The following is a 68,338-nucleotide window of genomic DNA, read 5'->3' as shown; positions in this document are numbered from 1 at the left end:
TTCGTTCAGCAGGACCTGCGCTGACGTCACTACGCTCACCATGTGGTGAGCGCGATGACGTCAGCGAAGGTCCTTTTGCAGGTCCTTCAAGAAGAACAAAGAAGAGGATCCCGGCTGCGCGATCAAGGTATGAGGTGAGTTATGTTTTTTATCATTTTTTAACCCTCAATGGACATTTACTTAGCATTTTGTATTAAAGAATGCTATTATATTCCATTATAACCATGTTATAATGGAAAATAAGTAAATGGGGTCCCGGGTCATAATCCTAGTCTCCTTAGCAACCATGCATAAAAAATCGCACCGCATCCGCACTTGCCTTGCGGATGCAACGCAATTTTCACGCAGCCCTATCATTTCTATGGGGCCTGTGTTGCGTGAAAAATGTGGAATATAAAGCATGCTGCGACAAACAACCCTCATGTGCGCAGCCCCATTGAAATGAATGGGTCAGGATTCAGTGCGGGTGCAATGCGTTCACCTCGCACATTGCACCCGCGCAAAATTCTCGCCCCGTGTGAAAGGGGCCTAAGGAATGCTGTTCATCCATTACTTTTGAGTGGCAGGCTATATAAGGTCTTTGACCTCCACCTCACTCGGGCGGGCCAATTAATCCCCCTCTGAGGTCACTGAATGATTTGTACTCACTGGGGGAGATTTATTCAAAGTGGTGCAAAAGAAAACTGGCATAGTTGCCCATAGAAAACAAATCAGACTTCTCCTTCATTTTTTTAGAGCTTGGTTGCTATGGGCAACTGACCTAATTTTCCTTTGCAGCAGTTTTGTTAAATATCCTCCATTGGGTCTCATTTATGAAACTGACAAGGCCTTGTTGTCTCTAGCAACCAATCAGAGCCCAGCTCTCATTTCTCATTCTGCCCTGGACAAATGAAAGCTGTGCTGTGATTGGTTGGTCTGGATGAGGCACACCACAGAGACTCAGCAGTCACAGGCCGCATGGAGACACGTCACTGCTGAGGCCAGTGAACGGCTGCAGTGGTGTGCGGGATCACGGCTACCGGAGACTTTTCATTAGACATTAGACAGATTTGCAGTTCAGTATTCTTGGAAAGCTGGGTGACAGCCATTACAGGAGAGGCCATGTTCAATACTGACCAGCTTTTCTAGAAGACAACTGTAAATGAAGGGATTGTCTGCCAGAATAAAACTTGTTAAAAAGGGTAAAAATGTGTTAATAATGTAAGACGCGGTAGTCACCTCATCAATCCCCCGTCCCTGCTGTTCTTACATCTACCAGGTGACGGGTCCCATTTCCTGGTACCACCTTGATATACAGGAAATGCCCGCTCAGCCAGTCACTGGCTGCAGTAGTCACCCGCCTCAAACACATTTCCTGTTTGTCCAGGAAGCAGAGACCCGTGCAGACCTGGTATGTGGCAGGGAATCGGTGAGGTGCATAAGGCTTTTTTTTTTTTTGTTTACCACCCCCCCTCCTCAAAAGGTGTACCCACCAGACAACACATAACGTAACAGAAGCTGCTGCGTTTACACACGCCATCTTCGTTGAATGTTGCACTATACCTTTTTGAAGGGGCTGCAGCGCTAGGATGAGTTAGGCTGGGTTCACATCACATTTTATGCCTCAGTTTGACATATACGTTAGAAAAAAAAAAAAGATACAAAAATGCAGCGCACCGCGTTCTTGTATCCTGCAGACTACGGTAAAAAAAGTACTGTATGGTATCAGTCAGAGGCATCTGTTTAATGTATACGTTAAACAGATGGGAAAGACGTCATGTGAACCGAGCCTTAGGCCCCTTTCACACGAGTGTGGGTGCAATGTGTGACGTGAACGCATAGCACCCGCACTGAATCCTGACCCATTCATTTCAATGGGTCTGTGTACATGAGCGGTTTTTTCCACGCATCAGTTCTGTGTTGCATGAAAAACGCAGCATGTTCTATATTCTGCGTTTTTCACGCAGCCCTGGCCCCATAGAAGTGAATGGGGCTTCAGTGAAAAACACATTGCATCCGGAAGTAAGTGCGGATGCGAAGCGTGTTTCACTGATGGTTGCTAGGAGATGTTGTTTATAAACCTTCAGTTTTTTTTATCAAGCGCGTGAAACACACATCAAACCGCTTTGCACCCGCGCAGGAAAAAACTGAACGCAATCACAGACAAAACTGACTGAACTTGCTTGCAAAATGGTGCGAGTTTCACTGAATGCATCCGGAGCCAATCCGTCATGCGCGTGTGAAAGAGGCCTAACTTAGGCGGTCTCTTCGTGGTATAGCAAGCAGAGCACCGTACATTGCATAGTGGCTGTGCTTGGTACTGCAGCACAATGCCATTCACATCAATGGGACTGAGCTGCACAAAGGCCATGTGACCGATAAATGTGATCAGATGTTGATGACGTATCTTTAAAGGGTTATTCCTATCTTGGACATTGGAGGCATATCACTAGTATGTGCCCCCAATGTCTGATAGGTGCAGGTCCCACCTCTGGGACTCGCACATATACTTAGAACAGAGCCTGCATAGTGCCAGAGGGCACACTGCGTAAGCGCAGCTTCCGCTCCATTCACTTCCACTGGGCTTATAGAAATAGCCCAGCCAGCACTCTATTTGCGGCACTCCTATAGGAACAGATTGTTGCCCCGCATGCACAGTGCGCCCTCCGGCACTTTGCAGGCCTGCACCTATCAGACATTGGGGGCATTTTCCCTTTATGGTCCATTCACACGTCCGTAGTGTATTACGGATCCGCAATACATCCGGCCAGCACCCCCATAGGACTGCTTATTCTTGTCCACAATTGCGGACAAGAATAGGACATGTTCTATTTTTTCCCAGAGCCGCGGACCTGAAGATCGGGGCTGCGCTCCGGAAATGCAGATTCGGACAGCAGTGTGCTGTCCGCATCCATTCCTGCCCCATAGAGAATGAATAGGTCCGCACCCGTTCCGCAAAATTGCGGAAAGGGTGCGGACACATTCACGGACGTGTGAATGGACCCTTAAAGGGGTTCTACACATTTTTCTTACTGATGATCTATCCGTCTGACACCCGGGACCCCTACCAATCAGCTGTTTAAGAAGGCAGCAGCCTTCTCGCTGTTTCCCGCAGACCCAACGACGTCACGACTATTATCACTGGCTCAGCCCCATTGAAGTGAACAGGGCTGAGACGCCCCCAGAGCAGTGATAGTAGTTCTGATGTCATCGGCCTGCGGGAAAAGGCAAGAAGGCTGCGGTGCTGTGAGCGCTTCTGCCTTCTCAAACAGCTGATCGGGGAGGGTTCCCGGTGTCAAACTTGACCTTGGGACAGCCATACCTACATGCTGTGGGTGGGGATTTCGAATTGAGTGTTAATTGATAAATTGCAAAATCGTTTGGACAACGTACAACCGCGACCTCTAACGACGACCGTTCTAATAAGAGGCCAGAGCTCTGGTGTGAGGTGGGCACACATCCTGGTATTATACAGAGCTGCTCCTTTAATGGTGTCTGTCCTGGCTGCACGGTGGACTCTCTCCTTCGCTGGCACTGAGGGTCATGCTGGGCTGTGCTGGCAGAGGCCTCTCTGCTTTATATCATTTTAAATGAGGAGCTGTCATGTTCTCAAGTGCAAAATGGAAAAAGTCAGTACAAACAGTTGGTGCTATTCATTGCGTGTGACTCATACCTCACTATCTATGGATGGGTCAGCTACGATAAAGAAACTGGCTCTTCCGCAGGATTCAGGACCATGATAGGTGCCCCATACCCAGGACTGCTTAAAAAGCAATGCCAGTCACACAAGAATTCTCCCTGTTCAGATTCATATTCTTGTACATATGAGCAGTATTATAGTAATTATATTCTTGTACATAGGAGCAGTATTATAGTAATTATATTCTTGTACATAGGAGGCAGTGTTATAGTAATTATATTCTTGTACATAGGAGCAGTATTATAGTAGTTATATTCTTGTACATAGGAGGCAGTATCATAGTAGTTATATTCTTGTACATAGGAGGCAGTATCATAGTAGTTATATTCTTTATCAAATTTCTTTTTATTTGAGAAAGATACATAGCCATGTAGAGAGTCATACATCTTGTGACCAGACGCAGCTGGAAAAGTGCATAATCAGCAAGCACAATATATTCAAAATTATTGCATACACGACTTCAAATAATAAAGTGACATATGTGAACAAATATCTGACGAGGGGGGGCTATAACAAGACAAAGGAAGGTGGATTGGGGGAGATGGAGGGGAGGGGGAAAGTTAGATGTCAATCAAAATCTTAATTCAAGACATGTCTAAGCCTAGAATTTGCGATATAGCTTCCAAGGAGACCATATTTTTACAAAAACTACTCTAGAGTCATTTTCCCAGTGGGCCAATTCTTCAAACCGATATAGTTGGTCAATTTTTTCCGTCCACATCAAGAACGAAGGGGCTGATTCATTTTTCCATAAAAGAGGGATCAGCAGACGAGCTGCTGTAATAAGCATGGTTGGTAGGTTATACCTTGAAGGAGTGAGCGTGCTATTTGGGCACCAGAGCAGCAGGAGTTTTGCATCTAAAGTAATCTGGATGTTACATATCCTGTTTATAGCTGCCCCTACTTCAACCCAGAACGGTTTTATTTTCACGCAGCTCCACCAAATATGAGATAAAGAGCCAATGTCTCCACCGCACCTCCAGCAGCCGTTTGGGATAGCGGGATTGAGCTTGTGAAGGAATTCCGGCGTCTTATACCATCTTGTAAGTAATTTATAAGAGTTTGCCTGGATTTTAATACAACGGTTGAGTGTGTGAGGATGAACGCTTTTTCAGGTTCTGACAGAGTCAGAGACAGTTCCTTCTCCCAAGCTGCAAGGAACCACAGATCTGGAGGTGCGGAGGAGAGTAACTCCCTGTAGAACGTGGAGAGAGGTTTCTTGGGGCGAAGGGCATTAGAGATTTTCCCCTCCAACCAAGAGGGATCAACCGTGGGCCTGGGCAGAGATTTCAAAAGCGCCAAGCAGGGGCGTTGCTAGGGTCTCAAAAGATCCGGGGCACAAGCCCCAATAAATATGCCCCCCCCCCCCCCCCCCCCCGCACTATGCTGTACTTGCTATACAGCGGCACTTACCTGTCACATCCAGGGCCTCCAGGTGACGTCTCCTCTCTGTCATCATCTTCTCGGTCTGGACAACTTCTCTCAGCCGCCTCGTCTCTGCAGAGTGTGACACACAGACATCTTAGCTTCCTCACTTTCTATCATTATCCCCCAACTGGAGTCCCCACAGTGTTATCCTGCTGCTTGCTATGCCAAAACCTCAACCCCCCCCCCCCCCCTCATACCCCAAATACTATCCTAAAGAAACATTACTGCCCCCCATAGTAATAGTGCTCCTCATAGTCCCACCAATAGTAATTCCCTTCTAGAATGCCCTTATTAGTAACACTGCCCCAACTGTGATAATGCTCCTCAACAATGCCCTCCCATATTAATAATACCCTCACAGAGTCCCTAGTAGAAATAAGGCCCCCTATTGTTCCCTCAGTGGCAATAAAGCTCCCTACAGACCCCACAGTAGTAATAAGGCCCCCATAGTGCGCTTAGTAGAAATAAGGCAGATCTACAAGACCCTCCTATAGAGCCCCCAGTAGTAATAAGAACGCCTATAATGTCCCCTGGATTTGCAGTGCCCCCTGTTAAAATCCTCCCTCCACCATACAGTCCCATGTAAATAACATCACCTCTTCCCCAGCCGCCTCCAACGCACAATCCCATGTAAGCATCACCCCCTAAGGCTACTTTCACACTTGCGTTCGTGCGGATCTGTCATGTACTTGTACAGGACGGATCCGCACCGATATAATACAAACAAATGCATCCGTTCAGGACCAATTCGTTTGTATTAGATTTAAATTTCTAAGTCCCAATACGGATCCGTCCTGACTTACATTAAAAGTCAATGGGGGACGGATCCGTTTACAATTGCACCATTTTGTGTCAATGCAAAGGGATCCGTCCCTATTGACTTACATTGTCAGGACGGATGCGTTTGGGTCCGCAAGGCCATGCGGACACAAAAAACGCTGCTTGCAGCATTTTGAGGTCCGCCTCCAAAATGGAACGGGGGACCGCACGGAGCCGAACGAATGCATTCTGAATGGATCCGCATCCGTTCAGAATGCATTGGGGTTAAACTGATGCATTTGGGGCTGCTTGTGAGAGACCTGAAACGGATCTCACAAGCGGATCACCAAACGCAAGTGTGAACGTAGCCTAAACCAGTGTTTCCCAACCAGTGTGCCTCCAGCTGTTGCAAAACTACAACTCCCAGCATGCCCGCACAGCCAAAGGCTGTCCAGGCATGCTGGGAGTTGTAGTTTTGCAACAGCTGGAGGCACACTGGTTGGGAAACACTGGACCCTAAACATTAAGTCCCATGTACATAAACATCATTCCCCCCCACCATCCACTTTCAACATACAGTCCCATGTAAATAACATCCCTCCCTCCCCCAGCCACCTCAAGCACACAGTTCCATGTCAATAACATCCCTCCCTTCAGCCCTAAAATACATCCCAGTTAAATAACTACAACTCCCAGCATTTCTCTGCCTCTCCCTTCACTTACCTCTTCTGTACAGACATCACCATTAGGCTCCTTCTCCTCTTGACTCCGGTCCAATCCTGAACTGGGAAGAGGCGAAGGACCTTTGGTGACATCACAGGCCATGTGATCAGCAAAACAGGCTGTGATAGGATGACCTGGATGGTGACATCATCCAGGTCATCCTATCACAGCCTGTTTTGCTGATCACATGACCTGTGATGTCACCAAAGGTCCTTCGCCTGTTCCCAGTATAAGATTCAATTGTATTTGCCGTTCTGTGTACGGCAATACAGTTGCATCTAGCAGGCAGGCAGGACATTCGGGGCATGGGACAAAACATCCGGGGCCCAGGCCCCGAATGTTTTAACCTAGCGACGCCCCTGGCGCCAAGTCTTTCTTAAAAGCGATAAGCGATAGGAAAGAGGCTCCTTGAACCCTCGGGATTTCATATATTTTACTCCAATTTAAAGGCACCTGATACAGTTATGATGTCTTTCAGTTTAAAGTTGGCTAGTATAGCCCAAATTCCTGTTGCATCAGAGGTGGCAGGGTGTGCATATGCCTGCAGCAGATCTAAGGGGAGACTCAAGCTTGGGAACCTAAGGGTAGAGGACCCATATAGTTTGGTCCATTCCAGTAACAAACCCTTCCATAGTGGCGAGGTAAACTTATTATTAGCAGTACATTTGCGTAAGCCCCAAAGAACTAACTTGTCCCTATAGGAGAGCAGATAACACTCCAGTCGGGAGACAAGGCCGAGAGGGCGCCAGGAGATGAGGCTCAAAGCTCTGTTCAGCATTGATGCTTTGTAGTAAAGGTATATGTCAGGTAGGCCGAAGCCTCCCAACCTCCGCTCCCGAGTGAGAGTGGCATAAGCCAGTCTAGGGGACCCTCCAGACCAAACAAAGGTTGAGATGACCCTGCGGACCTCCACAAAGAAGGAATGGGGTAGCCAGATAGGGAGTGTTTGGATGAGGTACAGCAGTCTGGGGACAATAAAAGCTTTAATGAAGTTTTTCCGCCCAATCCAAGAGATAAACGGAAGTTTTAGAGCTTGTAAGTGTGATCTAATGGATTTCAGCAGAGGTACATAATTTAACTCGAAAACGTCTTCCGGTTTTGCTGAGATATGTGTACCCAGAAAAGGGATTGACTTAGTGGCCCATGAAAAAGCAGCGATACCTTTAAGCGTATCTACAGTAGCGGCTGGGCAAGAAATATTCAGGGCCTGTGACTTAGTATAGTTGATCTTAAAATTTGAGACTGCTCCATATTCCTCAAAAAGGGCTTGAAGTCTGGGGAAAGAAGTTAGAGGGTTGGACGTTATGACCAAAAGGTCGTCTGCAAAAGCGGCCGTCAGATGGGTATGCGGCCCCAAGGTGATCCCCTTAATGTCCGGATCTTGCCTGATCCTGGCCAGCAGGGTCTCCATGACAATAACAAAGAGGGCAGGTGAGAGTGGGCACCCCTGCCTCGTCCCATTAGTAATGGGGAAAGCTGGAGAGAGTGTTCCATTAATCCGTATTCTGGCAGAGGGGAGCGAATAGAGTGAGAAAATGGATTGGATAAACTGGTCCGGAAGGCCAAACTTCGACAGTGCTCGAGACATGAATTGCCAACTGATCCTGTCAAAGGCCTTCTCTGCGTCTGTACTGAGAAGGGCTAAGGGTATTGATTGTTGACGAGCATGCATGATCAATTGTATGACACGGACCGTATTTTCGCTCCCCTGCCTGCCAGAGACGAACCCCACCTGCTCCTCGTTGATAATGCCAGGGAGAACCGACTGAATTCGTTGAGCCAAGATTTTGGCCCACCACTTCACATCTGTGTTTAGGAGCGAGATAGGGCGGTAGCTCCCGCAATTTAGGGGATCCTTATTTTCCTTGTGGATTACCGTGATATGGGCTGAAAGCGATTGGGGAGTGAGGGGACCCCCTTGGAGTAAGTAGTTACATAAGGTATTAAAATGGGGAATTAGGGTCTGCTTAAAGGATTTGTAGTAAGAGATGGTAAAACCATCCGGACCTGGGCTTTTCCCTGAGGGTATGGAGGAGAGAACTTTACAAATTTCATCGTCTGTGATGGGAGACAGGAGCTGGGCTGACTGAGCTGGGGTAATAGTAGGTAACTGGAGGGAGGAGAGGAATTTCTCTGTCGCTTCGCCTAATTGAGCTGGTGACATGTGATCTGGTGTCTTAAGGTTGTATAGGTCCCTATAGAAGGCACAAAAGGTCTCAGCTATGTCTGGGGTCCCTTTATGAAGGACGCCTTTGTCATCTTTAACTGCTGCAATGAAGGAGTCAGTTTTTTGTTTCTTCACCAAAGCGGACATTAGTCTATTCCCTTTGTCTCCGTGCGCATACGACCGGAATTTGGCTCTAAGTAAAAGCTTAGCTGAAGTGACATTTAGCAGGTTCTTGAGCTTAGTACGGGCTTCTGAAAGCTCTGAGGCACAACTAAGGGCCTGGGAGGATTTGTGCGTCAGCTCTAGAGCCTGAATCTGGGAGAGAAGCGTCGCCACAGCCTGATTCCGTTGTTTTTTAATATGTGCACCTAAAGCTATCAATTCGCCTCTCAGGACCGCCTTATGGGTTTCCCAAATAATAGCAGGGGAGGGAGCGTCAGGGCCTGTAGTATTAGATGTGAAGAAATCCTTTATGATAGAAGATAATTTAGCAGCATGGGAGGGGTCTGAGATAATAGTCTCATTAATACGCCAATTCCATTCCCTCTTTGGGAGGTCCCGCAGGGACATGTTCAGAAATACCGGAGCATGGTCAGACAGGGTGATGTTCCCTATGTGGGAATTGATAACTCTGTTAGCCCAGGATTTGGATAAAAATAAATAGTCTAATCTATGGTAAGATAGTTTAGCAGCTGAATAAAAGGAAAAATCCCTACCCATAGGGTTAGTGGTGCGCCAGATATCTAGAACTCCTAACCTCTGCAGGGCTAACTTAAGGCGCCGCAAACGGGCATGTGTAATGGCAGACTTCCCATTAGAAGAGTCTAATGCAGGATCAAGGGTAGCATTAAAATCGCCTCCTAGAATAACCATTCCCTCCTTAAAGGAGGATAGTAGGCCAAGGGTCTGAACGAGCCAAGCAACCTGCCCTCGGTTGGGAGCATATACAGTTGCCAGGGTAACAGGTGTGTCAGCAATAGTGCCCTTAACAAACAAGTAACGACCCTCAGGGTCTGCAGAGACGGCAGAATGCTTAAAGGGGAGCTGCTTGTGAATCGCTATGCTGACACCCCTGCTAGCCGAACTATACGTGCTGTGGAACCACTGAGAAAACCGTTTGGGGGGCAATTTGGGGGTCTTACCCTCTCGGAAGTGGGTTTCCTGGAAGAATGCTATAGACACTTTATCCCTCTGTAAAAGGGCCAGGATTTGGGACCGCTTGCAAGGCTCGTTCATTCCCCGGACGTTAAAGGATGAGATCACAATAGACGACATTCTGAGAAATAAAGTAGACAATCAGCATCTGACAATGCAATATATGACATCTGACGGTGTACGACTAAGCATTTGCAATTCGACATCTGATGGAAGGGGAGTGGATCTGACACACAAGGAAAGGAGGGAAGACAAACAGGTGGGAAACATGACAACATTGCAAATATGGCTTGCAAGAGAAGCTCTGCTGAGCACCTGACTATATAGCGACCCTTTCGCATCACGGCTATCAGCCGGGGTCTGTCAGGTGGGGGGTCCCGCAGAGCTAAAGATGGCCAGTGGGCAGCCATCAAGAGGGGAAAAGGGTAATCCTCGGGTACAACCGGGTTAACCCCTGCAAAATAGGATGAAGGCAGGGAGTGGGGAAGGGAAACATCTCAGAGAGGCTTCCGAATCCTAAAACAAGAAAAAGATCATACTAACAGCAAACAATAACTATAAGACTGGCAAGAAGCAGCAGCCTAAAGTCAGGTAAAGAACCCTGGGGCACATCCAGCTGCAGGCCTTCCTGCCAAAGTGGCATGCAGTCCCGCACAAATCGCTAGAAGCGAATAAGAAATGAAGAGAACCTTACTAACTGTCAGGTAATCAGGTTGAGGCAAGTGCAGACTTTTCAGCCCTGGTTCTGGGCCCATTCCTCCCTGGTACGGAGCTCCAGCCGGCCGTCTGCGGAGGTGGTATAGGTGGATCTTCCAGATCCGCCGGCATCCATGATGGAATTTCAATGGGGGATATCCCCAATGCGGCCCAGCTTGCTTGAAGGTCTACAGGTGTTCGGATGGTAAGCTGGCGACCGTTCCGCAGAATCGCTATGCCGAACGGGTAGAGCCAGCGGAATTGAGTCCCGGACTCTCTGAGGGCATTCAGGAGCGGCCGCAAGATGCGCCGCTTAGCCAATGTGGACGGCGCCAGATCCTGAAAGAACTGGATAGACGACCCTTCATACTGCAGACTTTCGGCCTCCCTGCCTGCTCTCATAATTGCGGCCGTATCCACAAAGCTAAGAAGGCCGCAGATCACATCCCGAGGTGGATCTGCAGCTTTGGGCTTTGGCCTAAGCGCGCGGTGTATGCGCTCAATTACGATGCGCTCCGATCTGTCAGGCCCGAGGAGACCCGCGAAAATCTCATGCGCCACCTTGTCCAATGCTTCATTTGCGAACGACTCTGGGAGGCCACGGATCCTAAGATTCCTCCTGCGGCTCCTGTTTTCTTGGTCCTCGATGCGAAGAAGCGCGTCATTTAATAATGCGGAATGCGCATTAATCGCATGATACGATTTCTCCTCCCTTTTAACTGCCGCCTCATGCGCATTTTCTAGGTCCGACACCCTGTGCCCGATGCTGCGAAGATCCTCCTTAATATCGGAGAGGTCCTTTTTTATAGGAGCGAGTGCCGAGTTGAGCACTTCCAGGAGCGCAGCTTTGGTAAAGGTTCCCCCCTGGTATCGGGACTTACAAGTCGAGGTATCAGAAGCGCTGCCAGCATCCGACTCCTCTTCCGCATCTGATAGCTGAGCAGGTGTCGCCGCCATCTTAGGGGTCTCAGCCGCTCTAAGCTTCGGATGTTTCCTGAGATATTGGTCCATCTCAGGCTGTCTGGACTTAGCAGGAGTATGGTCCACAGGTTCTTTGGTTCTGTCCTTTCCCACTTTACCCATGTGTGCAGCTTATTAGCTATTTTAAGGGGTTAAAACACCGGTAAGGTAGAGGAGCTCAGCAACACACAGCCATTCAGCTAGGCAGCCAGGCTCCGCCCCATAGTAGTTATATTCTTTTACATAGGGACAGTATTATAGTAGTTATATTCTTGTACATAGGAGGCAGTATTATAGTAATTATATTCTTGTACACAGGAAGCAGTATTATAGTAGTTATATTCTTGTACATAGGGGGCAGTATTATAGTAGTTATATTCTTGTACATAGGAGGCAGTATCATAGTAGTTATATTCTTGTACATAGGAGGCAGTATTATAGTAGCTATATTCTTGTACATAGGGGCAGTATTATAGTAGTTATATTCTTTTACATAGGGACAGTATTATAGTAGTTAGTGTATTCTTGTACATAGGAGGCAGTATTATAGTAGTTATATTCTTTTACATAGGAGGCAGTATTATAGTAGTTATATTCTTGTACATAGGGGCAGTATTATAGTAGTTATATTCTTTTACATAGGAGGCAGTATTATAGTAGTTATATTCTTGTACATAGGAGGCAGTATTATAGTAGTTAGTGTATTCTTGTACATAGGAGGCACTATTATAGTAGTTATATTCTTGTATATCAGAGGTAGTATTATAGTAGTTATATTCTTGTACATAGGAGCAGTATTAGGGCTCTTTCACACAAGCGGAGGCCGTGCGGGTAATCCGCTGCGTGAAAGAGTGCCAAACCGCGCTCTGGACAGCAGAGACACTGAGCATTAACATAATTGATAATGCTCTTTGCCTCTCTGTGACCTTTTTACTACAAAATCATCACAGTGAGATAAAGTTGTCACCGTGATTTTGTAGTAAAAAGGTCACAGAGAGGCAAAGAGCATTATCAATTATGTTAATGCTCCGTGTCTCTGCTGTCCAGAGCGCGGCTTGGTACTCTTTCACGCAGCGGATTACGAGCACGGCCTCCGCTTGTGTAAAAAAGCCCTTATAGTAGTTATATTCTTGTACATAGGAGCAGTATTATAGTAATTATATTCTTGTATATAGGAGGCAGTATTATAGTGGTTATATTCCTGTACATAGGGGCAGTATTATACTACTTATATTCTCATGTATAGCCTACACCAGTAAAATTCACAACACCCCCCCCCTCCCCCCCAAGATTCATTACAGAAGACTGGTAATCTCATGTCTGTTGACACAGCCTGACAGGTTGAATTGTTCATTGTCCGTTACTCCCTTAGAGAGAAGGGGCATCAGGGATGCCTGAGGTCGGCTTATCTCCCTCTGGAGAAACAACACACTTAGGTCTGTGAAGGTTCTCATTTATCCAGGTCATGGTATATCTGTAAAGAATAATTCAAGGCAACTGGACGTACTGTAGATTTCTTGAAAACGTTTCACTCGTTCTTCCAACGACCTTTCTCAATTCTGAGTGACTGTACAAGAATTCTGGGAATAAATATGTAACTGAATCCACATCTGGTAATTATACCCAGCATTGGGTCAAAGGTGTTGATTCTATTATCCTAATTGGAGTCAGTAGGTGATAAAGACTTCCCAGAAAAAGGTGTCAAGACAGCATTGTATGTGGCAGACAATAGATGTCTAACCCCCCCCCCCCCACCTCTATTCAAGCTTGGCCTCTCCATTTTTACGTAGATGGCCTCCTTCACGCCTCGTTTGTACCAATCGGCCTCCTTATCCAAAACACGTACTTGACTGTCTTCAAAGGTGTGACCTGTTCCTTTTAGATGTAAGTACATGGCTGAATCTTGACCAGAGGTTTTTGCTATTTGATTCCCACCATCCTCTAGACCACAAACTGGGAGTCATCCAGACTCTACACCACCGGGCAGAGAAAATCCCCACCAGCACAGAGGCCAAGGAACTCAAACACCTCAGAGGGGCACTTAAAACTTGTGGGTATCCAGTTTGGGCCTTTGTCAAAACAGAAGGAAGGAGAAGAAAGACCACCAAGACTACCAGTGAGGGCGAGAAGCATGACAGACGCAAGAATATGGTTATCCCATATGTAGCTGGGGTGTCTGAGAAACTCAAAAGGACTTTTAATAAACATCACATTCCTGTTTGCTTTAAACCCAGCAACACACTGAGGCAACAACTGGTTCACCCCAAAGACCCAACGCCTAAACACAAGATGGACAACATTGTGTACGCAGTCCAGTGCAATGAGGAATGCTCAGAACTGTATATCGGCTAAACAAAACAACAACTACATCAGAGTATGGCTCAGCATAGAAGAGCCAAAACCTCTGGTCAAGATTCAGCCGTGTACTTACATCTAAAAGGAACAGGTCACACCTTTGAAGACAGTCAAGTACGTGTTTTGGATAAGGAGGCCGATTGGTACAAACGAGGCGTGAAGGAGGCCATCTACGTAAAAATGGAGAGGCCAAGCTTGAATAGAGGTGGGGGGGGGGGGGTTTAGACATCTGTCTGCCACATACAATGCTGTCTTGACACCTTTTTCTGGGAAGTCTTTATCACCTACTGACTCCAATTAGGATAATGGAATCAACACCTTTGACCCCATGCTGGGTATAATTACGAGATGTGGATTCAGTTACATATTTATTTCCAGAATTTTTGTACAATCACTCAGAATTGAGAAAGCTCGTTGGAAGAACGAGTGAAACGTTTTCAAGAAATCTACAGTACGTCCAGTTGCCTTGAATTATTCTTTACAGATATAACGCACTTAGGCCTCATGCACACAACCGTTGTTTTGGTCCACATCCGAGCCGCAGTATTGGCGGCTTGGATGCGGACCCATTCACTTTAATGGGTCCGCAAAAGATACAGACAGCACTCCGTTGCTCCATTCCATGGTCCGCCCAAAAAATATAACCTGTCCTATTCTTGTCCGTTTTGCGGACAAAAATAGGCAGTTATATTAATGGCTGTCCACGCCGTTTGCGTAACGGCGGAACGGACACCATCCGTGTTTTGACGATCCGCAATTTGCGGACCGCAAAACACACACCAGTCGTGTGGATGTAGCCTAAGGATGCAGCTTTTATTTATACAGAACAATTTAAAAAATGAAAGCAGAGCTCCGATTGGTTCCTGGTGGCAGTAAGGCTGTTTTTAGAAAACTTTGATAAATCTGCCCCAAGGTTCGTACAGTGGACGGTATAAATCAGCCATGGGGTGAACTGATGGAATGATCGCAGATCACCTGTACATATGACACATGAATCAGTACGTGTAAAATTCCCAATCTCATACTTTTATTTCTGCCCAGTGTGTAGAAAGGGCAAAGTCACTTTAAATTATATTTACAAATCTTTTATCTTTTTACATTTATAAAACCTTTTTACTCTAAAAGTCCTGTAGTTCATTGTGTGAAGCGGACGCTAAAAAATACTGATTGTAAAGGTAGTCAAGTTACAGCTGGAAGTCCAACATCCCATACAAATAACTACTGAAGTGCCCCCTCTAACAGTAAATATGGTTACCAGGGCCTGCCCGCTGTGCCCTCACATGGAGATGGCAGGCATAAAAAAAAAAAAAAAATCTAATTTTGAAAAAAAGTCTATATTTTGTTTTATTTTGAGCCCTAGAAAGTAGTCTTCTGCATAGCACGTGGGTTGTAGACCTTTATCTCAGGATTCAGACACTGCAAGTGTCCACTGCAAAACTCTTGGCGCGATTCTGTAATGTATTGCATGGTGCCCCGGGCCCCTGTGCAGGTGTAGTACTAGGAACATGGAAGGTGCTGTTTGAGGAGTTCTCGGGTTGGTTGGGGTATTCTGTCTGGAAATCGTACTTGAAACTCTACTATGAGGTCGCCGCGCTGAGTGGGGACTTTGGGCAACGGCAAGCCTTCACCTCGTAGCCGTTTGACGGTTCCTGGCTTGATGATGTCGCTGCAGGGTAGCGGGATGACTCGTCCATCGATGGTGGGAATGTTGACTGTGCAGCCACACAGAGCCTGAGGAAAGACATACAACGTGGGGGGTCAATTGGTGGGTACAGCCGGAGAACAAACTCATATACCAACGTGCTGATCTCGTCACTGACTGAGGAGTCTCAGCAGCACAGAGTATTTCAGGAGAGTAGTGAGCAGATAGTGTCAGCATGTGATAACAGCAATAAAGGTGAGAAAAAAAGAGGCCTAAGCTATTGCATGGTCCCCACAGCAGCACAGAGGAATGAGATGAGAACTCAATCCCAGGAATTTTACACAGTTTCAAACTGGCCTTTTTTTAGGAACGTGCGGCTGTGCGTCATGTGGTTTACCTCTATGCCGTGAGGATGGCGACACAACCTTTCCTCGTGACCTGTAGGTTTTATTAATATGGAGCGAGATCATAAAACAAATGCATCATTACATATAATTTTTTCTAATTACAACACAGTCATGTATGATCTCAGCTCTGCAAACCCTTAACGATGCTCCACCCTTAGCATTGGCTATGTAGTCAGTGACTAACGTCTAGCATCTTTGTAATATACCCTAGATTAAAAAAATTTCAGTTGATTACCAATCTAGAATTACCGTACTACGTGGAAGCCGTCACCAGATCTTATTAACGTTTATCATTAGAATACACTGAGAATACATCCTAACATATATTGGGCACCACTGTGTTAACGAACTAAGCTACATGGGCACCAAGGAGGTCATTCACAATATTACACCCCTGGGTACTCAAAGTACTAATTGGAAGAATGAGATCTGTCAATGGCACCTTGTTGGCTGTTTTATAGGTTGCAACAGGATTTCATGACAATGGTATATTACACACTAAACTGGACTTTACATGGTGCGTCAGCTCATAAAGTGATGGTATCTAGCTAGGGTATGCCATCACGTTATGATCGGGGATGGGGGATCCTCTGGCACCTTTGCTGGTCCTGAGAACAAAGGGGGCCACATCAGGCCATTCCAAACAGCTGGCCCCCATTCACTTGAATAGCTGTTCCCATGCATAGCAGCGCCCGGCGGTGAAATCTGTAGCACTGTGGCCCCCTCACTCTCCGTATCGGTGGGACCACAGTGTCCATTGGGCTTGCCACTTTCCATAAACCTAGAATAGCATGTAAACCTGCAATATTCTGTGGAAGTGTCAGTCTTCACTGATTCTGGCATTTATTTTAGGAGGATAGGGGAGTTCAGCAGAGTAGACCAAGTATAATTGCACCCATAGGAGACTGCACCTAGATGGCTAGGAGAAAAAGCTGTGCCCTCGTTAGAGTTTCATGTGCCTGGAGCAAAGCCTGACCCCGACTATTCTTGGACGTGGAGAGGTGCTAAATATGGAAGAAGCAGTGACAATGTCCACATCACAATCCCCTGGGAACGCAGCGAGCGGTGCTGTGAGGTTCACACCTTTAATGGAGCACAGCTATTCACCTTGGCACGTTTACAGGACATGGCTTATTACAGCTACATGCAGACCCTTAGATTGCTGGCTAAACCCTGCGGCTCTGGAACACTGAAATACAGAGGAAGGCCTCATGCACACGACCGTTGTGTGTTTTGCTGTCCGCAAACACGGAGTGATGTCCGCATCTTTTGCGGCCCCATTGAAGTGAATGGGTCCGCATCTGAGCCGCCAAAACGACGGCCGTGTGCATGAGGCAGAAGTATGTGAACCCTTTGGAATGATATGGATTTCTGCACAAATTAGTCATAAAATGTGATCTGATCTTCATCTAAGTCACAACAATAGACAATCACAGTCTGCTTAATCTAATAACACACAAAGAATTTAATGTTACCATGTTTTTATTGAACACACCATGTAAACATTCACAGTGCAGGTGGAAAAAGTATGTGAACCCTTGGATTTAATAGCTGGTTGAACCTCCTTTGGCAGCAATAACTTCAACCAAACGTTTCCTGTAGTTGCAGATCAGACGTGCACAACGGTCAGGAGTAATTCTTGACCATTCCTCTTTACAGAACTGTTTCAGTTCAGCAATATTCTTGGGATGTCTGGTGTGAATCGCTTTCTTGAGGTCATGCCACAGCATCTCAATCGGGTTGAGGTCAGGACTCTGACTGGGCCACTCCAGAAGGCGTATTTTCTTCTGTTTAAGCCATTCTGTTGTTGATTTACTTCTATGCTTTGAGTCGTTGTCCTGTTGCAACACCCATCTTCTGTTGAGCTTCAGCTGGTGGACAGATGGCCTTAAGTTCTCCTGCAAAATGTCTTGATACACTTGGGAATTCATTTTTCCTTCGATGATATCAATCCGTCCAGGCCCTGACCAGCAAAGCAGCCCCAAACCATGCTGCCCCCACCACCATACTTCACAGTTGGGATGAGGTTTTGATGTTGGTGAGCTGTGCCTCTTTTTCTCCACACATAGTGTTGTGTGTTTCTTCCAAACAACTCAACTTTGGTTTCATCTATCCACAGAATATTTTGCCAGTACTGCTGTGGAACATCCAGGTGCCCTTGTGCAAACTGTAAACGTGCAGCGATGTTTTTTTGGACAGTAGTGGCTTCCTCTGTGGTATCCTCCCATGAAATCCATTCTTGTTTAGTGTTTTACGTATCGTAGATTCGCTAACAGGGATGTTGGCATATCCCAGAGACTTTTGTAAGTCTTTAGCTGACACTCTAGGCTTTTTCTTCACCTCATTGAGCAGTCTATACTGTGCTCTTGCAGTCATCTTTACAGGACGGCCACTCCTAGGGAGAGTAGCAGCAGTGCTGAACTTTCTCCATTTATAGACAATTTGTCCTACCGTGGACTGATGAACAGCAAGGCTTTTGGAGATACTTTTATAACCCTTTCCAGCTTTATGCAAGTCAACAATTCTTAATCGTAGGTCTTCTGAGAGCTCTTTTGTGCGAGGCATCATTCACATTAGGCAATGCTTCTTGTGAAAAGCAAACCCAGAACTGGTGTGTGTTTTTTATAAGGCAGGGCAGCTGTAACCAACACCTCCAATCTCATCTCATTGATTGGACTCCAGTTGCCTGACACCTCACTCCAATTAGCTCTTGGAGATGTCATTAGTCTAGGGGTTCACATACTTTTTCACATGGTGTGTTCAATAAAAAGATGGTAACATAATTTTTTTTTGTGTGTTATTAGTTTAAGCAGACTGTGATTGTCTATTGTTGAAACTTAGATGAAGATCAGATCACATTTTATGACCAATTTTTGCAGAAATCCATATAATTCCAAAGGGTTCACATACTTTTTCTTGCAACTGTATATACTATACATGGAAAAGCAGGAGTTAAACCAATTTTAATACTATGTGCAAGAATATAGTAACATAGTTTATAACTACTATAATACTGCCTCCTATGTACAAGAATAGAACTACTCTAATACTGCCCCTATATACAAGAATAGAACTATAGAACTACTGTAATACTGCTCCTATGTACAAGAATATAACTACTATAATACTGCTTTTACACACTTGCTTTTTCACATTGTGGAACAGCAAGAGGACTCTTAGGCTCCATTCACACGTCCGCATCCATTCCGCAATTTTGCGGAACGGGTGCGGACCCATTCATTCTCTATGGGGACGGAATGGATGCGGACAGCACACAGTGTGCTGCCCGCATCCGCATTGGCGGAGCGCGGCCCCAATCTTCAGGTCCGCAAAAGGTAGAACATGTCCTATTCTTGTCCACAGCTGTGGACAAGAATAGGCATTTCTATAGGGGTGCCAGCCGGGTGTGTTGCGGATCCGCAACACACCATGGACGTGTGAATGGAGCCTTAGAAGACCGGACACTGGACATGAAGACCACCGCTACCCCAGTCTCATTATGTGGTCAGGCTGCCATCATGTCATGGTCCAGGGTCTGACGTCAGTGCCAATCCCCAATATATCTGATGATTTCCAACTTCTCTTCTCATTCCAAAATCTTTTTTCCATGACAAGGACAGGATTGAGCAACTAGAAAACCTTCCCCCTGCACCGCACGCACGTGGTGCCCTGCAAACACTGGGTATTAATACATGGTGCTTTAAATAGCTGGACTGGAAACTCTGCAGTGACCAGGTGGAAGCAACAAAATAAGTCAGTAAGGCGATATGGGTGGCAGCAGGCATGGGCCTATACATGAGGGGCACAGACCAGGCTGGGGGTTACTAAATCCACCCTGAATACAAAAAAATGGTCCCCCATTACAACTGCTGGCAAGAAACCAGCAGGGACAACTACACTGGGGGGGGGGGGGGGATGTAAGCGAGCCAGTGGAGTCAGTGCATTTTGCTTGATCATCGGGTAATTGCCGGTACTTTTATACCGCCCGATATCGCTAACGAGTGGATTTTCGGCCCGTGTAAAGGGAACTTAAGGGGCCTCAGAGCTGGAATCTTGATATGGACAGCTGCTCCATTGTTCTCTGGCAGCGGGTTTGATAAATCTCCTTGGCCACAAAAAAAATGGCAGTACTGGTCTGAGAGGTGGTCTGTTCCCACCACTCATATCCCTTTAAGGGCTCGTTCACACGTGCTGTGGTCAAATTGCGGTTCGCAATGCAGGGGCTCTGTCCGTGGGGCAGGCCCATGGGGATCGCAGACCCATTCACCTGAATGGGTCCGCGATCCTTCCGTTCCGCAAAAAGATAGAACTTGCTCTACCTTTCTGCGGTGCGGAAGCACGGAACGGAACCCCCAGAAAGCACTTCGCAGTGTTCCGTTTCTGCACCGTTCCGCATCTCCGGATTTGTGGACCCATTCAAATGAAGGGGTGCATCCGTGATGCGGAATTACCACGGAACGGTGCCCGTGTATTGCGGGTCCGCAATACGGGAATGGTGTAGATTTCCCCTTTAAGAGGCAAATCCTGAAACATTAAATCCTCCTCCAGCAGAGATTATTTAACGCTGGATGATTAAATAATGACCTAATGGTGATCATGAAATCTCAGGCATCTCCTCCCGCTGCACACCCGATGACAGCGGCGCTGAGCTCGCAGCATCTCCAGATAAACCTGTAAGGCCTCTTGCACACAAACGTATTTTCTTTCCGTGTCCGTTCAGTTTTTTTTGCGGAAGGTACTCCGTGTGCATTCCGTTTCCGTATTTCCATTCCGCAAAAAAATAGAACCTATCCTATTCTTGTCCGCATTACGGACAAGGATAGTACTGTTCTATTAGGGGCCGGCTGTTCCATTCCGCAAAATACGGAATGCACGCATATGTCATTTGTATTTTTTTGCGGACCGCAAAATACATACAGTCGTGTGCAAGAGGCCTAACACGCATGTCCTGTGTATCATGTGTACAGAGTCCTCTGCCCTGCTGAAAGGGAGGGGAAGGAGGTAGAGGTGATAAAATGATAATAAAAGCTTCAATTACCCCACTGGTGTGAGACTGCAGTGGTCACATGGGCATACAACCACATCACTGCTGCAACCAAGTAAACAGAAAAGGGCGTGGCAGTGTCGGCAGGAAGGTGAGCAGAGGGAGGGTTGGGTCGGGGTGGGATAGGTGATAAATGTTCATTGTGGGAAAACCCCTTTTATATTGTATAGGTCTCTTCTTGTTGCTCACCCCTTAGAGAATTGTTCAGGGAGTGTTAGATTGGGTAGCAGTCTCCTGACTCGATGACCACCTTTTTGAGTACATGAAGTGGTCGCAGGAAGGTCTATCTGCTGCACAAGAGGGCCTACTACCATCTGGTCAGCTAGGTTAGCAACATGGTGTGCCACTGCCATAATATGATGTAGTATACTAATGTGCAATCGTCAGATATGTGCCATTAACTACTGACAGGTAGGACTCCCCCACCACCACTGATGTCTAAAAAGAGGGGGCCACAAACTAGATCAATTGCAGTGGTCCTGTAGAATTTTCCTTATACAGCATCACTCCTGGCAATTAGAGAAAAGCCAAAGGGGGCTCAGATCTCCTTATTACATACCCCAACCAATCAGACATATTGATTTGTATGTGGTGAAAAATGCCCTTTAAGTGCGTTCAGAAAGTGCACCCACCTCTTTCAGGGTGATCTTGGCAGTATAGACTATGTTGGACCCATCTCTCTTGAAATGTGCATGAGGTCTGTCTTTCAGTAGGAACACAATGTCTGCAGGGATGTTCTCTGACGTGGCATCCCCCTCTTTCGGGAAGGTGATCTTTGTCCCCTCCTTCCAACCTTTCTTGATCACCACGTTTAGGATCTTGTCCTCGGTTCTTACTGTCCGGCCGTCTGGATTTAACCTTCTCCTTGTGATCTTCATACGCTTGGTACAGCCATGATAGATTTCCTCTAGTGACACCTTGAGCTCATGAATGACCGGGGGGTCCTGCACTTTCCGTCTGTTGTGCAGCTGATCTGCGTGCCGCCGGTGGAATCCGTTCACGCCATTGAACCCAAAGCCACTAAAAGGATAGTCGTCATCCTCTTCGATGTCCATGTCTTCATGGTCAAAGCCATTGGCCATACGGGTGCGGCCTGAGCCAAAGAAGATGTCAAAGGGGTTTGAGCCTCCAAAGAAAGAAGCAAAGGTGGCATGAGGGTCCCCGTGGAAGGTGTAGTGGAACGAGTTTCCAGTGTTACCTGATGATCCACCTCCTGTCTTGAGACCTACATGAAGGAGAAAGCATATCGTTTAGGAAAATGTACGCTCTGGATGTGAATGGAGTACCATAAATGATCCTATCCTCTTGGAAATGTATATGCCCTGATGTTCTGTAATGTTAAAGGGAACCTGTCATCACCTTTACTAACGGCAGCATAAAGTGGAGACAGGTGAGTTGATTTCAGAGGTCTGTCATTTAAAAGTTAAAAGTAAGTGGTTGCCGAAAACCAACATCTCAATCATTGCAGACTGTGTCTGGAAAAGAGTCACGGCCACCTGAGAAGAGTCCTGGTTATTCATGAATTCCTGCTCTCCTGCTGATGATTCAGTCTTCTACCTAGTTTTCTCCCTTTCTCTCTAGGAGAGAGCTGCCAATCATCAGCAGATGGGCGGGAGACAGGAGATTAGGCATAACCAGGACTCTTCTCGGGTAGATTTGACTCTTTTCAAGGCCTGAGCTGCAATGATTATCATGCTGGTTCTCAGCAACCACTTACTTTTAGCTCATGAGGGACACACCGCTGACATCAGCATTTCTGTATTTCTGTCACTACTTTATGCTATCCTCAATGAGGTCAGCATAAAGTTGATGACGGGTTCCCTTTAACATGTGGCTTCATACTGGTTAATACAAAGTTGTGCATCTCCTTGTAGGGTTACACTAGATGTCTTAGCCCTGGAGTCCTCTTGTCTTGATTGTAACACCTAGGCTCAGTGATGGCTCTGGGCACTGTGACTGTTAATTACTTCATATCACAACACCAAGAACCACAAAAACCTCCTTGTGTGCACCGGACACGTGATCAGACAGAAACCTGGCCCGGATTATTTTCAAGTATAAACATCGCGGCCGCTCTGCACAAATAAGTCCTGACAGGTCCTGGTTATTAATAAGAGTAGATGAGCAATCTCTGCATCTGCCTCCCACTGGAGACGTCTACATAGTTACTGAAACTGAAGGGTTCTTCTGTTAGGGTGCAGCCACATGCAGATTTCACCCTACGCCTTTCATTGATTTACACAACTTAAAGGGATTGTCCAATGAAAATTATTCTACAGTTTTCAAACCAGCACTTGGATCTGAATACTTTTGTAATTGCATGTAATTAAACATTTAGCATAGCCACTGAGTTATTCAAAAAAATGTATCTGTATAGCGCCACCTGCATTCAGTTTTTTTCTTATTTCTTTGACCTGCTCACTGAGATGGTCGCACATGCTCAGTTTTATTCTTCAACTGCCTCCTGTGCTGTGATAGGGAGAGAGGTGCAGCAGAAAGGACACTCCCCTTGAGCTTCCAGCTTAATATAAATCCAGCAGAGCAATGAATGTTGAGATCTCTGGATCCATGTGAGGTACAGGGCTGGTTCTAGCTTTGTCTTACATTAGTCATGGGATGACCCCTTCATAGGGAATCTGTCACCATGATTTAGGGCGGATAAGGAGTCCAGATGACTCATGTTTTACTTTCCTACTGCCCCCAGTTCCCTCGCTGTTAACACTCAGCTGCGCTGAAATACATAGTTGGGACTGCCGTGCATGCACACAGAATGGAGGGGACTCATGTGCCGCATGCAGAGCAGTCCCTACAATTGAGGATGAGCGAACCTAAGCTTTACAGGTTCTGTGTTCGGGTGATGTAGGAATTCCATTATGGTTGTAACGGAATATAACAGAATTCGTAGACTGAATTCAAAATGGAAACCTTTTAAGAGGCACTCCGTTTTGATCCGTCATAATAGAAGTCTATGGGCAGCATAACAGATCCGTTCAGTTTACGTTATGTGGGACTTTTCAGGTCCTGCATAACGGAAACGAGGACAGATACATTATGCTGCCCATAGACTTATGTTATGACGGAATGCAAAACGAAATGCCTCTTAAAAGGTTTCCATTTTGAATTCCGTCTACGAATTCCGTTCCATAACTGGCTTTCTCCACTGCCCATGTAATGTTCGGGTTCGCTCATCCCTACCCACAATGTATTTCAGAGCGGCTTTGAACATTAACAGTGCTGGACAGAAAGCGATCTGGACTCTCCAAAGGCTTCTTTCACACTAGCGTTTTCCGGTATTGAGATCCGTCATATGATCTCAATACCAGAGAAAAACGCTTCTGTTTTGACCCCCGTTCATTGTCAATGGGGACAAAACAGAACGGAATGCTCCAAAATGCATTCCATTCCGTTTGGTTGCGTTCCCATACCGGAGAGCAAACCGCAGCATGCTGCAGTTTTCTTTCAGTCACGGGATGCAGAGCAAAACTGATCCGTCATGACCCACAATGCAAGTCAATGGGGACGGATCCGTTTAACTCTGACACATTTGAAAACGGATCCGTCCTCCATTGACTTTGAATGGAGTTCATGACTGATCCGTTCATAACTGATGCAGATGGTTGTATTATCAATAACGGAAGCGTTTTTTGCTGATCCCTGACGGATCAGGCAAAAACGCAAGTGTGAAAGTAGCCTTGTCTGTAGTACTACTCATGTAATACTGCAGATAATAGTTTAAAATCATGGTGACAGGTTTTCTTTAAGATCTCATCCACACTGATTTGCAGTGGCAAATCCACAGCGTATCGGTCCACTCTAGTCAATAGAAGGGGGTCCCGAGCCTCAACCCCTCCCTGACATCCATGTGATCTAACAGGGTATATGGACAGGGGTTATCCTGGGGAGGGGCTACTCCTTCTAATACAAACTTCAATCCCTACATTATTTGAGGCTCCACATTCATTACATGGATGGATGCGGCCAAGGTGGGAAGAGTTATGGTTAAATCTTATAAGAGATCAGCACAAGGACTGATGTAGTTATGTGAGGATTGTCTCAAACTTCTCACTGAAGCATTTAAAGGGGTATTTGAGTGACAACAATTACCTATCCACTGGACGGGAGTCCGATGTCCTCTATTTGAATGAAGTGGTGGTTGGGCATCTGCGTTACTGCTCCACTCAAACCCTAAGGGACTATCTGAGAAAGCTGAGCATAGCGCTTGGATATCTTCATTAAAGGAGAAGTGAGCATGCTCCCTCAACTGACATTCCGTAAGGGAGGACCCCCCTTTTGATGATTGGTGAGGGTCCCAGCAGACAGACCCTCACCAATACAGGGCATAACCTGTTGTTCCTTGAATACGCCTTTAAGAATGTGATCATGATCAGTGGATGGACAGATGGTATTTTCAATACTGAATGGCACACGACTCATCTGTTTTAATTACCACGGCAGATATGACACGCTGAATGTACAGCATCACATAACTTCTACGTAAATATGAGAATAGACATTAAACATGGCCAATCAAGTTGCATAATGGCCACCTTCCAGAAGCATACCTCAAATCTCACAATGTACGAGGCTGAAAAAGGCTCAGCTACACCTCAGGTAATGCCATTGACCTCTAAAGGATCATGATGCCATTGACCAACCCACCCAGGTTTTAGGGCCTCACCTTCCTCTCCGTACTGGTCGTACACTGCCCTCTTTTTAGGGTCACTCAGAACGTCATAAGCCTCTGCAATTTCCTTGAACTTGTCCTCGGCGTTGGCATCCTTGTTCTTGTCTGGGTGGTACTTGAGGGCCATTTTGCGATAAGCTTTCTTGATCTCATCCTCGTTAGCCCCTGAAGGGATGCCCAAGATCTTGTAGTAGTCTTTTCCCATGTCCACCGTTTGAGGCTTCTGGTCAAGAATCCTCGCCCCTAGAAGGAACATGACACTGTTATAGGAGTTTAGGTGCAGATATCTCGTATACCACATTTTAGCTCAGACTGGTGACTGTCTCACAGTATCAAAGACAGGTCCTCTAGTATTATTCCTAGAAGAGAGTACCTGAGTTGTAGATTAGAATAATATCTGGGGACTGAAACTGGCATGTGCGCGGCACTGTACCATGTAAGACCTATCCACAAGGGTGGCTAAAGTTCATTTAGACATGGATAGCGTGATATTTTTCGGAAGTGTCAGTCAATGTTCCCTCTAAGTCTATGCAGTTGCTGAGCGGCAATCTGTTAATAGGGGTAACATTCCCATGTAGCAGCCACTGGATAAACCTGCAATACCGTGTGGCCATCATTTAAAGTGGTATTTCCATCTCTGATTTTTTTTTTTGCGGATACGCCATAAAATCTGATAGATGCAGCCACTGTCTGGAGAACAGCTTCAGAGGTTCTCTGTGGTGTTACATAGGACTGCAGGTAACACAGAGATAACAGAGTACAAATAATGTAGTAGATGTTATCTGCAGTCCTATGTAACACCCCAGATAACAGTAATAACTGTGAATACAGATAATGTAGTAGATGTTATCTGCAGTCCTATGTAACACCACAAATAAGAGATAACCAAGTACAGATAATGTAGTAGATGTCACCTACATTCTTATTTAACACCACATATAACACAGTGATAACTCTCCCAGCGCAGATAATGTAGTAGATGTCGGGTCGTCATTTTGTGCAGGGCTCAAGGCTGGTGTCGCCGCCTCCTCCTCCTTCTTGCCGCGCTGCTGCCACATGGATGAGGACACAGCAGCAGCGCAGTAATGGGGAGGAGTTGGCGCCAGCCTTGAGTCCCGCACAGACAGTCCTGATGCTAGGCTAGTGTCAGGACATTATGAGCACTGTGGGCAACATGGAAGTCCAAGGCTGGACCTGCGGAGGTAAGTGGGCTTACAATGGCCCTGCGGGGAAACTATAGAATCTGGGCGTCCACGCAGCTTAGAGGGAACACTGGTGTCAGTATATTGGTGAGTGGGCATATACATAGAGGTATACGGGCAAAGTGCTGCATTCTGAATTTGATTTGCCTTACAATAATGCCTGATTTTTCAGCCTGGCTGGAACAAGACATATATATGAATGCTTCAAACAATCCAATGACTTCAATATTGTAAGACATCTTCTATTTACTGGAGAATCTTTTTTTTGGAGAGGTCATCCTTCTTTTTTCATAGACCAGGGAAGGCATGGACCCAATATATACCTGAAGATGATGTCTCACCAATTGCTGGTGACATGGCCACCCTTAGTAATAAGACAAGTATAAAATCCAGTCATGTCAATGCGGACAACCATACAAGAAGCTGCCGAAAATAGTAAGATAGTTAGTCCTAAAGGCTTTCGTTAGATCAGTTATATAAATGGGTTTATGACCAAGACAACATAGAAGGACTATTGGCAATCTCTTTAACACTGAGGGCAATACAGATTTAGAACTCTTATCTCAAGGTGGCCATACATATTAGGCAAATGTCTCATGAACCAGCCAGTTTTGGTGGGACTGGTCAACCATCTAATCTGTATGAGGGTGTCCTAACCTTCTCCTGATGGCAACTGTCGAGGAATGAAGGATCAGGCAAGCTGGATTTCAACATCCTTTGTTCCATTATCCCCAATGACAACGCTTGAACATTCATCCAACCCCAGTGCATGTGAATGGTGGGGGGTGCTGTCGGAAGGAAATGCTGTCAGCCAACATCTAGTGTCGCCTTATAATTAGTCTAAGCAAAAGGGTCTACTCTATCACTAAGCAAGTGATAGTTTTTTGGTGGAGATGCAGAACAGAGATTAATAGGTTAGTAAATATAAGACACAGTTGGCTTACAGGGGTTTTCCGAGACTTTTCTACTGATGACCTAACTTCTGGATAGGTCATCAGTATCCCAGGAACCCCCGCTACAGTCTTCTTGCAGCTTAGCCTAGGCCAGTGGCGGCAAACCTATGGCACGGGTGCCAGAGCGGGCACTCTGAGCCCTCTTTGTGGGCACCCACGCCCTGGAAAAAGTCTATGGTCTAGCAATATGCCTTAGACTTTTACTGCCATTCATCAGCTCAGGGTGCACTATGAACAGCACAGGCAGCGCACTGAATGTAGGCAGGCTATTATAGCTAAATGATAAATTACACAGACGATATACTATACTGGACTGTTGTATTCAGGTTTAACCTGCCGTGTTGGCACTTTTCGATAAATAAGTGGGTTTGGGTTGCAGTTTGGGCACTTTGTCTCTAAACAGTCCACCATCACTGACCTAGGCCATGTGTCATCATCAGTCATGGTCATCGGTCACAAGGCCTGGGCGCAGTTCAGCCCCAATGAAGTTGGTGGGGTTGAGCTTCTATACAGTGTACAGCACTGTGTACAGGCCAAGGCGCTACTGTGATCTCCAGTGCCTTCTCAAACAGACGATCGGTGGAAGTGTCGGACCCCCACTGACCAGATACTGATGACCTATCCAGAGGATAGGTCATCAGTATTAAAGTCTTGGCAAAACCTCTTTAAAGAGGCAGTCCACTCCTATTGATGGACTATAGTCTGGGTAGGCCATCAATAACTGATTGACAGGGGACAGCTAGCTCCGGAGCTGGTTACCAATGATATTGATGGCCTATCTTGAGTATAGTCCATCAATAATAAAGGAGTGGACAATTTGTAATCGAACAAGAATTGCCATAGTAATCCTAAAACAACCTTCATGAGTGCTAAGAACCCCCTCCATGATCTAGAGCAGACAGCTGGTTCTAATGGACTCCAGCTAATCACTTTTTGGCCATCATGTAATGCTGCTACTTAATGAACATGCAATGGAAACTTCTCTGGGAAAAATCAGCTATGTGTGAGCTGTGAGAAGTCTGACATCCAAGGGGTTGTCTTTCTGAGACCTTACTCGTTATGGACCATTTTTGCTCCAGTCACCAGTCATTGAGATGCACACCGACGTCTACAAACACTGAAGCATGCAGAAGTCACAGAACCTTAAAGAAATACCTACCCCCGAAATGAGCAGATAGAATTCCCAATGTTATCCCCACTTTAAAAAACGTGGTTCTGCGCTTCTCCTGAGCGCCGTCGCTAATAGACTTGATAAAAAAATTGTTTCCGACTTTTTGCCTGGGTTCGCACTTAAACATGATTTGTGGCCTGCGGACTTGGAGTGTTGTGGGCTAGGCAGTCCCACAGATGCGGCAAAAGTGCAGGCTTCCTTCTAGGTGTTTAGGCAGACATCTAGTAGAAGGAAAAAAAAAAAAGGTTTGGAGGTAGGAAGAACCCAAAAAGGTTCAGTGTGAAATGAAAGGAAAAAATATATATATTGAAAAGAAAGGACAAGAGTAATCAATGGGCAAGATAGGAATACGTGATGAATGGAGATGATAGTCTTCTTATAGCTATGCTTCACGAGATTGAGGGCGCTTAAGTGACATGGACTACAACATCAAGTCTTAATAGTTGATGACCAGGATATTTTCAAGAGATATTATACTACACCCTGACTTTTCATCTCTGAGATCATCGTGAACTAATATTTCGTGTTCAACTGGATAAACTTGAATGAAAATGACAAGAAAAAAATCTGACCTGTGTGATGGTAATAACTTGATGAGAAGACACATGAGGTCAAAAAAATGAATACAAACAATATAAATTTTGTCCCAAAAGGTCTTGAAAATGAGAGGAATCAGGAAGTCGTACAAATGATAAGACAAAAGATCACGGACAAACTGGCAAACGAGCAGAAAAGATGTTGGCTCCAGCATGAAACATCTCAGAGGGGTTGAAAAGATGCAGTTGAGGAGATAAATCATTGTTACACATACATCAATGACAACTTACAATGTCTGATGTAGCCCATTTCCCTACTGCCAATGAACTCTTGGAGAACAAGCTGATTTATACAAGGGGATGAACAGGGAGGAATGTTCTTTATGCTGAGGTAGTCATGACCCCCTTGGCTTCGTCAATGGAAATCACAGGCTCAGCAGGGACAGGACATTGCACGTTAAGGAAAAACCAATGCATTGTGCTCTCAGACCACAACCTTCTCTACACTAAACTGTTAGGGTTAATTCACTAGGGTCAGATTGGACACTGACCCCATGCATGTAGTGGGGTTTTCCCATCCCACCACATGCTATGAAAAGCCTCCATTTAGATTTTTGGATGCACTGTAGGAATAAAGAGCTGACTGACTATATTGACTGTATTCCACTAAAGCTTGAAAAACAGTGAGGCTAATTCCCGTGCGGATCCACGGCAGAAATTAGAGCGATATCCTCAGAATCCTGCTGGTGGATCCTCTAGTGCATGTCGGATTAAATCTGACATGTATGAACATACCCTGTGTGACTTTCTTCCTATGGAGGGCAGAGGAAGTGTTGTGTGATGTATGGTAAACCTTGAAATGTTTTAGACAAATGTAGTTGCACAGTTTACATTGGGCAATGGCTTCTGGTCCAGTGTGTGGCTCAAGTCCTCTTTTCTTGGTCCAGCCTAAGGGTATGAACTGGTATACTTTCATTTAAAGTCAAACGTAATAGATAAGGGGGTTGACTAGACACGTCAGTAGGGTCAGCTAGGTGGAACATCAAGTCCATGCAGAAGATCATATCGCCTTCATATTAGGAGTCTGTTGGTGGTCTTCATGTTGGCTGCAAAATCAGTGTAAAGAAGCTATTATCTCTTGGCTCGGTTTCTTAGCAAGTTTCTACAGGATTTAGGAGAATGTTCCGGCCACAATAATAAGCAATTAACAGAGGATGGATCACTTGGGGCTTGTCCATGCTCGGTAAGCTTTAATGATGTGGTTATAACGCAGAGTTTAATAGCTGCTACATCTGCTGGAAGAATTTAATTTACCTTCTAAATTGTATTAATTAGTTCTGCCTGCCTGCATTATGGAGAGCTGATGGGCATTTATTCTTCTTGGACCATGTAAAAGCTGAGCCAACCGAGGCCTTCACAGCACAACCTTGGGTTTCCCATCACAGTGGAGATAGAAGGCCAGAATTGTAATCTGACAGTGTTTCGAGGAGGATGTTGAAGGATAAAATCTCCTCTATAGTTCACGTCTATGCGCTGGAAACACTGTGTGCTCTGATGAGTGTGTGTGGGTGGTTGAACTGTATTGTGTAAATGCTCTTGGGGGAGGAACGTCGCCTGATATTGTGCTGAAAATTCTGTGATTACCTGCTTGCTGTATCTATAGATCCTAAGGAACATCGGGTGCCCTAACCTACTTCTAAGAACATTACTCAGAACATGTGTCGCCCACACACAGCAGAAGCAGACAAGGTAGACGTGAGGTACAAAACATCACATGCCTCAGTGATGTTGGTGGAACATGGCCATCCACGTGGTGTCTTCAATGCATACTTGCCCAGCATATGTCTGAAAGACGCTTGTTTGGTATATGCTGGATCCACGGGGGCCTATAGACACCATGGAAGTATGCTTCGTCAGGCTGGACCACACCAGGCTGTGTACAACCAGATTTCGGCAAAATACACAAAGCACCTCAAGGGAATAAAAAATACCAGTATCCTGAAATACATTATAAACGTAATGTAGCCTCCATGTGTAACAGAGAAACAAAGTCAATGGCGTCATCCCAAAGCGGCCGAGGTGGGTCATTTTAACGCAGAAGTGATGACTGGTCAGGGACCGAGGTAGTCGTGTGACCATTACAGAATTCTTACCAATCACTTCTACTGAAGTGCGACTTGAGAAGCTGTCTTGTATTGCCCAATAGTTGCACAGTCAAGTGGCCTTCCATGAGTAGGGATATGTAGCTCCATTTATTGTCTTGCCTGGCCCTCAGAGCTGAACTCCAACTGGAAATGAATGGGAACCAGGGTGGTTGTGCAATAACACCACTTCTCCGGATGATATCTATTGGAGTATGACTAGAGAAGTTGCCCACTTAGAGATCACTCTGTAATCATTTGGTGCCAGTCTCTGAGGGTACAGAATAACTGTAGGCACTATAGGACAGCACTAAGGTATGCATAATGGTACAAAGCCACGATTTTCGCCGAGATAAAGCTGCCCGGTCACGTGTCTCCAGCTCTGAGCCATTAGCAGCAGATAACCTCTTACCATTAATCACCTCCGTGCCCGAATCCATTCATTCCCAGGCTCGGTGCCTCCTCCATTCACCATCTAGGCAGTTATTTTTGGCAAGAAAGTCTCAAGTGAAACATCAACCTCCTCGACAAACCCAGCTCAACATCTTGGGCAATTCCAGGAATTTCTCTGCCATGTGTCACCCAGCTGGAAGGAATGACTTCAGCACTGAGCGGATCCTAAGGATTCTTCTGGATGGAGACTATTAATAACATTCCCGAGAACATATCTCCAGGTCGCCATCTACAGAGGGGCTCCCCTGTGTTTTCAGTGATGACAACCAGCACTCTTTTCTCCGAGGACTGGTATTATTAGCGTCGTGAATCTGCTGTGCTGCTAGAAACGTGACTTCAGCCGCAGGGAGACTAGGACAAAGCCCCTTGCCTTTTGCCATTTGCCATTTTCTGGTTCGCCCCATGTAAGACTGATCTTGGTAGGGTTGGAGGAGCCACTCCGGGTTCTTCAAGATTAAAGCCTCGAAAACTTAACTTCCTAACATACTTTGCCTTTAGATACCTTCATAAAAGCAAGCTCTGTGCTTGCTGTCTGTGAATGAAACTCCATACAGAACTGATTCTTCTCACAACTAAGGGTTTGCCATAATTATATCTTGTCTAAGCAATCCCCTGTGAAGAGTCTGTACACCTACATAATGGAAACCTCTCCGGACATGAGACACATAGGACCTCCTACCTAGAGGGGGGACTACTACAGCAAACCCTCAGATGTGAGCAGGACTACGTCAGGATGGCTTTTGTGCCTCTGGCTGGTTTTTTTTTTCCAAGTGTCCCAACCTGACCATGGGTCTACTGAACTGAACTCACAGCATCAGAAGGACCTACGATACTGAGAGTTTGGGTCAGGATGCCTGTCCATGAAACTGTTGGCTTTACGCTGGATTTTGTCTGCTGCAGCTCCGCTTCATTGTAGTGAATGGAACCCGGCTGCAATACCACACACGACCTGTGGACAGATGGGGCGCTGTTTTTGGAAGATGGCAGCCATGTTTTCTAATCCCGAAATGACATGACTCGGGAAGTCAGGCTCCGGGCCACATGATGCTACAATAAAGCAGCCGGTAAGATGTTTGACTGCACTACGCTATCCCTGTTGTAGTTTACAATAAGAAAAAGAGAGCTTCTTTAAAATTTCAACCAAAACCTGCGAGAAGATGCTGTATGTATCCAGTCCATAGAGAAGGGGTCAGCAACCTTCAGCACACCAGCTGTTGTGAAATTCCCAGCATTCTCCATTAATTTCTATGAGAGTTCATAGAAGAGTAGAGGAAGTATGCACATGCTGGGAGTTGTAGTTTTACAACAGCTGGAGTGACTAAGTTTGCTGACCCCTGCCATAGAGCAACCTCTATCATAAGCCTGACGGGAGCACTGCATGGACCCCCACCCTCCCCCATCAGTGTTTATAGGGCAGGCAGAGCAGTCTATAATCCGGAGACCACCCTTTAGCCTCCACCAGATCCGCTCCATATCTGCAGATTTCTCCATGACACTGTGGTTGGGATTTCAGCATTTTAAACCAGCCAGCAGTTTACAGACAATTAGCGGTTTCCGTTCCGCCCCCGATATCAGCAGCTGACTGCCAGCTGGGAGCGTGGCCCTAAAAAGGAAAAAACGGAAGAACGAGATTCCTGCTCTGTGCAGCAGTGGATGGCGTGTGAGTCATAGCGACAGGCGCTCGTCTGCCACCGAGCACGGCAGTGTGAATACAGACGCAGCGAGGGCTGATTCATCACAGATAATAGATACAGCGGACCACAGGGGGCGCCGCCAGATAGTGTCAAGAGTCAGGACTGTATAATCACCGGCAGCAGTAGTGCTGCTCACCCAGCTTTCCTACAACCCTAAACGTCAAATCTGTAGTCGGACCCCCCTGTCCTGTATCCCCCATACACAGAACTGTAGGGACAAGTACTGGCAGCCACCCACCTTTCCCAGAAACAGATACGAAAGCTGTATGCAGTCCTGCTCAGCTTTCTTATAGTCCTGAATGGCAATCTAACCAGTTATCCCTTAAAGGGATTGTCCGGATTCAGAGCTGAACCCGGACATACCTCCATTTTCACCCAGGCAGCCCCCCCCCCCCCCCCCCGGTGAGTTCCGGTGACGTACCGGGGCTCTCCATAGGGTAAAACAGCTAGGGCGGCGCTAAAGCCTGCCCATCAGAGCCGGTGACGTCACAGAACACATTGCTGGGTGGAAGCCTCAGCCCGGCAGTGTCTTATTGTAAATAAAAGAGCTGGATCGCGCAGGGCAAGGGAGCGCATCGGAGCATGAAATGCTTCGATGCCAACATCAGAGGGGCTGCCTGGGTGACAGTATGGGTATGTCCGGGTTCAGCTCTGAACCTGGACAACTCCTTTAATACGTCATCATCATGAGGCTGGCCGGCTGGGATCTGTAATACTGATCATATATCCTTAGGTATCCAGCTTTCCCAGAACTGGATTGAAAGGGTTTGTCCAGCATTACAAAAACAGAGCTACTTTCTTCAAGAAACAGTGCCACCTCTGGCCACAGGCTGTGTGTGGTATTGCAGTGCTATTCCCTTCAATGGCGCTGAGCTGCAATACCAGACACAACCCACAGACAGGTGTGGCGCTGTTTCTAAAAGAAGGCGGCCGTGTTTTTATAATTCTGTATGGCTTTAAACAAAATGTTTAAAGCGGTTTTGACTTTTTTTTTGTCACACATTTTACTTGCGGTTTATCAGCCTTCTTTTTTTGTTTTTCCCTATAGAGAAAACGCTTAAAAAACCGCCCCACCTGAGCATAGCCAAGGACTGAACGAATGGCGGAATTAGGACGTTTTCATGCAGGAGGGTCGATTAGTGTCAATTCTGTACAGAAAACATCCGGCTTAAGACTCCACAGCTGGGATTTGTGGGAACGGGTGGGGGATGGGAAGACGCACAGAATGGAGGCACAGCCGCTCTGCATGTCACAGACGGACACGGAAAGCTCTGCAGACGCTCCGCACCGGGTGATTCATCCGACCTACAATTTGTGCCAGACTACACTGGATCCTCGCCCGTTCCACATGGCACCGACAATCTGGATGGCACCAGCGGAGACGACTAAGAGGAACCTTTAATGCCATGGTTACCGAGCGGGAGAACAGAAGAAGACGGCAAGATCCATAGCGACTGATGTAGCAGAGCTCAACTTCAGTGCACGGACTCTGCTCTTTTTTTTTTTTTTTTTTTAAAGCCGGAGGAGCGTGCTTTCTACGCCCGTGCAACAAAATCGTGCAGCGTGCCACACAAAAAACGTGCACTAGGTCACGGTCCATCACAGTGTACGGACTCGGCTCTGCTATATATGCATTTCATAGCTCCCTCTTCAAGTGTGTGTGTCAGCACATAGAGGGTTAATTCTGCCTCCCCCACTCAGAATAAAACATGACATCATCGCTCACCACCCATCGATGACCCCCACCCTATTCTGTAATTATAGGGATGAGGTCAGGGGGGCGGAGGTTAGGATTTTCCCCCAGCTCTCCGGGGAAAAGCACAAATGCCATTCATCCTGTGGTCCATGAATGGACTGGCAGCACCATGGCAGCGCCACCCGCTGCCCTCTCTATCAATGAAGACTCTCGAGCAGTCACGTTACCAGGCATGAACTCCTTGGTGAGGACATGGCGGAAAATGAGGCTACCAGGGAGCCGGTGGCAGCGGAACCGGGACAGAATGGGAGGGGGTGATGACTTTTGCAGTGACTGGAGGAACCTGACTGTGGAGATGGTCCCCAGGGAAGCAGATACGGGCAGCTACCTATAGAAGGCGCCTGCCCTAAAAGGGGGGTCGTGGGAAGGATCCCAACACAACCGCCTGAGCAATCCTGTAGGTGACATTGGAGATAATGGATGATGGGGGTCATCCCTCCATACACACACATCAAAGGGTGCTGGGTCACATGACACGACTTTCGGACAGTTCGAGGGGTAAAATATTTAATGTTAGTGACCCAATCATTCCCATCTACATAGTGACAGCCACACTGACCTACAGGCTGAAGAAAATCACATTGAACAGCATGGAAATGACAGCGACAGGGGTGATGGTGCAGATAATGGGGGTGATAGTAGGGGGACACAGGGATGAGAGTCGGTCACACAATTGTAGTGACATGAGAGGGGCTTGTAAGATCTCCTCTCCTGTAGACTGACCCCAGCTATGAGGACCTGAGACCTAGATGGTGACAGGTTCCAGCTGTTCCAGCATATGGTGTCCTACAGAGGTCATAAAGTCCTGCCAATGTCCACAAGCAGCGGGTGACAACCTCTCCCCCCCTCCCCACAGGGAACCATGGTCATTAACATGCGGGGGACGAATGGTTAAATTAGACAGCACAGACAGTCATAAGCATGCGCAGTACAGCGCTCTCTTACCCGTCTGCCGCCCGGCTGCTTTCCTATCGCCCAACTGAATCCCAGAGTCAAGGGACAGTCGGCAACTAGCAGCCGCCGTGACGTCACGGGAAACCCGCCCCCGCACTCGAATGCATAGGTCGCTTCCTATTGGCTGCAGGTGGTCACAGAAAGCCAATCACAGCTCAGCCGCATCGTAGCCACTTTCTCCTGCTGGGAGGCGTGGTCACGTCAGTTTTTATTCAGAAACAGTTACACAGGCGCTGCTGATTGGCTACACGAATTCTGAGCCGTGATTTGCTGGCGTTTCAGTCGGGAGCTCGTGTTTCTGATTGGCTGGGTTTTTGAGGTCGTTTACACGTGGACTTGAAGGTATTTTGGTGACGTCATCGTGGAACGTGATGTCATGGGGTAAGGCAGGCGAGCTATAGCTGATGGGTGACGTCGAATGACACATATAGCTAGAGAAACTAAGGCTTTCTTGCTGTGGAACTACAGGTCCCAGGATTATACTCCTCATGTATAGATTGATACTGGTTCTAGTCCAGGGTTGCCAGCTTTATACCGCCCAACTTTTTGGACGGTCAAAAAGGGACACTTATGGTTTATTGTGTGAAAGATCCAATTTTCCTGCATATTTATATACGTCGATAAATTTTGCGCTATCGTGTAAAAGAAAAACTATCTGAATATAAAAATGTCTAAAATCCAAATTTCGTAAAAAAAATGAAATCATATGCAAGACAGGCTTTAATATATATAAATAAATAAACCAGAGAAACACATTCTGGATCAATATTGTAATGAATGTAATAGTGCAAATCTGTTCCTCAGACCTAAAAGAAAAAAAGGGGAACACTTGGGAGGTATGCACCTTTCCTAACCAAAAATACCCGCATGAGGCCGGCTAGATCGGGATGTACGGGCCGGCACATGCGCATTAAACACTCTTGTGCCTCTGCCCATAATGGGGAATGAAGTGCGTAGGCGAATCTGTTGAACGGCGCTGGCGTTGGATTTCTCACTAAGAGGAGGACGTAATCAGAAAAACCTATGGAGGGGTGAAAGGGGAGGGGTTTCGTATGAAAAGCACCGAGGGGCCTGGGCATCGGCCACATGAACGCCGCCCCTGGGCACCTTCAAAAGCGAATTAACATATTGAATAAAAGTGTTTTTCTGAGAAAATCGGCGATGGACAGCAATATGGAAGGTAGCATTCTAATATGGGGAATGTAATGGAGATCCTGATGTTAGTGTTCTATAATGGGGATTTTAGGTGAAAGACTCCCTTTAAGTCGCTATCATACTGTGGCTCCCAATATTATTAATACTCCCATTAGTGCCGCCCAGAATTAATAATGCCCCCCATTAGAGCCCCCAGTAATAGTAATGCCCCCATTAGTGCACCCCAGAGTTAATGCCCCCCAGTAAGGGTAATGGCCCTATTTAATGCCCCCAGTAAGAATAATGGCCCCATTAGTGCCCCCCAGTAAGAATAATGCCCCCATTAGTGCCCCCAGTAAGAGTAATGGCCCCATTAGTGCCCCCCAGTAAGAATAATGCCCCCATTAGAGCCCCCAGTAGGAGTAATGGCCCCATTAGTGCTTCCCAGTAAAAATAATGCCCCTATTAGTGCCCCCCAGGAAGAATAATGCTCCCATTAGTGCCCCCCAGTTAGGGTACTTTCACACTTGCGGCAGTGTGATCTGGCGGGCAGTTCCGTCGTCGGAACTGCCCGCCGATCTGCCGCTGACTGAAAGTATTTGTGAGACGGATCCGGATGCGGATCCGTCTCACAAATGCATTGCATGGACGGATCCGGCATTCCGGTATTCTGAATGCCGGATCCGGTGCTAATACATTCCTATGGGAAAAAATGCCGGATCCGGCGTTCAGACAAGTCTTCAGGTTTTTTCGCCGGAGAGAAAACCGTAGCATGCTGCGGTTTTCTCTTTTGCCTGATCAGTCAAAACGACTGAACTGAAGACATCCTGATGCATCCTGAATAGATTACTCTCCATTCAGAATGCATGGGGATAAAACTGATCAGTTCTTTTCCGGTATAGAGCCCCTGTGACGGAACTCTATGGCCTCTTTCACACTTGCGTTGTCCGGATCCGGCGTGTACTCCACTTGCCGGAATTACACGCCGGATCCGGAAAAACGCAAGTGTACTGAAAGCATTTGAAGACGGATCCGTCTTCAAAATGCTTTCAGTGTTACTATGGCACCCAGGACGCTATTAAAGTCCTGGTTGCCATAGTAGGAGCGGGGAGCGGGGGAGCGGTATACTTACAGTCCGTGCGGCTCCCGGGGCGCTCCAGAGTGACGTCAGAGCGCCCCATGCGCATGGATGACGTGCCATGCGATCACGTGATCCAGGCGCTTGGGGCGCCCTGACGTCACGTCGCGCTTGGAGCGCCCCGGGAGCCGCACGGACGGTAAGTATACTGCTCCCCCGCTCCCCGCTACACTTTACCATGGCTGCCAGGACTTTAGTGTCCCGGCAGCCATGGTAACCATTCAGAAAAAGCTAAACGTCGGATCCGGCAATGCGCCGAAACAACGTTTGGCTTAAGGCCGGATCCGGATCAATGCCTTTCAATGGGCATTAATTCCGGATCCGGCCTTGCGGCAAGTCTTCAGGATTTTTGTCCGGAGCAAAAAGCGCAGCATGCTGCGGTATTTTCTCCGGCCAAAAAACGTTCCGTTCCGGAACTGAAAAACGCGAGTGTAAAAGTAGCCTTAGAATAATGCCCCCCATTTGTGCCCTCTTGCAGGTCTTGTCCTGAGCTTCCAGTCAGCAGCGCAAGCAAATGGAGGAGGTGAGTGTTTTTGTTTTTGTTTGTTTTTTGCACGAGAGAGTGGGGGGTAAAGGCTGCACTAAGGAGCGCTCATTAGTAGCAGTCCTTATAGGAAAATACCGGCAATTAATATTGCCGGTAGAAAAAAATTACTTGCATCGGCAGGGTCACTAAAATACCGGCCTTGCTGGTGAGATAACGGCCGGGTGGCAACTCTATTCTAGTCCTTAACTGTTACTTCTTTGCGTCAAAGTGTGGCAGCTGTTGTTGGTCCCAGCATATTGTGGCTAGTTATAGAGGGTGGTCTCATGACAGACAGTCCGTATAATATAGGAGCCCACAAAGACCCCCTGGTTTTGCTGTGAAATAAAATTCAGCAGGCTATAGAACTAATACACGGCAACCGCACAGATGAATGGCCGTCTGCAAGAGCTGCTGTCAGTAGCTGTCCGCTAACCCTTTAGAGGAGCTGTCACCTCTTCTGACATGTCTGTTTTACGACAGTATTGTGTTCCCTGTAATACATTTTTTCTGGTGGGGTAAGCTGGTGAAAGGGTTAATACTAGTAATACCTAGTCCAGCAATAGAGTCAACCCTCGAAAAATAATTACTTTATTGAATTTCAAACACGTAAAGGAACTCGACCACACTGTTTGAAGGTAGATCCACCGGGGGTTGAGTGAGCTATTAGTGGGTACGGGAGTAATGTCCCTATACTGATGCATCAGTATAGGGACATTACTCCCGTACCCACTAAAAGCTCACTCAACCCCCGGTGGATCTACCTTCAAACAGTGTGGTCGAGTTCCTTTACGTGTTTGAAATTCAATAAAGTAATTATTTTTCGAGGGTTGACTCTATTGCTGGACTAGGTTGATTCTGTACGTTTAACCCAATACTATCCCTTATCATACCATTGCTGGACCCAATTAATACTAGTAATATCCTTGGTGGTCTAGAGTAGTGAAGGGGTTAATGTTTTATACCTGGTGTCCAGTGAATCCGCTTCTCACCTTGAATTTTAAAAAATGGTACGTTCAGTGTTTTGGTATCTGAGCAGTAGTAGTAGTTTCTTATAAAACACTGACCAACAGTAGTACATTGTGTATCTGGTGGTCAGTTGTACATTCAGTGTCTGGGGGTCGGTGGTACATTCAGTGTCTGGGGGTCGGTGGTACATTCAGTATCTAGTGGTCGGTGGTACATTCAGTATGTAGTGGTCGGAGGTACATTTGGTGTCCAGTGGTACATTCAGTGGTTGGTGGTCAGTGGTACATTCAGTGGTTGGTGGTCAGTGGTACATTCAGTGGTTGGTGGTCAGTGGTACATTCAGTGGTTGGTGGTCAGTGGTACATTCAGTGGTTGGTGGTCAGTGGTACATTCAGTGGTTGGTGGTCAGTGGTACATTCAGTGGTTGGTGGTCAGTGGTACATTCAGTGTCTGGTGGTCAGTGGTACATTCGGTGTCTGGTGGTCAGTAGTACATTCGGTCTCTGTTGGTCAGTAGTACATTTGGTGTCTGGGGGTCAGTGGTACATTTGGTGTTCGGTGGTCAGTGGTAGATTTAGTGTCCGGTGGTCAGTGGAGCATTCGGTGTCTGGTGGTCAGTAGTACATTTGGTGTCTGGGGGTCAATGGTACATTTGGTGGTCGGTGGTCAGTGGAGAATTTGGTGTGTGGTGGTCGGTGGTACATTCGGTGTCTGCTGGTCAGTGGTACATTCGGTGTCTGGGGGTCAGTGGTACATTCGGTGTCTGGGGGTCAGTGGTACATTCGGTGTCTGGGGGTCAGTGGTACATTTGGTGTCTGGTGGTCAGTACATTGAATGGTACGTGTACTTTGCTCCTCGCTGGGTGCTGTATCTGTGCCGTCAGCCCCAGCACTAGAGCTGATGAGTAGGGGGCGTCACTTCTGTAACTGCTGGAGACAGGAGAATTGTGTAATTCGCTGATGTCAGGCTTGGTGACGTTTCCCCCACAATAGTGGGATGTCACACGTGGGATTAACAACGATTGTTAACGACATGATCTCGTTAAGTGACAATGAGTGTGGAGAGTGGGACAAGGCTGAACTCCTAGGGCGATGAATAGAGCGCAGTGTGCGGAGGGGTGGGGGGCAGTATCATCCTCATTGTGTCATCTTACTGATCACTGTGTAACTACTGCTAGCAAAGAAGGTACAGATGATGGGTAATAGGGTCAGTGCCATGGGGTCCTGATATTATACTGAGGATATGGTGATGTGTGAGGTTATATGGTGGTATACTGGTTATCTGGTGATGTGTGAGGTTATATGGCAGTATACTGGTTATCTGGTGATGTGTGAAGTTATATGACAGTATACTGGTTATCTGGTGATGCGTGAAGTTATACGGCAGTATACTGGTTATCTGGTGATGCGTGAAGTTATACGGCAGTATACTGGTAATATGGTGATGTGTGAGGTTATACGGTGGTATACTGGTTATCTGGTGATATGTGAGGTTATACGGCAGTATACTGGTAATATGGTGATGTTTGAGGTTATTTGGTAGTATACTGGTTATCTGGTGGTGTGTGAAGTTATATGACAGTATACTGGTTATCTGGTGATATGGCGGTATAATGGTTAAATGGTGACGTGTGAGGATGTATGGTGTATACTGGTTTTGTGATAATTTGTGAATATAACAGTATTCAGGTTTATATGGTGATATTTGAGGTTATATGGCAGTATACAGGTTATATGGTGTGACGTTATAGGGCAGTATACTGGTTATTTGGTCATGAATGTGGTTATATGGGGATATACTACTTATGTGGTGGTCATATGGAGGTATACTGGTGGTTATATGGTGAAGTATATTGTCATATGGAGGTATACTGGTGGTTATATGGTGAAGTATGTTGTCATAGGGAGGTATACTGGTTATATGGTGAAGTATGTTGTCATAGGGAGGTATACTGGTTATATGGTGATGTTTGAAGATGATATACCATGGGCTAAATTTTGAGTGGTATGTCATCATATCTGAAAGTCTATTCTAGCCCTATATACGGTATATTGTCCTCTTTGGAGCATACCTGTGTTACTGTGTGGGTGGATTTAATAAGTCTTTTGTCCTCATTTCAACCTGCCTAATTTGTCCCTGTCCTCATCCTCTCCAAACCTCTGTCTGATGCTATTTCAGGTCTTCTCAGCGCTGAAGAGACAACTTGTTCTGATTGTCAGAAAGCATCTCAGGTGACAATGCTCCCCTTAGAAGATGCATGGGGCCTCTGGCTTATACTGGGATAAGGACCCATCGGGTCCTAGAGGCTGCCTGCCTCGGGAACAGCTTTTCAGGCAGTTAGCCATGACAGGTATGGGAACGTTCAGAAGGCCACAGGCTGTTATTGCAAGTGATCGTAGCCCTGCAATTTCACAGCAGGGGCTCGGATCGGTGGACAGGGGGAGCCCCCCCCCCCCTCTGTCTAACCCCACAGATACTTCAGCCGCTATCGACGGCGGCATCTGAGGAGTTAAAGACCAAGATCGGGAAAATCCTACATCTGCCATCCTTATGTCCTTTACCAGTTTTCCAGTCTGGTCTACAGATGGGGGTGTCACGTCTACAGCCCAGGACAGAGGAGGTGCTGTGAACTTGGCCAGAACTACTCATCCCCCTGGCACACGTGCAAACTCCTGAATACACCTTATCTGCGCATGCGCCAGGGAGACGAATAGTTCTGACCTGTCCTGAGCACTTTCCCTGTCTTGGGCTGAAGAAGTAATGTCTCCCTGGAAACCAGGTAAAAAACATGACGTCGGCACATGTAGGATTTTACGAAAAAGAGCGTCACGTGACTGGTTTCCTGCCCAGGCTTTTTTTATTTTCACATTCACATCGCCGTATGAGTGCTTGTTGTTTTGTGGGTCAAGTTGTATTTTCTAAAATTACCATTTAATATTCCATACGATGTATTGGGAAACTGCAAAGAAAATATTAATGGGGTGGAAATGTAAAAAAAATTCAATTGCGTCATTGTATGGGTTTCGTTTTTACAGAGTGCAGGATAACAGGCTGAACTGGATGGACAGATGTCTTTGTTCAGCCTTATATACTATGTTACTAAGTTGCTGGGTGGTAAAAATTATCTTACCCTTAGGTTAGGATATCTGCACTCGGTACCCAAAATCCTATTTAAAAGGAAAAACTAAAACCTTGCATTGACATAAGTATTCAGACCCTTTACTCAGGACTTAGTTGAAGCCCCTTAGGCAGTGATTACAGCCTCCAGTCCTCTTGGGTATGATGCCACAAGGTTTGCACACCTGGATTTGGGGATTTTCTCACATGGGATTATAGATCATATTAACCTGTATAAATGCTTAATCTACTTAAACCATAAATAAACATAATAAGACACGTGGACACCTGATGTGATGGAAAGATTTGGCCACGGCCAGCTTTATTAAAGAACAGCTTAAACCATTAAAACATAAACCATATAACTTAATAACCACAGATTAGACCAGCCATAAGCTCGGCCTAAATACCAGAATTACTCGTCCACTCACCATTTCAGCGAGCGACTTTACCCCTCCTTCTAATAAAGAGACCTTGACAATATAACATGTTCAGGGCGGGTGGGACGCAGCTCCACACTTGCGGCTTGGCTGACAGCAATAGCACTGTTAAACATCGCAATATATATACACAAAACAGCTAACCCGCCAAAGTAACCACCCAATGCCCAAACTGTTGCTGGGCATCAATATTTACTCTGCCTAGCAACGACCTTCAATAGGTAACCTTCTCAGCCAATCCCCCGCTACCTACCTCTACCCAAAGACAATGGCTATTTTTAGCCACCTTGACCACCATTCTTGGCAGGAAAATTCCCGCCAAAGCGGTATAAAGACAATATGGGATGATCAAAATCCCATGAGAATTCCTCCATATAAGAATTTTGGAATTTCGTGTTGATGTTCCCAATCCAGATTGAGCTGCCATAGTTTCAGCTCCAATCCTGAAAGAGTGTGAAGTAAAGCGGACACCCTCCAATTCCCGAAAACATTTAGACAAGACTGACCGAAATTGGTATTGAGTTAGCAGTGAAAAATCTAAATAAATAAAAAACAATGAACCACCCGCCGGTCTGCAATACAAAAAAACGTGATAACATACTCTCCGGGCAGAGATCACCTGACCTGATTCTGCTCACACGTATCCAAGAACCCTTCCCAGTCTGATCCGTCTTAGAATTAGGAAGAAAAACCAAAACATAATTAGAATGAATGTGCACATTCTCCAACATTAAGCCCTGACCAGACCTTCCTTTTCTCGGTAAAAGCTCACTAATCCTAAAAGCTTAAAAAAACATACACAGAAAGAAATCTTCCTGGCACGCGCCCTCCCTCTGCTCAACATAGGAGTGGGTTGGGCGCAGCAACTGCTGACCACGATTTCCGTGCCTGCGTCCTTTCCTAGGCCGGGAAGAAGATGTCTCCCTCGCTTGTATCCCATCCAGAGGGGCAGGCAGCGAACATCCATTGTGAGGGGGACAGCCGGAACCAAAAGGCTCATCAAAGTTCCTGGGGGACACAGAAGAATGCCGTACACCCGGACGTGACGTGACTCCCACTTTGCCTCTTCCGGAAACGACGTCAGATGCAGGGGAGAAATAGGTGCGCTGCCTCCTCTCATGCTAAGAAGAGCGCAGCGCAGGCAAAGCAGCAGGGAGGTCCTTGGACACCACCACAGCACAAAAAGGGGTCCTGGAATCCACAGCCATGTCTGCTCCAGGCAGCGCCGGCGTTGAAGATACGAGGTCCTACAGGCACGACTCCAACCAGGCAGACGTTCTCCTACCTCGGCACGACTTCGGAGCGCAGAGATAAAATCCTGCAACGGGTAAGAACGTGAACAGCAACTCTTCAGAGGAGGGAAGGCGGGCGGGACGCAGCTCCAGATTTGCTATTTTTAGCCACCTTGACCACCATTCTTGGCGGGAAAATTCCCGCCAAAACGGTATAAAGACAATATGGGATGATCAAAATCCCATGAGGATCCCTCCATATAGGAATTTCGGGATCCCATTATTCTTCTCTGCAGATCCTCTCAAGCTCTGTCAGGTTCAATCGGGACAGTCAGTGGACAGCCATTTCCAGGTCTCCAGAGATGTTCAATTGAGTTCAAGTCAAGGCTCTGGTTGTGCCACTCAAGAACTTTCACAGAGTTGTCCCTAAGCCGCTCCTATGTTGTCTTGGCTATGTGCTTAAGGTCATTGTCTTTTCGGAAGGTATAGCTTCAGCCCAGAGCTCTCTGGGTCAGGATTTAATTAATAATATCTCTGTACTTTGCTCAATGCAGCTTTCCCTCAACTTTGACCAGTCTCCCTATCACAGCTGCTGAAAAACTCCTCCATAATTAATTAATTAATAAATATTAAAGCACCATTCATTCCATGGCTCTGTACATATAAAAAGGGGTATACATAAATAATACAGAACAACTTTAATAAGCAGGAATAAGACAGGTTAACAGACTGGTACAGAAGGAGAGAGGACCTTGCCCACGAGAGCTTACAATCTACAAGGAATGAGAGAAGGTTATATGGCAGTATAGCGGCAGCAGGTATATTGTATGTTGTAGGCTTGTCTGAAGAGGTGGGTTTTCATGTTTCTTTTGAAGGATTCCACTGTAGGTGAGAGTCTGATGTGTTGGGACAGAGAGTTCCAGAGTATGTGGGATGCACAGGAGAAATCTTGGAGGCCATTGTGGGAAGAAGTTAAGAGGCGAGAAGGAGGTCTTGTGAGAATCAGAGATTACGTGTGGGGATGTATCAGGAAAGTAGGTCAGAGATGTATGGAGGGGACAGGTTGTGGACAGCCTTGTATGTATTTGTTAGTATTTTAAACTGAATTTTCTGGGCAATGGGGAGCCAGAGAAGGGATTGACAGAGAAGCAATGGGGGAGGTGGGGGGAAGATGGATGATTTTGGCAGCAGAGTTGAGGATAGATTGGAGGGGTGCGAGAGTGCTAGATGGAAGGCCACTGTCGTAATGGTATTGGGCAGTGCCTGGTTTCCTCCAAACATGACTCTTACAATTTAGGTCAAAAAGTTTAATCTGGGTTTCACCAGAGCAGAGATTCTTATTTTTCACAGTCCGAAAATTGTTTAGGTGATTTTTTGCAAACTTTCTTGTATCTTTTACTGAGGATAGGCTTCTTTCTGGCCACTCTGCCATAAAACCCAGATTGATGTGCTGCAGCGATGGTTGACCTTCTGGAAGTTTCTCCCATCTGTACACATGATCTTTGAAGGAGCTTGTCCAGAGTGACCATTGTTTTTTTTTGGTCACCTCTCTTACTAAGGCTTTTTCTCCACCGATTACTTAGTTTAGTGGGGCAGCCAACTCTAGGAATAATCTTGGTTGTTCTAAACGTCCATTTAAGAATTATGGAGACCACTGTGTTCTTGGGAACTTTCAGTTCAGCATAAATCTTTTTGTGTCCCTTTGTCTTACAGCCATAATGCTCCATCTTTTCATTGGCGTTACCTCCGATCTTGGATCCCCTTATAACCCTATGGTGGTGTAGGTACAAGGGCTCTGGACGTTGTGGGCAATATGTAGATCCTAAAACGTAGCTGTGTTACAGACATGTAGGTGACCTGTGCCTGAGTAATGTAGATATTTGCCATCAGTTTACAGCTTCAATAATATGAACCATGTTTGCTGTATCCCAGAATTTCTTTCTACTTAGTAGACATGGCCGCCATAGCCGCGAACGCCTTCCTACACCCCCTCTGTTTCCATCCCACCTTGTCCCCCTCCATTCATCCACTTCCTTCCTCTTTTTCCATGTTGTATTATAATTTGTAACGGCTGCAAATGTTTCCATGGTAACAGGTAAGAGGCTTCAGGAAAACAGTACAGATAGTGCTCAGTCTGATCCGCCGGAACCGCTTATGGTGCGTACAAGAATAGACCAGAGTATCCGAATGAGAATGAGTAGGTGGTACTCAAAATATGATGTATTGCAATACAGAAACATGTCCGAGCCTCCGGGAGCTGATAGCACAATGTCCACATTATATCTGATTGATACGTATTTATGAGGTCAGACCCTGCGGATATATATATGGTAATATCTGCAATACAAAATGGCTGCATTTTTTATTACTGACACAGCTGATGGCATACTAGGAACACTTTTGCCTTCATAGCACCATAGCAAGTTGTATCCGCCATGCCTCTAATATTCAGGTCAAGGTTTCAAAATGGCACCTGTATTTTTTACTCTGTTCAAATGAATATTTGAAGAAGCTTAACTATTGATCCCTATGATAACACCGACATGGCACGACACACATCATACCTCCCCAAAAAAACTTGCCACATATTTTTTTTTTTTTACATTGTCACGCCTCTAACCCACTCCCTATCCAGATGCACCCAATCCCACTCAGTATCCTTTGTGCCCTCCATACACTAAGGACTTAGAGGACTTAAAGGGGTTTTCCTATCACAGACAATGGGGGCATATCGCTAGGATATGCCCCCATTGTCTGATATCGACGGCACCTACAGTACACCGAGAACAGAGCGGGAAAGGTGGTGGAGGGCATTCTGCGCATGTGCAGCTGCCTTCAATTCATTTCTACGGCGCCGCCGAAAATAGCCGAGCACTGACTCAGCAATTTCCGTCGGCCCCATAGAAATGAAAAGGAGCAGTGGCCACACAAGCACGGCATGCTCCCATTCACTTGTATGGGGAAAAAGCTTGGCGGTGGCTGGACCTTGGGAAAGCCGGGGTTCTCCAGCCACCGCTCTCCCCACTCCATTCTTGGCGTAGGTGGGACATGCACCTATCAGACAATGGGGGCATTGGGTCACAACACAGTAAGAATGTCCCCCTAACAATTGCAATGCCTCTTAGTGCCCTCCACACAGTACAGGTGCCCTACAGACAATTATGATTCACCCTTCGTGCCCCTCAGACAGGATACCCCTTTAGTGCCCCTGACATATTAGCACCCACACACAGTATGGTGCCCCTAACACAGTGTTATGACCCTATAAGTGCACACACACAGTATAATGCCTCAAAAGTGACCTCCACAGTAGTGATGCCCCCTAAGACAGCAGGTCTGCTCCCCTCTACTGTCTGTAGCCAGGCACAGCAGGCTTAATAACATCTCTGCATCGCACCTACCTGCGCCGAACGACCATTGGCAGGGAAAATGTGGATAGACTGTCCCACTGAATCCAGAACTTATGGGAAATATGACACCCACACACCCAATACACAAAAATAAAGAAGAGCGTATATCATGGCCGGACTGGGAATAAAAATCTCCCCCATACGTATTCTTTAAATACATATTCATTAAAGTGAACCTGTCATCAACTTTATGCTGACCTCACTGAGGGCAGCATAAATTAGTGACAGAAATGCTGATGTCAGCGGTGTGTCCCTCATGAGCTAAAAGTAAGTGGTTGCCGAGAACCAGCATCATAATCATTGTAGCCCAGGCCTTGAAAAGCTTCAAATCTACCCGAGAAGAGTCCTGGTTATTCATAATCTCCTGCTCTCCCCGACCATCTGCTGATGATTGGCAGTTCTCTCTTCGAGAAATCGAGGTAGAAGCCTGTCAGTCATCAGCAGGTGGGCAGGAGAGCAGGAATTCATGAATAACCAGGACTCTTCTCAGGTGGCCGAGACTATTTTCCAGGCCCAGTCTGCAATGATTGTGATGTTGGTTCTCGGCAACCACTTATTTTTTACTTTTAAATGACAGACCTCTGAAATCAACTCACCTGTCTCTATTTCATGCTGCTGTTAGTATGGGCACCATAAAGGTGATGACAGGTTCATCTATCTCAAAGTGTTTTGATACTATGGTGAATTATCACCCTGGGTCCTATTCTCAAACTGTATATGCTAACCTTAATAAAATGACTCCTAAAAAACTAATTTTATTTCATTACCTTAAAAAAGGCCCGTATGTGAGGATCTATCGATATAATTGTGAACTTAACTCAATATAAGATACAGTGAAAATATACATAAAACGGGGGAATAGGTGTCCAGAACGAGTGGATAGGGACAGAGGGGGTGACCCTCCATCCTCGTTCCTGGCCTGTATTCCCCTAGTTCACCCTGAACAAATAAAGGTACTTATTTCCCAAACCCCGACGTGTTTCCCCAAAGAGGTTCTTCAGTGGGCCCGTGTGGGAAGAGGCTCAAATGTGCCTGGTATTGGTAATGGGTGGAAAAGAGATAACTGGATATACAAATTGATAAATGGATATACAAATTGATAAAAGGATAGACGGACTTATCCAATTAGCGTCAAGGAAAAGATGCAAATGATTCCATCTGAAGTTCCACAAAGTTAATGCAGATGAGCACTCCACCTATAATAGAACATAACTAGATCAAGGATCTGACTGAGAGGATTTCCCATGAATAGCATGGGTACTCCTATTGATGTCTACTAGTGTTGATCGAGCACCAAAGTGCTCGGGTGCTCTGGCCGAACACATCGGGATGCTCGGTTCTCTACCGAGCACCTCAGTATAATGGAAGTCAATGGGAGAAAAACACAGAAATATAGTGGCAAATCTGGGGGAGTTGCTCAACCCCTAACACTGTAGCGTGTTTTTCATTGGGGGAGCAGCCCCACCGCATGTGGACCGCAGCAAACGACTATCCCCAGCAAAAAAAAATTTGCATACGGTGGAGGATGTCGGCGCGGTCCACATGCACCACAAAGGCATCCTACACAAAACGGAGCATTGTGCGGATGAAAGTATAATCATATAAATCACAGAAGAAATGCACCAAACGGATATGCCACTGACTATACTGGCTAGTCATAAATGCAGATATTAAAAGCTGAGACTTTTGCCAATATATTCCTGTCAGGAAGATATCGGAGCCCAACATGCACCACGTCCGTGACGCTGAGAACCGTGACGTGGTGCATGTTGGGCTCCGATATCTTCCTGACAGGAATATATTGGCAAAAGTCTCAGCTTTTAATATCTGCATTTATGACTAGCCAGTATAGTCAGTGGCATATCCGTTTGGTGCATTTCTTCTGTGATTTATAAGTCAATGGGAGAACCCAAGCATTAAACCAGGCACCCCCTGCTCTGAAGAGGGGAGGGTGCCTTGTTCATAGGAAAAGGTCAGAAATTGATGGAAACACCCCGGAAATGGTTCGGGAACAGCATGGGGAGGATGTCTCTATGCATCTTGGACTCCCAGGTCGCTGCTGGAAACCATGTTGTCCGAGTAGTACGCCACTTTTACAGACTGACAATAATACGCACAAAACAGAAAAAAAAAATAGAGGAAAAATTGTTAAGAAACATTCTTTCCTGTATATTTACTTGTATATAAAGTGCAAGTGCTGCCAAAAATTACAAGGAAGAGGTACTCCGATACAACCTGTATATCACATAAAGGAGGGCCTCATTCACATTGTGGTACAATTGTTCAGGTAGTGGGACTCCTACACTCATAAAGCCTATGCACTAAGTGAAAGGACTGCCAAAAATTACAAGGAACCAGCACTCCAATACACCCTTTGTTACACATAAAGGAGGGCATCATACACACCCTTGAAAAATTATGATTGATGGCCTGCTGGTGACCCTCAAAAACATTTGGAGCAATGGCCTGCTGATCTGACCATCTAAAACATTAGGGGCGAGGGCCTGCTGCTGCATTAGTGACTCTAGATAATCTCTGGGCGATTGCACGTCCCCGTGACGACGACGATCCATTTGGATGTCTGCCCTATCAACTTTCAATGTTCTTTTCTGTGCCTACCATGGTGATAACGGGTATCGGGGAATCGGGGTTCGATGCCGGAGAGGGAGCCTGAGAAACGGCTACCACATCCAAGGGAGGTCAATGGCTGAAATCTGATTGGATGTTGTTGCCTTGCCACTTTTTTTCCTAATTGTGAACCACCCAAAGAGTTATAAAAGCACGAGCATCCAAGGAAGGCAGCAGGCGCGCGGCAATTACCCCCTCCTGGCTCGGGGAGGTAGTAACGATAAATAACAAGAGCCCCTGTTATTGGAATGAGTACACTTTCCGTTAACGAGGATCTATTGGAGGGCAAGTTTGGTGCCAGCAGCCTACTTGCTCCCGGCCTCCACAACGTTTACCCAGTGTGCCATTATGGTGAGTATTGTGTTGACCAGACTCTTGGCTACTGAAACTGCACTTGTAGGTGAGGGCCTGCTGCTGCTTTGTTGACTCTAGATAACTTCTAGGTGATTGCACGTTCCCGTGACGATCCATTTGGATGTCTGCCCTATCAACTTTGGAGCAATTTTTCAACAACGGCCTTCTGGTATAGCACCGGTTTGCTTGTCCTCTCCACCATGAAAGGCAGCCTAACCTGAAGTCGGCCATGTGTGCCAGAGTACCAACAGGCAAGACTTTGCTGTTGTCATCAGAAGGTGAGCTGACCCTGTAAAAGATTGTAGGTGAGGGCCTGCAGGTGAGCTGACCCTGTAAAACATATGCAAGGACCTGCAGGTGAGCTGACCCTGTAAAACATCATATGCGAGGGCCTGCAGTTGAGCTAACCCTATAAAAAATTATATGCGGGCGCCTGCAGGTGTGCTGACACTGTAAAACATTATATGCGACGATCAAGCATGTTGATATGATGGAAGAGGAGGAGGAGGATGAGAAAAGGAAAATTTTACCATATACCCTTTTTTGTGGTGGAATGGAAATACAGTATATTGAGTACATTAAACAACACATTTAAAGTGCCTTTGTTCATCCGCTTTCCTCTGGTGGAGTCAAGAAGTCTGGGGCAATCCAGGCCAACCTGTCAGCATTTTCAGTTGACAGGCAGATACGCTTATCTGTTATAATGCCACCAGCAGCACTAAATACCCGCTCAGACAAAACGCTGGCGGCAGGGCAGGCCAGCACCTCCAAGACGTAGAGCGCCAGTTTGTGCTACGTGTCCAGCTTGGACACCCAATATTTGTAAGGCACAGAGGCATCACTGAGGACGCTGACACGGTCTGCTACGTACTCCTTCACCATCTTCTAAAACGTTTTCCTCCTTGTGAAACTAGGCCGCGCATCAGGGTGTTGGTGCTGGCGGGGTGTCATGAAACTGTCCCAGGCCTTAGAGAGTGTTGAAACTGCTGTGTGTTGTCCTTGTCTCCCCTCCTCGGTTGCCCAAGGAAGTACGGACTCTGCCGCCAGCATTGTCAGATGGAAATGTTTGGAGCAATTTTTCAACAAGGACCTTCTGGTATTGTACCGTTTTGCTCGTCCTCTCCACCTGAGGAATGAGAGATGAGAAGTTCTCTTTGTAGCGGGGGTCGAGAAGGGTGAACATCTAGTAATCTGTGTTGTCTAAAATGCATATAACGTGCGGGTCGCGGGAAAGGCAGCTTAACATTAAGTCAGCCATGTGTGCCAGAGTAACAGGCAAGACTTCGCTGTCATCATCAGGAGGATCACTCTCAATCTCCTCATCCTCTTCTTCCTCTTCTGCCCACTCACGCTGAACAGATGGAATTAAACTTCCATGGGTACTACCCTCTGTAGCGGAAGCAACCGTCTTCTCCTCCTCCTCTTCATCGTCCAATTCTCTCTGAGAAGACAGACGGAGGGTGGTCTGGGTATCACCCTGTGTAATGTCTTCTTCCCCCATTTCAACCTCTTCCACATGCAAAGCGGTGTCCTTAATTGTGAGCAGCGAGCGTTTGAGTAGACACAGAAGTGGGATGGTTACGCTGATAATAGCGTTATTGCCGCTCACCATCTGTGTTGATTCCTCAAAGTTTCTTAAAACGTCACAGAGGTCAGACATCCATGCCCACTCCTCGCTTCTGATTAGCGGAAGCTGACTGGAAAGGCGACGACCGTGTTGCAGCTGGTATTCCATTACTGCCCTCTGCTGCTCACAAAGCCTGGCCAACATGTGGAACGTGGAGTTCCAGCGCATGCTCACGTTGCACAACAGCCGGTGAGCTGGCAAGTTAAAGCTTCTGTAGCGTTGACAGATAAGCTGAAGTTATTGATGACTTGCGCAAATGTGCACACGCAGCGCACATTCACCAGTAGCTCAAGAATATTAGGGTAGGTTTTGAGAAACCGCTGAACCACTAAGTTTAAGACGTGGGCTAGGCATGGGATGTCTCTGAGCTTGCCGAGCTCCAAAGCCGCCACCAAGTTACGGCCATTATCACACACAACCATGCCTGGTTGTAGGTTGAGTGGCGAGAGCCACAGCTCAGTTTGGTCTCTTATCCCCTGCCACAGCTCTGTAGCTGTGTGCTGCTTGTCTCCTAAGCAGATCAGCTTCAGCACGGCCTGTTGACTCTTCCCCACTGCAGTGCTATACTGCTTCCAGCTACCAGCTGATGGCTGACTGGTGTTGCACGTGGATAATTCGGAGGTGGAAGTGAAGGAGGAGGCGGAGGAGGAGAAGTGGGGGTTGGAGCCACTAACGTAGGTGCTGGCGGAAACCCTGATAGAATTAGGGCCCACAATCCTCGGCGTCGGTAGCACCTGTGCCATCCCAGGGTACGACTCGCTCCCAGCCTCCACAATGTTTACCCAGTATGCCGTCAGGGAAATGTAGCGTCCCTGTCCAAATTCACTTGTCCATGTATCAGTCGTTAAGTGGACCTTCCCAGTAACTGCGTTGGTCAGGGCACGTGTGACGTTTCGGGACACATGTTGGTGTAAGGGGGGCACTGCACACCTTGAAAAATAGTGGCGGCTGGGGACAGAGTATCGCGGGACGGCTGCCGACATCAGGCTGCGGAGGGCCTCAGTGTCCACAAGCCTAAATGGCAACATTTCCTGGGCCAGTAATTTTGAAAGGTTGGCATTTAGTGCTATGGCCTGTGGGTGGGTGGCTGGGTATTTGCGCTTGCGTTCAAATGCCTAGAGTAATGGCATTTGGATGCTGCGCTGGGACAGGAAAGTGGATGTGGTCGCTGATGGTGCTTGCGAAGGTCCAGGTGCAGGGCAGGAGGCATCCTCGCCTGCGCCTTCGACAGACGATTGGCCAGCACGTACCATAGGGGAAGAGGAGGCAGTGGTGTGACTCAAAGACACAGATTGTGGACCCAGGCGTTCGTCCCACTTATTACGGTGCTTGGATGCCATGTGGTGGTGTTACGCCCTGCCCTGTGAGAGGCCTGAAAAGATCTGACAGACTTCCTACAAGTGAGTCTATCTCACAGATTGTTCTGTTTCTCTTTGTTGTGGCTTTGGGCAGGATCCTACCTCTCCACAGGTTCTGCTCATTAGCTATTTAGTGGTGCTATTTATACCCGCCTCTCACTATAGCCTTGCGGTTTATATTTGCTTCTGGAGTTCTCAGCTGGTGTTTGGTGGATGTCCTGCTCCCCGTCCGTCTTAAAGGGAACCTGTCACCGGGATTTTGTGTATAGAGCTGAGGACATGGGTTGCTAGATGGCCGCTAGCACATCCGCAATATCCAGTCCCCATAGCTCTGTGTGCTTTTATTGTGTAAAAAAAAACCGATTTGATACATATGCAAATTAACCTGAGATGAGTCCTGTACGTAAGATGAGTCGGGGCCAGGACTCATCTCAGGTTAATTTGCATATGTATCAAATCGTTTTTCTTACACAATAAAAGCACACAGAGCTATGGGGACTGGATATTGCGGATGTACTAGCTGCCATCTAGCAACCCATGTCCTCAGCTCTATACCCAAAATCCTGGTGACAGGTTCCCTTTAACCACTTCAGCCCCGCTAGGTGAAACCCCCTTCATGACCAGAGCACTTTTTACACTTCGGCACTACACTCCTTTCACCGTTTATCGCTCGGTCATGCAACTTACCACCCAAATGAATTTTACCTCCTTTTCTTCTCACTAATAGAGCTTTCATTTGGTGGTATTTTATTGCTGCTGACATTTTTACTTTTTTTGTTATTAATCAAAATGTAACGATTTTTTTGCAAAAAAATGACATTTTTCACTTTCAGCTGTAAAATTTAGCAAAAAAAACGACATCCATATATAAATTTTTCGCCAAATTTATTGTTCTACATGTCTTTGATAAAAAAAAAATGTTTGGGCAAAAAAAAAAAATGGTTTGGGTAAAAGTTATAGCATTTACAAACTATGGTACAAAAATGTGAATTTCCGCTTTTTGAAACAGCTCTGACTTTCTGAGCACCTGTCATGATTCCTGAGGTTCTACAATGCCCAAACAGTAGAAACACCCCACAAATGACCCCATTTCGGAAAGTAGACACCCTAAGGTATTCGCTGATGGGCATAGTGAGTTCATAGAATTTTTTATTTTTTGTCGCAAGTTAGTGGAATATGAGACTTTGTAAGAAAAAAGTCTCATATTCCACTAACTTGCGACAAAAAATAAAAAATTCTAGGAACTCACCATGCCCCTCACAGAATACCTTGGGGTGTCTTCTTTCCAAAATGGGGTCACTTGTGGGGTAGTTATACTGCCCTGGCAATTTAGGGGCCCAAATGTGTGAGAAGAACTTTGCAATCAAAATGTGTAAAAAATGACTGGTGAAATACAAAAGGTGCACTTTGGAATATGTGCCCCTTTGCCCACCTTGGCAGCAAAAAAGTGTGACACATCTGGTATCGCCGTACTCAGGAGAAGTTGGGGAATGTGTTTTGGGGTGTCATTTTACATATACCCATGCTGGGTGAGAAAAATATCTTGGTCAAATGCCAACTTTGTATAAAAAAATGGGAAAAGTTGTCTTTTGCCAAGATATTTCTCTCATCCAGCATGGGTATATGTAAAATGACACCCCAAAACACATTCCCCAACTTCTCCTGAGTACGGCGATACCAGATGTGTCACACTTTTTTGCTGCCAAGGTGGGCAAAGGGGCACATATTCCAAAGTGCACCTTTTGGATTTTGCAGGCCATTTTTTACACATTTTGATTGCAAGGTACTTCTCACACATTTGGGCCCCTAAATTGCCAGGGCAGTATAACTACGCCACAAGTGACCCCATTTTGGAAAGAAGACACCCCAAGGTATTCCGTGAGGGGCATGGCGAGTTCCTAGAATTTTTTATTTTTTGTCACAAGTTAGCGGAAAATGATGATTTTTTTTTTTCTCTTTTTTCCTTACAAAGTCTCATATTCCACTAACTTGCGACAAAAAATAAAAAATTCTAGGAACTCGCCATGCCCCTCACGGAATACCTTGGGGTGTCTTCTTTCCAAAATGGGGTCACTTGTGGCGTAGTTATACTGCCCTGGCAATTTAGGGGCCCATATGTGTGAGAAGTACTTTGCAATCAAAATCTGTAAAAAATGACCGGTGAAATCCGAAAGGTGCACTTTGGAATATGTGCCCCTTTGCCCACCTTGGCATCAAAAAAGTGTCACACATCTGGTATCGCCGTACTCAGGAGAAGTTGGGGAATGTGTTTTGGGGTGTCATTTTACATATACCCATGCTGGGTGAGAGAAATATCTTGGCAAAAGACAACTTTTCCCATTTTTTTATACAAAGTTGGCATTTGACCAAGATATTTCTCTCACCCAGCATGGGTATATGTAAAATGACACCCCAAAACACATTCCCCAACTTCTCCTGAGTACGGCGATACCACATGTGTGATACTTTTTTGCAGCCTAGATGCGCAAAGGGGCCCAAATTCCTTTTAGGAGGGCATTTTTAGACCTTTGGATCCCAGACTTCTTCTCACACTTTCGGGCCCCTAAAAAGCCAGGGCAGTATAAATACCCCACATGTGACCCCACTTTGGAAAGAAGACACCCCAAGGTATTCAATGAGGGGCATGGCGAGTTCCTAGAATTTTTTATTTTTTTTGCATAAGTTAGCGGATATTGATTTTTTTTGTTTTTTTCTCACAAAGTCTCACTTTCCGCTAACTTAGGACAAAAATTTCAATCTTTCATGGACTCAATATGCCCCTCACGGAATACCTTGGGGTGTCTTCTTTCCGAAATGGGGTCACATGTGGGGTATTTATACTGCCCTGGCTTTTTAGGGGCCCTAAAGCGTGAGAAGAAGTCTGGAATATAAATGTCTAAAAATGTTTACGCATTTGGATTCCGTGAGGGGTATGGTGCGTCCATGTGAGATTTTATTTTTTGACACAAGTTAGTAGAATATGAGACTTTGTAAGAAAAAACAAAAACAAAAACAAACAAAAAATTTCCGCTAACTTGTGCCAAAAAAAATGTCTGAATGGAGCCTTACCGGGGGGGGTGATCAATGACAGGGGGGTGATCAATGACAGGAGGGTGATCAATGACAGGGGGGTGATCACCCATATAGACTCCCTGATCACCCCCCTGTCATTGATCACCCCCCTGTAAGGCTCCATTCAGACGTCCGTATAATTTTTACGGATCCATGGATCGGATCCGCAAAACACATGCGGACGTCTGAATGGAGCCTTACAGGGGGGTTATCAATGACAGGGGGTGATCAGGGTGATCACTCCCCTGTCACTGATCACCCCCCCTGTAAGGCTCCATTCAGACATCCGCATGATTTTTATGGATCCATGGATACATGGATCGGATCCACAAAACACATGCGGACGTCTGAATGGAGCCTTACATGGGGGTTATCAATGACAGGGGGTGATCAGGGTGATCACCCCCCTGTCACTGATCACCCCCCCTGTAAGGCTCCATTCAGACATCCGCATGATTTTTTACGGATCCATGGATACATGGATCGGATCCACAAAACATATGCGGACGTCTGAATGGAGCCTTACAGGGGGGTTATCAATGACAGGGGGTGATCAGGGTGATCACCCCCTGTCACTGATCACCCCCCCTGTAAGGCTCCATTCAGACATCCGCATGATTTTTTACGGATCCATGGATACATGGATCGGATCCACAAAACACATGCGGACGTCTGAATGGAGCCTTACAGGGGGGTTATCAATGACAGGGGGTGATCAGGGTGATCAGGGTGATCACCCCCCCTGTAAGGCTCCATTCAGACATCCGCATGATTTTTTACGGATCCATGGATACATGGATCGGATCCACAAAACACATGCGGACGTCTGAATGGAGCCTTACAGGGGGGTTATCAATGACAGGGGGTGATCAGGGTGATCACCCCCCTGTCACTGATCACCCCCCCTGTAAGGCTCCATTCAGACATCCGCATGATTTTTTACGGATCCATGGATACATGGATCGGATCCACAAAACACATGCGGACGTCTGAATGGAGCCTTACAGGGGGGTTATCAATGACAGGGGGTGATCAGGGTGATCACCCCCCTGTCACTAATCACCCCCCCTGTAAGGCTCCATTCAGACATCCGCATGATTTTTTACGGATCCATGGATACATGGATCGGATCCACAAAACACATGCGGACGTCTGAATGGAGCCTTACAGGGGGGTGATCAATGACAGGGGGTGATCAGGGTGATCAGGGTGATCACCCCCCTGTCACTAATCACCCCCCCTGTAAGGCTCCATTCAGACATCCGCATGATTTTTTACGGATCCATGGATACATGGATCGGATCCACAAAACACATGCGGACGTCTGAATGGAGCCTTACAGGGGGGTGATCAATGACAGGGGGGTGATCAGGGAGTGTATATGGGTGATCACCCGCCTGTCATTGATCACCCCCTGTAAGGCTCCATTCAGACGTCCGCATGTGTTTTGCGGATCCGATCCATGTATCCATGGATCCGTAAAAATCAGGCGGACGTCTGAATGGAGCCTTACAGGGGGGTGATCAATGACAGGGGGGTGATCAATGACAGGGGGTGATCAGGGAGTGTATATGGGTGATCACCCGCCTGTCATTGATCACCCCCCTGTAAGGCTCCATTCAGACGTCCGCATGATTTTTACGGATACATGGATCGGATCCACAAAACACATGCGGACGTCTGAATGGAGCCTTACAGGGGGGTTATCAATGACAGGGGGGTGATCAGGGAGTGTATATGGGTGATCACCCGCCTGTCATTGATCACCCCCTGTAAGGCTCCATTCAGACGTCCGCATGTGTTTTGCGGATCCGATCCATGTATCCATGGATCCGTAAAAATCATGCGGACGTCTGAATGGAGCCTTACAGGGGGGTGATCAATGACAGGGGGTGATCAGGGAGTGTATATGGTGATCACCCGCCTGTCATTGATCACCCCCCTGTAAGGCTCCATTCAGACGTCCATATGCTTTTTGCGGATCCGATCCATGTATCCGTGGATCCGTAAAAATCATACGGATGTCTGAACGGAGCCTGACAGGGGGGTGATCAATGACAGGGCGGTGATCAATGACAGGGGGGTGATCAGGGAGTTTATATGGGGTGATCATGGGTGATCAGGGGTTTATAAGGGGTTAATAAGTGACGGGGGGGGGTGTAGTGTAGTGTGGTGTTTGGTGCGACTGTACTGAGCTACCTGAGTCCTCTGGTGGTCGATCCTAACAAAAGGGACCACCAGAGGACCAGGTAGGAGGTATATTAGACGCTGTTATGAAAACAGCGTCTAATATACCTGTTAGGGGTTAAAAAATTCGGATCTCCACCCTGCCAGCGAGCGATCGCCGCTGGCAGGCTGGAGATCCACTCGCTTACCTTCCGTTCCTGTGAGCGCGCGCGGCTGTGTGCACGCGTTCACAGGAAATCCCGGCCCTCGCGAGATGACGCGTATATGCGTCGTCGTGCGCAGGGCTGCCACCTCCGGAACGCACATGTGCGTTAGGCGGTCCGGAGGTGGTTAAGCTAAGGCCTATTCCTTCCCTTTTGTTGTTTGTTCTGGCTAGGCATCAGGAAGACACTGGTTCCTGCACCAAGCGCTAGGAACTGATTGTCTTATCCCCAGCTCCCTAGCTGAGGGTTTGTTACAGTTTCAGCTAGGCTTAGGTTTCAGCGCATGAGCACTTCCACCTTTAGGATATGCTCATGTTGTCAACAGTTAGGGAAAGACTCAGGGATTGTCAGGTGGTGACCTTTCCCTGTTCCCTAGCTTTGGGGCCTAGCCTGGTGTGTTGTTGCTTTTGTTGTATTTGGTTTGCTCCTCTTTCCTCACCTACAGTGATAGGCGGATCATGCTGGTGGTGGTGAGGTTGCTAGTGTTCATGCCCCGGATCATTTTGGTGTTGCACAGGTTGCAAACTACTATTCTTTTGTTGACCGCACTTTCCGAAAAAAAAAGCGCCATACTGCGGAACACCAACCCTTTGGCAAGGGAGATTTACACAAGGGGGTGCTCTGTGGAACAGTTGGGGGCCTGTTTGGTGTGGCCCGTCTTCTCCCTTTTGCCACCCCACTGCCTCTTACTTCTTGTTACGGTGCTGCAGATCCTTCCCCCTCTGTACTACTGTCCTCGCTTGGCTTTCCACCTTCCCAGGTTGGGTCAGTGACCTCATTGTCCACCACTTCCTCTTCCACTTCCTCACTCTGATTATCCTCTTGATTTGTTGACCTAACCACAACCTCAGTGATTCGCAACTGTGTCTCATCCTCTTCATGAACCTCTTGAGATAGTAATTGCGGTTGACTCATTGACAACTGTGTCTCATCATCATCCACCTCATTAAACACTAATTGCCATTCCCCACCGTCATGTTCTTGTGACTGTGGATGCTCAAGAGTTTGGGATCTCATGTCCCTCTTCAAGCGTGCTTGGCGAGAGGGCCAAATCTAGTAATGGTGATGAAAAGAGCTCCTCGGAAATTCCTAGTGTGGGATCAAATGTTTGGCCAGACTCTCCATGGTGGGTAGAAGGAGAATCAGGGAGAGGATTCTATTGACCAGACTGTTGGCTACTGAGACTGGACTTGGTTAAGCACCACCCTGTCTTCCACCGACTGGAAGCATTATCTGCTGCAAACCAACTGACCACCTGGTCGCACTGGTCTGACTTCAAGAGTTTTGTCCTGCGACGCCCTGCAAACTGGAACATGAAGCTCGGTATCGTGGATGATTGTTTTTCTTGTGCTCTGGCAGCAGGCACAGTTTCAACTCGCCCAGGGCCACGGCCTCTGCGTGAACCATCAGAATTACGGCCACTTCCCCATCACTTACTGCTCGCCTTCTTTATATTAAATGTTATATGCACGCTTGACACATAATATGTGGCACGGATGTCACAGTTCACAGCAAGCACAGTATATAGAAAAAGTACGTAAAAGTATGGAAAAAGGGAAAATAGATTTCACTTATATTTCTCCAAACTCTGGCCCTGACACACAGAAGGTATTAGGCAGATGTCTCTAGTCACTGCAGACACCCTCTATAGGAAAAGTATTGAAAATGAAGGAAAAAATATATTAATTTTCACTTATATTTCTCCTATCTCTGGCCCTGACACACAGAAGGTATTGGACAGATGTCACAAGTCACTGCAGACACCCTCTATAGAAAAAGTATTGAAAATGCTGGGGGGAAAAAAATGGTACTGTAGCTATAAAATACTGCCAGCCTGCCACCACACACACAATAGTCCTTAAAAGGACTTTTGGGTCTTTGAAACATTTTTCTACTAAATAGATACTCCCTACACTCTCTGTCCCTTCTGAAGCGCAGCGCTCCCTAACTACAAATGAGCCGAACATGTGTCATCGGGTGCGATTACGTGTTCCAAACAGCCAATCACTGTAATGCCAGTAGCCAACATGGCTACTGCCATTACGGTGAGGGCAGTACTTACCTGCACGTTTAAGCCGAACAGCAGTTTGGCCAAGCATGCTCGCTCAACAGTAATGTCTACTCACATGGATCCTCCCCCAGCTACAGCTTGCCTATGTCCTGATGCGATGATGGTGCGCATAAATTATAGTTAACAACCTCTGGTTTTCGTAGGAGAGGGAGCGCTCCTCGTGCACGCTATACTGTCTACTTCCGATCAGTGGAACGCAGGCCGGTGGAATGCAAAATCGACTTCCGGTCCGGCTGTTGAGGCGCATCGCGGATAGCTCAATACAGGCTTCCAGTCGATGGAACGCATGCCGGTGGAACGCTGGACGACTTCAGATCCGGCTAGAAAAGCTCATCGCATGGAGCGCATCAAGTAACAATCAAGGAGTGCATAATGAGAATCGCTTCATTCACTTGTCGTAGGTGAGAAATAGAAAAAAATACAGTAAAACAAATGAGGAAATGACATTACTCCCCCACTGGTCTAGGACATATAATAATGATCCTGAAAAATGAGATTACTCTGAAAGTTATAAATGAGGCAGAATACAACGTCACGTGACAAGGTTTGCCCAAGCCCTTCAGTCGGATTCACCTCACGCCCTCACAGGCTGTTACGCCCTGCGCCGGGCTGTAACTTGAGCATAAATCGTCACCTGAAGCCTGCAAGCAAACCCACGCACTAACACAAAACGTTCACTGGCACCACCCGTTAGTTATAAGGTCGATAGGACACCCCTGAGTGTTCCACTCGGAAGCAGACACAAACGGTAGTAAGCCTCACGGAAAAACAACATACAGCCTCAGACTGAACACACACTCTTCATGGAGCTAACAGGTTCTTAAGGTTAGAAGACAAACCATCAAACTTTTAGGTTTAATTGTATAAAAAATGGACTGCACTTGGTTATAAAAAATGATTAACAAGAGACATACATAAATGGCAAACAATTGTAAAATAAAAAGGAGAAAACAAAGAAAGTTTTAATACTTAACATTTGTGTGGTAAAAGTCCTTTCCTCCCAGGAGATTTGGGCAGAGTAATGGTGCACAAACTAATTCGATTGGATCTCCCACTTTGTGACACCCAAATATCCAGGGATTGCATGTTTATGCCTTTCCTCGAGGGGCAGGCCTGAGGGGGATTTTCCCTCCCACCCAGGACTCAGCCCCTCTGGGCCGAGCTTCATTACCCATGCAGCCGGCCCACTGGCCATCTAGGGAACAGGTAAGAAAAAAATCAAAAAGATAGTTTCCCAGTTGCCCTGGTGAAGATACAGACTCCAGACCTTCTTCATAATTCAGCATATCAAACGAGACACGTCCAGGATGCTCGGATGATGAGATCCTTATTTTAAGAAGATGAAGGCGAGTTGATACGCCATGTCTGGGGTCCATGCGATGCCCCCATCATACCAGATATGATGAGCTGGGTTTTGGAGATGTCAGCCCCATCCTGAACAAGTTATAAAGGATTACAACTTATTGTTCATTCTCTGGTATGAAGCCCCCATGCTGATACACAGCGCCGGAGAGTCTGCTGTCCCCTGTCCTGAGTGTGACCAGCAAACGGGCCCATCCTGGTTAGCATCTATGTGCTAACTAACCCCCCGGGGAGCAGTTGGCTGTTTTCACAGGTATGAGGCAGATATATCAGCACTATATGCAGCCTTCAACCAATTCATCAATGGCTGCTGACCTGGCAATACAAAAACATAAATACATAATGTATATGAATGTAAATCACACTGGACTATGTTACACTATGACATATACCCATAAAGCATATAATATCACAGCAAACATTATAACTAGGAATAAGGCGGTCCTTATTCCTGACCACTCCCCATGACACCCCAATTGGCAACCTTTTATGGACTGCCTAAAGTCCACAAGGGACTGAACCCCTTAAAGGGACATCCCATTGTTTCAGGCGTGAATTCAGTGACACAAAATTGTGGTCTGTATGTGGATAAAGTTCTCAGACAGTTTGTTTTGGCCCTCTTGCTATACACTCTTGATACATTGAAACCCTCACTATTGATCCGTCATGCCTTCTCGCCAGTATAGACGTTGAATCGCTGTATAGCTCAATTCCACATGAGAAAGGCCTTGCAGCTGTGGCGTATTATCTAAGCATGAGGGGGACACAATTTGGAGCCCATAGACACTTCATCCTGTCAATATTGAAATTTATTCTTACTCTAACTTCTTGTTCAACTACCGTCTCTACCACCAGCTTAGGGGGACTGCGATGGGGAGCCCTTGTGCCCCCACATATGCTAGCCTCTTCCTGGGCTGGTTGGAAGATACCGGAAGTCGATTTTGTGTTCCACCTGCCTGCGTTCCACTGATCGGAAGTAGGTGGTATAGCATGCACGAGGGGCGCTCCCTCTCCTACTTAAACCAGAGGTTGTTAACTATAATTTATCCATGTGAGTAGACATCAATAGGAGTACCCATGCTATTCATGGGAAATCCTCTCAGCCAGATCCTTGATCTAGTTATGTTCTATTATAGGTGGAGTGCTCATCTGCATTAACCTTGTGGAACTTCAGATGGAATCGTTTGCATCTTTTCCTTGATGCTAATTGCTAAGTCCGTCTATCCTTTTATCAATTTGTACATCCATTTATCAATTTGTATATCCAGTTATCTCTTTTCCACCCATTACCAATACCAGGCACATTTGAGCCTCCTCCTACACGAGCCCCCTGAGGAACCTCTTTGGGGAAACGCGTCGGGGTTTGGGAAATAAGTACCTTTTATTTGTTAGGGTGAACTAAGGGAATACAGGCCAGGAACGAGGACGGAGGGTCCCCACCACTAGGGGACACCTCTGGGCTGAGGGGTAGATAGGGCCTTTGTAGGGAAAGTTTTCTTCTCTGCCCCTATCCACTCGTTCTGGACACCTATTCCCCCGTTTTATGTATATTTGTATTGTATCTTATATTGAGTTAAGTTCACAATTATATCGATAGACCCTCGCATATGGGCCTTTTTTAAGGTAATGAAATAAAATTTGTTTTTTAGAAGTCCTTTTATTGTACACTTGATGACAGGTTCCCTTTAAATACATAGAAATACACACATTCAGCAGAATGTCTCGCGGCTCTTCGTCCCTGAACCGTCCCTGAACCTCACTACTATGGTGTGCTAGACGCTACAATTGGTGCTGTCCACTTTATTAAAATAGTACTTTGACGCATTTATTAGCTGATTACAGTAAGCACTTGACGTAAAAATAGTCCAGCAACCAATCCAAGCATTTAGGGGCACATTTATTAGGACTGTCGTTTTAGACGCCAGTCTTAATAAAGCCCTATGCCTGGCGGTGGTTCTTCCAAAGTTATGAAGAGGCACAGATCCTCCGCCAGTTCTAAATGTAAGACAGCTTCCTAGCTGCCTAACATTTAGACATTTTCTACGCCTAAAACAGGTGTAGAAAATGGTAAATGAGACTGGCCTGCCGGCCCTTCCCCACCCACGCCACGGCCACAATTTTAGATCTGACATGAGCGGGGAGAAGTCGCAATCTGCGCCTGAAATACGCCTAATTTCGGTGTATTTCAGATTGATAAATGACCCCCTTAGTTTAATTATAAGATACCTGGGAATTGCTGTTTAAATGTGTATCCTGGTTGTAACAAGTTGGCCTCTAATGATATAGGCTTTGATTGTCACGGTCTGTGTGCTGAGAGATCCCCACTGATTAGCAGCAAAAAAGAAGGGCTTTGATAAGAGAGGTGACTAAGAAGCCAATGGTCACTCTGGCTGAGCTCCAAAGATCCTATTTGTAGATGGGAAAAATATCCAGAAGATCAACCATCACTGCAGCACTCCACCAATCTGGGATTTATGGCACATGAAAGCCACCTGAAGTTTGCAAAAAAAATAAAAATATGAATCACCTCAGGACTCAGACTGTGAGAAAAAAGATTCTCTGGTCTGATGAAACCAAGATTGAACTTTGTGGCCTCAATTCTAAGCATCATGTTTGTAGGAAACCAGCCACTGCTCATCACCTGCCCAATACCATGCCTAAAGTGAAGCATGGTGGTGGCAACTCCATGCTGGGGGAGTGTTTTTTAGCGGCTGGGACAAGGAGACTGGTCAGGGGTGAGAGAAGTGAATAGAGCACAGAGATATTCTTAATGATAACCTGAGCCAGAGTGCTCTGGAGCTCAGACTGGGACGAAGCTTCACCTTCCAACAAGACAATGACCCTAAGCACACAGCCAAGACAACACAGGAGTGGCTTAGGGACAGCTCTGTGAATGTCCTTGAGTGGCCCAGACAGAGCCCTGACTTGAACCCAATCGAACATCTCTGGAGAGACCTGAAAATGGCTGTCAGCCAACAGTCCCTATCCAACCTGACAGAGCTTGAGAGGATCTGCAGAGAAGAAAAATCCAGGTGTGTAAACCTTGTGGCATCATACTCAAGAAGACTGGAGGCTGCAATCACTGCCAAAGGGGCTTCAACTAAGTCCTGAGTAAAGGGTCTGAATACTTATGTCAATGCAGGATTGTAGTTTTTCATTTTTAATAAATGAGCAAAGATTTCTCACATTTTGTTTTCAATTTCTCATTATGGGGAATTGAAATAGAATGGTAGGGAAAAACTTTAATTTTTATTTTATTTTATCCCAAGGCTGTATAAGTGATGCAGCACCTTTGCCCACTTGGAGGAGCCTGACAGTGGTCGGCATGGGCTGCCAGTGTAACCCTGAGCCTGTAGATCCTGCACACTCCTAGGCTGCATGCAGGACTTTATTTTATTTTTTCGTGTAAAATAACAGATCTCAGATGGAAATTGCTAAAACGGATGCTTTTAATACAGGATTCATTTTTTTTTTCTCTCAGAAAGGAAAAATAAAGGTTATGTGAACCCGGCCTAAGCTGGAAATTTTTAAATGTCCTTGAAGTTCCAATATAGGCTTTTCTCATTTTAATAAGCTCTCACTAAGTCACAATGCCATTTTCTGATATGAGTAAAAGCAAGTAAAATGGAATCTGTCAGCACATACCTCAATATGAAACGAAGAGCAGTCAGACACCTTCTGTTCTGCTGAGTCAAACATTTCTGCCCCCATACAGATCGGTGGCTCAGTTTCAGAGAAATCATATGCAAATGAGCTCTTTGGTGCAACCCTCGCACCTTGTCGCACGAAGTGCCCCCTCCTTCCCCAGTTGTAAGTGACAGGCAGGAGATCTGCGATACAGGACAGAGATTTTGGTGCAACGATTTGCAAGGGTGTTGCCCTCATTGCACGAAAGCGCTAATTTGCATATCAGAATAGATGTGATTTCTCTGCAACAGAACTACAGATCTGGATGAGGGCAGAAACGCTTGAATCAGCAGAACAGAAGGAGTCTGACAGTGCTCTTCGTTTAAGGGCTCATGCACACGACTAATAATCGTTCTTTATATAGCACCAACATATTCCACAGCGCTTTACAGTTCAGGGGTTCATGTACAAACAGTCATAAATAACATCGCAACAGACAAGTCAATAATTACAATGAGAGGGATGAGGGCCCGGCTCGCAAGAGCTTGCAATCTGTGAGGTGATGGGGATGTTTTGTACAATGGTCCAGCCATGTTCGTAAAATACGGGAGCAGATATAAAGCTGAATGAGCCGGTCACCAGCCGATATTGTCACGGAAGGTGTACAGAAAACTAGAAGACACAAAATGAAGATCCGACTGACTGGATCCAAAACTAAGGAACCAAAGGGATAGCCCTGCAACAGACCTGGCTCTCTCCCTAACTGCTCAGCCTATGCAAAAATCTCAATGGTAGATGATCGCATATCCTCGTTCCTCGACTGTATAACACCTGAACACCCTATAATAGTGAGGGGACACGACCACCGGCTACCTACACTTGATACGGAGGGAGTCAGGGTCACCTGGGATCCAGCAAACAGGAAACTACAAATGAATGAACAAAACTTATCTGTAGAAGACTTAGTAGTAGCATCCAACATGCACACACTCCAGGAAGTTGTATAAACCGCAAAGTGATGCAGTATGGGAAGGGATTTAAAGGAATGCAATCAGTGCAACTACATGACAGCTGAGAGAGGCTAACGAGATGAGAAAACGAAAGCAAAACAAATGGAACCTCAAGCAGGAGGTTCTGAAGGATGTCTGTCAGAGCTTCTCAGATGTCTGGTGGCTACAGTACCCCTCCTTCTACGAGTGGACTCCAGACACTCAGAGCCCACCTTCTCAGGATGGGACCTATGGAAAGCCCTGATGAGACGAGTGGCCTTAATGTCCGTCACTGGGACCCACATCCTCTCCTCAGGACCATAACCCTCCCAATGAACG

The 68,338-nt window shown here is 46.4% G+C and overlaps 1 protein-coding gene across 1 annotated transcript; it reads right to left on the bottom strand.

Moving 5' to 3' along the window:
* Positions 1 to 14,927: 14,927 nt before the first annotated feature.
* Positions 14,928 to 36,632, bottom strand: LOC122936653 (dnaJ homolog subfamily B member 5-like). Its single transcript, XM_044292602.1, has 4 exons — positions 36,551 to 36,632; positions 25,694 to 25,942; positions 21,648 to 22,240; positions 14,928 to 15,653 (listed from the first exon to the last, which is right to left on the bottom strand). The coding sequence occupies exons 2-4, from the start codon at positions 25,902 to 25,904 to the stop codon at positions 15,420 to 15,422; spliced, it is 1,038 nt and encodes a 345-aa protein (XP_044148537.1). The 5' UTR covers positions 25,905 to 25,942; positions 36,551 to 36,632; the 3' UTR covers positions 14,928 to 15,419.
* Between the last annotated feature and the right edge of the window lie 31,706 nt (positions 36,633 to 68,338).

The sequence above is a fragment of the Bufo gargarizans genome, chromosome 1, assembly GCF_014858855.1.
Source record: "Bufo gargarizans isolate SCDJY-AF-19 chromosome 1, ASM1485885v1, whole genome shotgun sequence".
NCBI lineage: Eukaryota > Metazoa > Chordata > Amphibia > Anura > Bufonidae > Bufo > Bufo gargarizans.
The sequence above is the reverse complement of the archived record's forward strand: the minus strand, read 5'-3'. Positions and strand labels throughout refer to the sequence as shown.

What these genes read in the sequence shown, in the direction of transcription:
- LOC122936653 (XM_044292602.1), bottom strand. Translation starts at nt 25,904, where the DNA reads ATGGGAAAAGACTACTACAAGATCTTGGGCATCCCTTCAGGGGCTAAC. An exon ending in CGACCAGTACGGAGAGGAAG is followed by an intron (nt 22,241 to 25,693) that starts GTGAGGCCCTAA and finishes TCCTTCATGTAG; the next exon opens with GTCTCAAGACAGGAGGTGGA. An exon ending in CCAAGATCACCCTGAAAGAG is followed by an intron (nt 15,654 to 21,647) that starts GTGGGTGCACTT and finishes GTCTTTCCTCAG; the next exon opens with GCTCTGTGTGGCTGCACAGT.